This window comes from Poromitra crassiceps (genome assembly GCF_964638095.1).
Source record: "Poromitra crassiceps genome assembly, chromosome: 18".
Classification (NCBI taxonomy): domain Eukaryota; kingdom Metazoa; phylum Chordata; class Actinopteri; order Beryciformes; family Melamphaidae; genus Poromitra; species Poromitra crassiceps.
In genome coordinates this window covers 25,989,896-26,050,848 of record NC_139636.1, presented here as the reverse complement: position 1 = coordinate 26,050,848, position 60,953 = coordinate 25,989,896, and the positions used below count along the sequence as shown (strand labels likewise).

Here is a 60,953-nt window from a genome sequence, read left to right as displayed (position 1 = left end):
GGCTATCTTGGCTCATGTCTATAATATAGGATCAAATAACAATCATGATCCTAGGCAGGAATTGAGCGATGGGGGCGCCTTTTTTAAGCTTTGTCTGGGGGAGGCCCACAGTCTCAGACTTTACCCCTGGCCTAATAATGTGTCTTTTGTTTAATATTGAGCTGGAAAAGAAGAGATTTGTGATTTGTCAAAAATACACACAGATAACCTCATAGGTAGCCTAGTCTCTCTTGTCTGTTTCAGAGCCAAATGGGCCATTAGTATTAGGCTACAGACAGATAACTAGCCTATTTACTCCAAACCTCTGTCTTTTCTATTTCCCCATAAGATCTGTAATCACTCCATTAGGCTATGTGATTTAAATGCATGCCAGCTAAGATAGGGTTAAAATGAATTAATGGATACCCCGCCTCTAACCCTAACCACAACCAATCATCACTCCCTATGCCCTAAACCCAACCCCTAAACCCAACCAATCATCACGCCGTATGTCTCTCCGGCCGATCCAGAGCCGTAGAGACCATCCATTCTAGCATCGACCAGCATGACCCAGAGCCGTCTCGCGAGAACTCGACTGAAACGTCAGATCCTCAGATGACCTTTAGCACAGATTCTGCACTAGCCTCGCTCGTTGAAGTGCAAGCCAGCCAGCCAGCAGGGTCCAAGATGCACAGGGCTATCAACAAAACAAGTTTGAGACAGTTGGTAAGAGTATGACAGTTATGGGATGACAACGTTAGCGGCACATATTATCGTTCTTAATATTAACAAAGTAATATATGAAATACGTTCGTTAGCTTGCTACCTATTCCTCAACATGCATCTGCAGCTTGTTGGCTAACTAACGCTAGCAGCAGCTAGTTAGCAAGCCATGTTGCATGCTAGTCGTGCTGCATTTGGGAATATGTCTGAGTTCAGAGGTTTTGTTAGTTATTTCTGTCATTGGCTTTACAGAATCATGACTCAAAGACCTAAGGTCGGTTATGTATAACATAACGAAACTTTAGCTTTAGCCCTAGAGCTAACGCTAATGCTGAGCTGGTGATGTTAGCAAGTGTTGATGAAACCTCGTAAACAACAGTTAAAATGAAAATTGTCATTGGTGTCGTGAGAAAACAGTTGATTTCTGGCGAGAATTCTGCCAGTAGCTAGACAATAATGTAAGAATTTAATAGTTACCTTGCGTTAACTAACCGTACTTTTTCATTCATTGTTTAAGATCGTCTGAATGACCTTTAAAGACTGATATTGATTCAGGCTGAGACCTGTAACTTTACAGATAACGGCTGGTACTATCCTGTTTTAACTTGACCACGCTGATGCTCCTGTTTTAAGAGGTTGCATAAGCAGGGTATATATATATATATACATATAGTAGGGACTTGCACTTGGCAGTTTTTAAGCCTGTTTGTAGAATATTTGACTTCCAACTTCAGGATACACTTCCCAATACATGCATAAGGAATATAGACTGCATTCAAGTTTAAATACACAACACTGTAAGAGCAGAATCCTCTAGAACCAGTGTGTAATACTCGGCACAAGATCCGTAATCCTAATACAATTTATACATTTAAACAATTATTATGTGATGAAAGCAAAGTATTGTTTTCTTTAAATACAATATAACCTTTGTAGAGACATCTTATACAACAAACAATGTTGCCAAGCAGATCTTTGATTGATTTATTATTAAAGGGTTATATGCTGACAAAATCCCCCCCCCCCCCTCCCCCCCCAACAGACTGGTCTCATCCAAAGGTTTCAAAGTACCTTGGTGGTAGCAGAGCACAGTAATGACAAGCTGACACCTATTACACTCAGTGCCATCACAGCAGCCAGTAAGCTGGGCGGAGAGGTGTCTTGTCTGGTCGCTGGAACAGACTGCTCAAAGGTAGGTGATGCTTTTCGGGCTGACTTGCTTGAAACCCCATGAAACTTGTGATAATTTAGATCTAGGCTATTATAGATACCATGCATGTGAGTGTTTTTTCTTGCTTTTATTGCATCAAATACAGACGGATATTAAGACAAACACCATGTAACATTAAGTCATAGATAAGTGACAACATCAAAGAAGGACAACAACAAAATGTATTGGAGTGCATTTTAAATGTGTACATGGAGATACACAGACTCTGAAAGAGTGCCAGTGTAGTAAACTGGATTCATCCAGATTTCTTTTTTTCTCAGATTGCAGAGGAAATCGCTAAAGTACAAGGTGTGAATAAAGTTCTGGTGGCCCAACATGATTCTTACAAAGGTTCTCTCCCAGGTATGTAGCTTGAAACCTGTTGGATAACATATAATATGTTTTATGAAAATAGGGGGGGGGTATACTGAGCATGCACATTCTTTTTCAGCAAGACTATGCTTCATATCCACACTCAGTCACACACATTGACGCCTGGAAACAATACAACCGCAGTCTTCTACTGCTGGCCGGTGAGCAGCTTCAGAGCAATTGGGGGCTGAGTGCCTTGCTCAAGGACATCTAAACAGTATCTGCTTTTTTTAAATAGGTCTTCTGGGGTTTGAACTAGCAACCTCCAATCATGAGCTGGCCTCTCCCATTGTTTGAGTGGAAAATAAATATGCCCTCTTTTTTTCTGTAGAGGAGTTGACTCCACTTATCTTGGCAACCCAACAGCAATTCAACTTCACCCACATCCTTGCTGGTGCATCTGCCTTTGGGAAGGTAAGACATGGGCAAGAGCATTGCCTATATGATTTTTGTTTTTTTTTATGTATTAGTGATATTTTGGCTGAATCTATGATGTATCTTTCACTGACATGTATTTAATCTCTAATATCTCACTTTCCTCACATAAGCGCATCTGTGAAGTTACAGATGACGACAACAAAATTACACTATATACTGACTTTCCCTTGATGTAAACACTTTACTACTGATCTGTGCATATTTACATTTCCATACTTATTCACCATTTTGTTTGACAGAACCTGCTCCCCAGAGTGGCTGCCAAGTTGGACGTTGCCCTAATTTCAGATATTATTGAGATCAAGTCTCCAGACACGTTTGTCAGAACCATATATGCTGGTAACCACTGTCATTGTATTATAATAATGCATTTTTCATTTCATTTTCATTCTTGACTAGTATTGAAATGTGTCCGAAGAAACTTTAAAGAAGTATGGATCATTTTATCAGAATTTGCTCTGACTTTGATTACCAATGAGTTTTCTTGAAAGAGTTTTTAAATAGCTTTTCTTAATAATGTTTTGTTGTTGTTGTTGTTGTTGTTGTTTGTATTACATAGGGAATGCTCTCAGCACAGTGAAATGTAATGAGAGCATCAAGATGGTCACAGTTAGAGGGACATCGTTTGAGCCAGCAGCAGTAGAGGGAGGAAGTGCCGCAACAGAAGACGGTATAGTAGCCAACAGAATTAACCATACAGATATGCTATAGATAAGATAAGCCTGGACTGTTTGTGACATTCATTATTTTACATAATTTACTATATTGTTTTACAATTCTGTGTTAAAGTGCTATTATTAGATCAACACCTAGAAGTTTTCTTCATAAAAAAATAACCTAACCTGTACATCTACAAAGCTCATCTTTGGTATTTTTTTTAATCATAATTTCTAATAGATGTTTCCTTCTTTTTAGTACAATGATATGATTAATAGTCATCGGTTGATCCTCTAATTTGTTGATTGCAGTGGCTGCATCCTTACCCATTGGGGTATCTGAGTGGCTGGAACAGAGCCTGACCAAGAATGACCGTCCGGAGCTGACCAGCGCAAAGGTTGTGGTGTCAGGAGGTACGAAGTCATTCATTTCATTTTGCCTTTAGCATTACTAATATGGTCAGAGCAATGTTTTCCAAAGAGTCAGTCAGACCCCTCTGTTGGGTTGGCCTGGAAGATTTAAAATGGTTCCCCGTATTCTAGAGAAGGAATTTGTTTATAAACCTACTACTTTATTTGTCTTGTCGTCGATGCACTCCCTAACTCCCCACATTGTATGGTGGACTGAACAAAATATTCCAGACTTGTAGGCAGGTACCATAAAAACAATCTAAATTAGCTTGGCCAGCTTACTCTGTATGCTAGAAAATCAGTTTGGGTTTTCAAGAAAATTCAGCAGCATTTGGGATAAAATTAATTAGATTTTGACAATTTTATTAGATTTTCTGTGTTTTCTTTCACAGGAAGGGGCTTGAAGAGTGGAGACAACTTCAAGCTGCTTTACGACCTTGCTGACAAAATGAATGCCGCAGGTGAGATGGTGGTAACATGAGAATGTTATTTTGTATCACGCATTATCTGTCCGATTGCTTTTACTTAAGTGGGTTTTAAATGATATAGTGTTCTATTTTCAGTCGGTGCATCCAGAGCTGCAGTGGATGCTGGATATGTGCCTAACGATATGCAGGTTGGACAGACGGGCAAGATTGTAGCACCAGTAAGTTATTCCTCTTCTCAGGTGGCTACTGAACATACAGTATGGTGCCACATCAAATTATCCACATCAATTAAGAAAATTAATAACACACATTTTCCAGCTCTTATCACATGGGAAAGTGAATAGTTGCACACTAAATATGCTGAAGTGCAACAATTCTGGACTCCCAATTGCATTTTTGATATGGAGCAGAACCTTCATCAGAACATCAGTCTGTTTTAAAAGTGTGCAAATCGCAAATACCAGTTACTTTTGACAAATGCCTGTTACTTCTCCTTTATACAGCGTTCCCGAAATTCAGTATGATCAGGATGGCCCCTTTACCCTTTTAAAAAGGTTAATGTACCATTATCTGATTCAGCTGGGATAGCCCAGCTGTGATTATCCACACATTAGGCCCCATGAAATGTACTTGATGGCACATTTAGCGCCCTAAATGATTTAGCCGATCCATTAAAGCAGACTGCTCAGAGCCTCAGACCAGGCCAGCCTGTCTAAATTGGATTTTCCCAACATTTTGACAAGCTTGCTGAAATTGGCTTAGTGAATGAAATGTAATTTGTATCGTATACGTGTTTTTTTTTTCTCCCCTGCCATCTGAAAATATTGTATTATTCATTACAATGTAGTACACAATACTATTCACATACAAAGTACCCACAAACAGCCACGGTGCCAGGAATTCAGTTTTGGATGGGCCAAAGTAATTTTGGGTGGGGCATTTACAGAATTTACTGTTTGCCCTCCTTTGACGGTTTCCAACTGCGACAGTTTGTATTTATTACAAGCGCTATACTACATGCAGGTATATTGCTCAATTTGTGCAAAAATGAAAAACAGTATCCTGTCTATCATGTTGGTTGTTATCTGTCATGTGTTTCAGTGCGCCAAAAACATATAGTCGGCCTGTTGAGTCTTAACTGCAAAATAACGATCAGTAACAAGACTGCACAAGTTTTATAGACACTCTTTGAGCTTCAATTAACTCAGTTAACTTAAGGTTTCATACTAAAGAATCTAGTCTCTTTATGAAATGGCCATGCTGAGCAGAACGAGCTCAATGAAAGAAAGAGTAACCATGTGCATTACGCACGCATAGTACTGTGTACCGCTCCATTTACCAGGCTTTCACAACTAATTGCATCATGAAAGTCAATATTCCAAGACATCGCCCTTCCAGTCTATAGTGACATGCCAATTAGAATGCCTACTCATTCATTTCCTCTCAGTATTAAGCACCCCCAAGGTGCCTGAAGCGTGCGTTGTCCGCGATGCCTCCTCAGCCCCGTGGGCAACTCCGCTCTATTCTTGCGCATCATATTTCCTTCTGTGAGGAACCTGAATATAACACCGGTTACGGCGATAGTTACCCACTAACGGTTGAGCCGCTGTCCAAAGAAGAGCGAGGTGAAGCTTGTGTGATGAAAAGTGTCTGAGCTGCCGGTTCAGGGAAGTTTGGAGACAGGCAGAGGAGCGCAGGAGGAGTGACGCGCCTGAACGCAACTCTCGGGCTCTGAGATCAAAGTGTTGCTACTAGGTAGGGGAGTGGTGTAGACACGTCTTTTCCTTTTTTAGAAGGGAAACTTGGTAACACTTTATAATAAGCATGAGTAAATACTTTATTCATCATTTATAAAGCATTGTTCAAAGAAAGCATTAGTTCATACTAAGCATTATTAAGTAATTCATAAACACAGTTATAAATGTTTTATTCCTGATTAATAAACTAATCTATAATGTATTTAACAATTGTATTTAATTTATAAATGCTTTGTAAGGCATAGATAATCCTTATTTTGCTTAACTAACAACTACTAAGCTACCCCCTGAAATCTGATTGATGACCCCAAAATCCTGAGGGCGTCCGTGGCCGACATTACTGTCTTTCAGAGGCTGTAGCGGGCTCATTTTTAAAGTTAGAGTGAAGAGCCTGATATCATATGAAACTGGAAGACCGAAGGCATCCATAGGTATCAGCCATGTCATGCACGCTAGCTTGTGTGCAAGGGGGCTAATTAATGCTCCAAATTTAGGCTAAATTTAGGCGAGGGAAAAACTGGCATGGCCATTTTCAGAGTGTTCCCCAGACCTCTCACCTCGAGATATCTGAATGAGAATGGGTTATTGGGTTAGATGCGTACCCACGAGTCTCCCCGTTACAGATAAGGTAGCATTTTTCAAAGCCTTGGCAGGTATGCATTTACATAAATTTTGTAATTAAGCCAATGCTTTGAAAAATGTTACCTTATCTGTGAAGGGGAGAGTCGTACAGAACCCATTCTCATTCAGATTCGAGGTGAGAGGTCAAGGGACCCCTTTGAAAAGGGCCATGCCAGTTTTTCCCTTGCCAAAATGTAGCCTAACTTGATACCTTCTTCTAGTTTCATATGACACCATGCTCTTCACTCTAGCTTTAAAAATGAGCCCACTACAGCCTCTGAATTTGAAATACAGTAATGTCGGCCGCAGGATTTTTGGGTGGCTAATCAGATTTCAGGGGTGGCCACCCCTAGACACGCCCCTTGTAATTAAGGTAGGTAGTTAGTAGTAAGTATTTTGTGTCACCTCAGCTAAAATGAGAACTATGCCTTACAAAGCATTTATAAATAAGATTAAATACAATTGTTAAATACATTATAGAATAGCTTATTAATCAGCAATAAAACCTTTATAACTGTTTATGGATTACTTACTAATGCTTAGTAATGTATGAACAATGCTTTATAAATGATGAATAAGTATTTACTAATACTTAAGTAATGCTTAATAGTGTGCAGTTATTATAAAGTGTTACCGGTAACTTTTTTTTGTCTTTGGGTATTAAAATTTTAACTTGAAGGCCGTGGGTTCGAACCCCGGTCCCTCCCAGGTCTTTTCTGTGTGGAGTTTGCATGTTCTCGTCGTGTTTGTGTGTTTTCCTCTGGGTACTCCTGTTAACTGTCATTCATTTGCCTGATGAAGACCCAGTAGGGTCGAAAGCTTGCCAACCTTGAGCAAATAAAAACGGGAGCTGCTAATCAGTGTGCGGACAATTCCTTTATTTTTTGATTACTCCTGTTAACTCCCACCATCAAAGACATGTATGTTAGGGTTATTGGGGGATGTGGGGCTGTAAAAACCCACTTGCTACAGAAACCGCAATCGCAGTCTTCCTCTGTATGAGGAAGATCGCCCGGAGGCCGTTGGCATCGCGTGGTTGCGTCCCTATGCTCCACTTAGGAGCCTACAGGGAATAAGAAGAATAAAACGCTGCGGTAGCCCACAAAGATTAATTCTGTCTCCTCTATTACCGATTTAAGTGTACCGGTAATTTGTTGTTAGTGAATTTAGTGCTATCAAAGGAACAAGTGTTCAGTAACACTTAAGTCTCTGTGATGTTTACAGATGGTTAGTCTCTGAATTGTTCAGTGTAATCAAAGCTGTCAGAGGTTATACCTGAGCAGTTTTTCAGGGGAGTATCACTTTTAGGGAACAGCTTGGCAGCATAGGAGCGCGACTGTCAAATTCTGGCCTCTTGGTGTCACTGAACAATAGACTGCATGTAAAGAAGTGTGCATCCACACCTGAGCGACAGTGTGTGAACTGCAGAAATATATTGTGATAGGACCATCCTGTGCAGGGTTCCTACACAGGTCCTGAAAGTCTGGAAAAGTATTAAAAATGCATTTGATTTTTTCCAGGTCTTGGGAATTTTGGGGTGGGGAGGAGGAATGGTGTGGTTCAGTGTGGTTTGAGTCCACAGTTTGGTCTTATTACCCAGCCAGTGTCAGCATGCATTATTACAGTATATCAAATACCCAGTTACCCACCAAAATCAAATCCAGTCAAGAACATAGGACCTGCCTGGAAAAATAATGGAATTTTAAAATGGAAAGCGTGTCGGAACCCTGCCAATCATCTCACATACCGTATTCTGATATTTGTCGCTGTGAAGAACAATCTTCGTCTCTACAGTGATGACCTAGTTAGCAGGGGCAAGATTGATACAAATTTATTCATTAGAAAAAAAACATCTCATATCCGAGGGGGTCATAATAATAATAATACCTATCTGCATAAATCATATTTAACAACACCAGACAAAATCTTCAAAACAAATGGTCTGGAAAAGTATGATTTATTTTTCAATTGAAAATGTGTAGGAACTATGCGTATGAGTTTGGACAATCATTTACGAATATGTTGCTCTTTCTAGCAGGGTAGGAAATTAGTCGAGGGGGAAAAGCAAAGGATGCCCATAAAAACTATGATTGAGGGGCAAGATTTGCCCCAAAGATTTTGATCATTTTATTTACATTCAATTAATTAAATTTCCATTTTTCCATCTCTAGCACACACTCAGCACCTGCAAGCTGTTTTCCAGAAACAGACAATGAAGAACACCGACACAAACAGCGCTGATGTTCACACTACACATTAGCCACTTCAGGGTTGCCACTGTTTTGTAATGATTCATTTCAAGGACTTTTCAAGCAATAAAGCCGTGGAAAAAAGAGATTAAAAGAAAAATGTATATCCACCACAGGTTACCTAGGCGACCAGCCGCATATTTGAGCTAAGAACGCCTATGAGAGAGCACAACAGCCAGTGACGGCTAGCTCAGCGATCAGCAAATCGCTGTATACTTGTAGCCTATGCAGAGAGTGACACTGTAGATAGGAAATAACGTGTATCAAGCTTGGTCCAGTGCTATATGACATACAAATTGTATCATACGCGAGATTACGGAGTGCACAAGGGCAAGGCTCAAACTCGGAGATTCCGGTAGGCTTAATTCAAGCACTTTAAAGGACCTCTTTATAAAGCCAGGTACTTTGAAGTACTTTCCAGACCAGTGGCAAGCCTGAACCTTAATGCACCACTTTTTTAAGCGCCCGCCAAATTTAGTAAATGCCCCAATTTTCTAGACAGTGGGGCAAAATTTGCCCCCAAAATATTTTTTTAAATGTCCTACATTGCTTTCTAGTAGATGCAGATTCTATTGTCTTTGCCTAGCCAGTGGAATACAGTAGTGTTTGATGCACTTAGTTTTTAGACTGCATAGTTTTATGTTCACAAATTAATGTTCTGCTCTTTGAGACTCCAGCAGCAACATTGAATAATCCCTGAAATATTCATATGGCAGTGCATTAAGAGCCAATGACAGCACTGATCTCTGCCACACATCAGCCAGCACCCTCCTTCCCCTCAGCATAGAGCACACATTCTTAGCTATCATGCCATTGGCCAGCTGATAGATCACACATTCTTAGCTATCATGCCATTGGCCAGGTGATAGATCACACATTCTTAGCTATCATGCCATTGGCCAGCTGATAGATCACACATTCTTAGTTATCATGCCATTGGCCAGCTGTGTGCTTGCCGTAGATTTTGAGGTGTAATTCTCTAAAGGCTTGAAACTGCGCTTCATGTCTACAAGCAACTAACACTTACTGTACATGGTTGTCCTGCTCATGTTCTGTTCACAGGAGTTGTACATTGCTGTTGGTATCTCTGGAGCTATTCAACATCTGGCTGGAATGAAAGACAGCAAGGTACAGTCACTTGGGCAACATGCCCCCCCCCACCACTACACATTTTCTTTCTGTGAATTTGTCTGATATTTACTAGTTTTACCCTTTTACCAACAAGGGTATGACACTTTTAACCTCACATACATTTTTGACTAAATTGCACGTAGGCCTAGATTTCAGAGTCTGGTCTGTGGGCAAATTTTGCAAAACCTTTGTTTGTACAGAGAAATCAATACCACAGGACGTACGTTAATTTCAGTATTCAACAGATATGCGCCTCTTCTAACCTGAGCAATTTCTGGGCAAGAGAATGAATTTATATTTGAGCTTTTTCTCAAACGTACCCAGTAACAGTCAAGCCTACCTGCACACACACACTAGTGGAAAACATAGACAATTAAACAATTCATTTGATTAAGTGCAGCAAATGTATGTGTAAGGAGTTGATTGATTTCTGTTTTGTGCATGTTATTCTAAACATGTGCTTTTTTATTCAGACTATTGTTGCTATCAACAAGGATCCAGAGGCTCCCATTTTCCAGGTGGCTGACTATGGCTTGGTAGCTGATCTTTTCAAGGTGAGCGAGTCTTTGACTGATATTTCTGGAGTCATGTCAAGATGGCGTTACCGTAGGAAACAACCAAGCAGTGAGGCCAAAACGCTACACTACTCATCGCTGCAAATCACCAACTACCTGGACAGACACCGCATGTTTTGATAGGCAGGTGTCCAGACTGACAATCAGAATATAACATTTGCCATCTCGCTGATAAATTTTGCACGATGCATTATTCCACCTAATGGAAATGTGCAACTGATGAATTATTGATTTGTTGAATTAATGAGGTGAGTTGTGGCTTGCCATTAAGCGAGAGGCACAGAGGCCTCCCACAAGCTATAAAAGGTGTTTAATAGTTACCTAGGTAACTAGTTACCTAGGTAACTATTAAATAGGTTTATATTCGGCCTCTTCTCGCCACCCCCTTTACACGCTTAGTTGCTTTCTTGTGTCTCGCTGGTACTTGAGCATAGCGAGCCAGGAGGTTGGCACAACAAACACTGGAGTCCAGTGCTGCGGCTGAAAGGCTAGTAGCTCATATTTTCATGTGTGTGCGCTTGGTCATGTTTTATTTAGCCCCCTCAGTAGTGCATGAGCAGCCCAGGTGTCCCGCTAAACTCCGCAGAAGTGATGAGTAATAATAGCTAGTGGCAGTTGAGTTGTGACCTACTGGGTGAGATCACCTTACATGTGATCACTCCTCAGATAACCGATTAAAATGGATGGGCTTTCTCCTTTTTCTCCAATGGAAAATTGATACCCGGGACTACCTCCGTTGGTGGCTGACGATTTAGTTTGTCGTCGTTTGGCTCGGAAGGGAAGCCGTTCAAACAGTTTTGTACTCAAATTTACCACATAAAAGGTATTGGAACATGTCCCCTTAAGGGCCACGCAACCGTCATAATCAATGCATTTGTTCATGGGACAAATGCATCCCTAGTAAAACCTTGCTCTGCGTTTAGCAACCCTGCAGAGACCATGATGAATGTTTGTACGCCTGCTGTTGTCTAGATAAATCTCAGATGACAGTCGGTTTGTGCATGACTGTATGTATAATAAGCCCATAAATCTTAACGTGGAATATACTGGGGATGCTTAAAATGACAGCTGCTGCTGAACAACTCCCCATTTGTAAAACCTGCAAATATTTTAAGTGGATGCAGCAATGAGTGATGCAGAATTTCATTGCAATACGTTGTATTTTACATAGACGTTTCCACAGTGCCTGCATTTAGGTCTAGTAAACAAATGGTTAACTCACTACAGTGTAGCAATTACAAAAGCATGTGCATTTTCAGGTTTGGGAAACACACTCTTAACACTATCCAATAAAATACAACTTTTATTTGCTAAACTTGAGATTTTATGCCTTGAAAATGGATTTCCATGTGTTTCACATGGTCTTGAGTTGCTGACAAGTTTACACGCGTGCGCACACAAGATATATGCCACAGTGCCTGTGTGAAATGTTTGCTGGATGATTTCTGTAATATCTTACTAGGTAAACAAGGTCCAACACCTCAACAGCTGCACCTTACCGAGGTTTTCCATGTCAAGGAAAAATGCTGGCTATTTTGTTTTTCAGATTTTTCTTCCATTTTCTCTCTAATCGTACTTGGCCAATCCCCCCGCTGTCCTGGTCATTGCTCCACCCCCTCTGCTGATCTGGGGAGAGCCGTAGACCACCACATGCTTGCTTCCTCCCATACATGTGCTGTCGCCAGCCGCTTTTTTCACCTGACAGTGAGGAGTTTCACCGGCAGGACATAGCACGTGGGAGGATCATGCTATTTCCCCAGTCCCCCCCCCCAAAAAAAGGCACCCTGACCGACCAAAGGAGGCGCTAGTGCAGCGACTCATACACCACCGGCTTCCCACCCACAGACACGGCCAATAGACCCTTTTCACGACGGCCATTTTGTGTCGAAAAGGCAGGGTAAACACAGGTGCGAGCAAAACACTAATGAGGGTTTCCAAATTCCAATCATGGAAGTTGGAAACCCTCATTAGTGTTTTGCTTGCACCTGTGTTTACCCTGCCTTTTCGACACAAAATGGCCCCCGTGAGAAGGGTCTATTGTGTCTGTAGGAAGGTCTGACCAAGCCGGAAGTACTGCTGCCGGCAATTGAACCCGGGTCTCTGCGGTGGTAGGCAAGTGCTTTTACCTCAACACTACCCAGACGTCCTATGCTGGGTAATATTAAGTCTGTCTACCGTCTCCTCTTCAGGCCGTTCCTGAGATGACTGAAGCATTGAACAAGTGAGGAGGAACAAAGCTCTCACCATCCCAGCTTCCAGCCCACAACTCCAACCTCAGAATTCAGACCGCGGCCACGGGGACCTGACCTCCAACACCTCTGCCTTAACACATTTCCGAAGCTATGCATGTCTGGGTGCATACTTTATATCAGTCTTCTCTCTGGCTGGCAACAGAAGAACTTTCTCAGTCTACAAATCAATGTCAGTTTTTATATACTCAATGTCCTTGAATATGGTTTTACTGTACTCAGCTTTGCTAGGGGGATATTGTACTTCGTCTATAGTAGAACATATTTTGTAATTTTATTTAACTTTCTGGCACAGTAAAGGTCATTTTTGGGAATGCTTAACTTGTCTGTGACTCTCTAATGTAGTATTTAATGCAGACCTAGAGGCTGTCTGTTTCATCTCAGATACTCTGGGAAAACTTATGGCGTGTATTAAATCGACAAGTAATGACGAGTGTTCTTATTTTGCCATGTTTCCCCTTTATTGGATTCCTTCTGCAATTCTGTCTTCTCATTATCATTATACAAAATGCCTGTTGACATGAACATGAACAAGATTAGTTTGCAATATTGCGAGGCAACTCTTGAAGGTTCATGCGATAATACTTTTCTTTCTGAGTGACAATTTATAATAGCTCCACTGTAAATCCCTCACTACATTTTGGCTGTGATGTGATGATCAAACCCATCCTGAAATATTTACACAGCTTTCAAACAAAATCATGAAAATATTTTAGACCTGAATGATATGAAATCTTATCATGTGCAGGTAGATGCCAATTTTTAATATTATCTAGGTGTCTATGGGGCATGCTGTCCTGTAGTTTGCAAAGACTCTGTAAACACCGACTCAGCTGGGTTTGGTCAGACTCCATCCATGGCACCTGGTCAAAAACCTTCTGAATCACTTGACTCTTATCATCCATCAAGTGTTTGCTGAACTTCATCCACCCATAGTATTTAAATACAAATATTAACATTGCTAATATAGAAAGACAAAGATACCGTAAGAAAGAAGTTGAGCTCACAGCTCAACATCTGAACACAGATCAAATATACCCTGCAGCAGTCCCGTCAAAGAGGACTGTTCTTTGTGAGTTTGGAGACACTAGACTGACCAAAATCGTGAAGAGTTATCAAACCTGAACTTATGATTAATACATGCCTCGTAGTTTGGGAAGCCCTAACCCTGATTTACAGTTTGTGGATTTCCAATAAATGATCTCACCAGTCTAGCATCTCCAACTCCTACAAAGCGTATCGGAGGAACAAAGCCCCCAGCACCATCCCCTCCCCAGTTTCACTTCCTCCAAGTCATATCACAACTCGACACATCAAAGCCACATTTTCTGCACTGAACGCTTGTCTGAAAATGTTGGGCTCGAGCCTCATTGCTGGTTTCTTTTGGTAAAGTTTTCATAAACGTTTCTTTGTTTTTGTTGCAAGTGTCATTTCCTGATAGACACGTGGTGCGGTGCCTGATCACAAGTCTGCCTTTTTCTCTCCTCCATGCCCTCCGTTTGTGCTGTTCCAGCAAGGACATCCGCCTCAGTAACAATGTACTCACACTACCGGTATGAAAAGGAGGACAGGACTGCAGTGTGTGTACCAGTGGCCCCGGCCCCAACAACGGGATGGGGAGGGATGTAGTCAAGCGTTCATTTTTGCGGTTGATCTGAGGAGTGAGCCCTGCGGTGTCCCGACCTCAGGCACTCTTGACGGGGTCTTATGTCTCTGACAGACGGCCGACCACGGCATCCACCGGTTCCATCATTCTGTACTTCTCCTGTAGAAACGGCTCGCTGCTCTGCAGGTGGATGAGGGGCTTGGTGTGGAGCCCGACCCGGCTCTCCTGGTTCCTCTTGTTGTAGAGGTTGACCCTGTGCTCCAGCTCGGGGCTGGTCTTGGCGGAGCTTGTGGGGCTGGGCAGTTTGAGGTTGACGGGGTCCAGGCCCTTCTGGGTGAGACTAGAGTCCTCCGACAGAGAGGAGAGCAGCTCCTGCACCACAGCGCTGGGGGTTCCTCGCGGCGGCTGCGTGCCCAGGGCCAGGGGGCTGCTGTAGGGCTGCGTGCCCAGGGCCAGGGGGCTGCTGTAGGGTGGAGGGTAGCAGCGCTGGCCGCTGTAGTCCGAGGTGGAGGTGGAGGCCTCGCGCACCGTGGAGCTGCAGTCTGTGGTGGAGCCCAGCGTGTGGCTGCTGATGCTGTGCTGCCGGGCGCTGAAGCTGGAGCGGGACACCGTGGTGGTGGAGGCTTCGCTGACCGAGCTGCCGGTGCGCTGCAGACGGCTGGATGGGATCGCGTCGGCGCTCACCAACGACGAGGGAAGATGGCTGGGGTTGTTGGGCAGGTGCACGTCTATGGCTGCTGTGGTGATGATGCGTGCTGCAGGGTCTGGGATCCCCATATCTGCAAGGCAAACATCTCACAATGTCACATGGCCTTGGAATATGATTGTGTGTGTGTGTGTGTGTGAGTGAGTGTGAGAGAGAGAGAGAGTGAGAATGTACATATGATGGCGGAGAAAAGAATGAGGGTGAATTTTGAAGCTTACCACTGCTTGGCTCACTGTAATACTGGCTGATGTAGTTGTTCATGTCATCTTGAACAATGTGATCTGAAGGAAATAATAAAAAAAAAAGTCTACTTAATGTATTTGTCTTAGACACAATAAAAGTGAACGTCTCGTACATTTATAAGTTGATCATGGGTAATATAACTGACCACAGGCTTTACGGCCCTCTCTTTGCACAGTAGCCTGTCGAATGATTTAGAATCCATACTCTTTGGTTATGGTTGGATAATAGAAAGCTCAACACAGCACCTGAATGACTAAACCAGAAGAAAACCGGTGGCGTGTGTATCTCGCTGACCCTAAATCAGTCCAAGTGTATCTCTTAAGTGCTGTCCAAAGTGCCATAGGACCGTTAAATGGCTTCTTTTCATTTATGTTTCTGCTTCAAATATTCATTTTATGAATGTCCCAAGAGGGAGCCACACATTGCTCAGCCTAAAATGCGACACGGACAATCTTTGAATGATTAATAACGTGTGCATATGAGCAGCAGGCCCAGTTTAAAAGGCTGTCTGACTAGACATACCCTACTTCAGATGTATAGCAAAGTCGCATGGTGATTTATAGCTTTGATAAAGGAATAGCTTGAGTGTTTTGAGGCCTGACATCACCTGCACTGACGGCGCTTTGTTCCTTGAAGTCCTGTAAGTTATGAGCCGTCACTGTTTGAAAGCTTTATAGTCCATCTATTCATCTAAGTGTGGTGGCGGAGCTTTCCATTTGGATTTGAAGATGAATGTTTTGAGAAGAGCACCAGTGCCAGTGTGTGATGTCCACCATTAATAATCTGTCCTGCCTTCCAGCTTGGAGGAGCACATGAATGATGATGTGGTGTGTACTATTTACTACTGTATTTACTATCCTGCTATTTAGGTGGATGGTTTGCTGTAGCCTGGGTAAACCCAGCCTCCACGTGATCTCTATACGCTACAAACATAGTCGGTAACGTCACGTTGAAGGCTGGGTTCACCCAGGCGAGGTTTGCTGTGATGTTTTCCTGCTTTACCATATAGCAAGTGTATCCTTAATCCCCCCTGGTGCTTAGAGCAGTGGTTCTTAAAGTAAGGGTCCTAGAGGGTTCCCAGTAAAAAGGAGTCATTTATTTTCACTATAATTCCATCCATAAGTAAGCAATTTTGGTCATGGGTTTCATACACTTTCTGTAATAAAACCTCTAAATGCAAAAATCGTATTAGATGGGGGACCCTGGGACAAAATCTTATCAAATGGGGGCCCGTGGTCATGCAGATGTTTGACAGCCACTGGCTGAGAGAGGTTGCTTTACCCATTAGCCTGTGATACAAAGAAGCCGGGTGCTCCATTCGATTACCTGCGGGCCCCCCGGGCTCTCTAGCTTTAGTCGGCCCGTGATGCTCGGAGGCCCCGGGGGCCAGTCCATCCACCTCTTGGAAGCCGCTGCTCTGTTTACCCCACATATGGTGGATCTGCATGGCCGCCTCGCGCTCTGCCACCAGATCCAGGTCCTGCTGGGCCAGGTGGGCCCTCAGCTGCCTGATCTCAAACTGCAAGGAGGGAGGGGGGGAGAAGAAAAATGCACACACACAACCTTTTAGCACTGTTTTAGCACTAACAAGGACATACTAGGTCTTAGATGGTAAATCATCTCTTAGTCCTCTGTGACAGTATTCTCCTGTGTGTACCCTCTAACACAGGGGTGGGCAACTATTTTTCATGGGGGGCCACATGAGAAATCCAGATTGTTGCCGGGGGCCGAACAAATATTGTCATGCCGTAACCCAGGGATGGGCAACTTTGATGATAGAGAGGGCCACAAAAAAAGTCCTCGCTACCAGATTTTGCTGAGGGCTGAACGGCGCCAGCGCGAAAAAATTGGGGCATTTGAAGCCAGGTTTAGAGGAATAACTCATTTTAAATTAACAGTTGTGATGTCATTATTCAGTCTTAACCACCAATATTTGATCCTTTTCTCACTCACTCCTATGTCACCACACTCTCCCTGCAGGGCTTGAAATTAACTTTTTTCACCACCTGCCAATATGGCTGCTAGATTTTAAAGTTACCAGCCAATTTCCACTAGCCGATATGTTTTTCTTGAAATAAACCAGAATATGAGTGGGTTAATTTAAGCATAAGTATCAGTAAGTGGCCGGGATTCTCAAAGCCTGCGAGGGTCACACGAACATGCACTCTTGAAGCTAAATAAATCCAAAACCAACAAGTTAATTATTTAAATTTCTACCTCAATGTAGAACAATGTAGAACACCCACACACATGAGATTACTTTTGGCCTTTTAGTCATAAAGATTATTGAAAGATATTCCATATTCCAGACTGAAATGCTATAACAGAAGAATATTGGCCAGAATGACATGAACATTTGGACACTTATTCAGCGGGTATCTTGCATGTTGCGTTCAGGTGCACTGTAAAAAAAAAAAAAAAAAAAAACTTTTTTTGCAATTCCATCGCGGGCCACACAGGGGGCCGTATGTTGCCCATGTGTGCTTTATAGTAACGTTCAGTCATAACTCATTTATAATTAAGCCCATAGTTAATGAACTAATCATGTACAAAACACACACACAGTCACATATTTTATATACTGTATATGTTGTAAGCCTAATTTTTGCCATCACAGCTGCTTTTTACATGTATGGGATAATACAGGCTAATATACAAGGTGTCCCAAGCTCTGAGTCATTATAAACTCAATTAGCTACAGAAGCTAATGTTCACATTCAGTCCTTGTATATTTCTCTCATGTGTTCATCATTCCTTTCCTCCTCTGTGTGTGTGTGATTGAGAAATGAGATGCAGGTGGTGTTCATCCTAATTGGCCTGGTCAGGTGTCAGATTGCTGCTGGCTGATTGGCTGGTGGAGCGCATTTAAGCCAGCTGATGCCATCCTGTCGCCCCTTGCTCTCCTCATTCCCAACGATGATGGCTGCTGTGCTGACTGCTGTGTTCTGTCAGGTAGGAACTGTGTGTAGACCTACTTTAGTAGTTCTGCAGAACTTTATTAAGATGTGTCTTTATCTTGGTAGACCTGTGCAGTCTAAACTGTAAATAGTTACCTTCCAGATCTACACTTTTGTACACTGTAAATAACACTTACCCAAGTAGCAGAAAGTAGGGGGAGAAGCCCTAGTTTTTTGTAACATTTCCTCATGTTTATTTTGTAGGAGCTTATAGGTAAGAGCTGTGTCTCTTATTTAATCCATCATTTTCTTTTCTTAGGTAAATTTAAGGTTGGGGATTAGTTTTGATTGGTTAGTTGTGTTGGGGCCATGCTGTGCTCTGAAACTAAACCTGCTACTTGTGAACTTGTGATGGTGGTTTGGCTGATCATCCTTGGAGTGGGGGCACTTTTGTGTTGCAGGCCGGTTCCTAACATAATTGGGTGCTCGTCTGCTTTTCTCATTCGTCACTGACGAATGATATTTTTTACCGAGCCTTTGGCCAGAGTGGCGCTGTGACGGCTGAGAGCTCTAAACCCGGAAAAAATATCACCAGCACCGACTTCAGATGAAAAGAGGCATTTATGAACAGCGTCAAGCTTTCTAACCCCGACGTCGAGAAGCTATGAACTCTTCTCAATATGTGGCTTTGAAATGTTTCTGTGACACTTGTACATACGTCTGTATCACTGATTTAGACGGCTTGGGAGTCAGAGTCACAGGCAAGTCTATGTACGGAGACGGGACTCTTGTAGGGTAGCATAGTCTACACAGAAAGGAGAAACGGTGCTACTGATGGCCCTGCCTTGTCACGCCCCTCCTCAGTCTTACTGGTCCCCTCTGACCGGCTCCTCCTCCAACAAACATCTCCACCAGCTTTACCACCATGAGCTTCCTCAGCTCCATGCAAATGCACCTTGACTAACACCATTTACCACCTGCACAAAGACTACCCACCAGACAAATATATATATATATATATATATACTCAGATGACGTGCTGACTAACGAGAAAAGCGGGCGACCCCCCTAATTATGTTAGGAACCGGCCTCGGGGAAGGGGACGGGAACACAAAAGTGCCCCACTCTTCCCACTCCCAAAGATGATCAGCCAAACCACCATCACAAGTAGCAGGTTTAGTTTCAGAGCACAGCATGGCCCCAACATCAACAAATCAAACTAATCGCCAACCTTAAACTTACCTCAAGAAAAGGATGGATTAAAAAAAAATAGACACAGCTCTCACCTATAAGCTCCTACAAAATAAACATAAGAAAATGTTACAAAACTAATGGGCTTCTCCCTCCTACTTTCTGCTACTTGGTAAGAGTTATTTAGTGTAAAAAAGTATAGATCTGGAAGGTAGCTATTTACATTTTAGACTGCACAAGTCTACCTAGACAAGGACAGATCTTAAAGTTCCAAAGAACTACTAAAGTAGGCCTACACACAGTTCCTACCTGACAAAACAAAGAGTCAGCAGAGCAGCCATCATCAGCAATGACAGCACGGGGTGGCATCCCCAAACCCATTCAACAATGCAGAAACAGGAAGTTGGTGAAAAAAAATGTTTGGGGCTATCATTCAAAACTCAATTAGCTACTGAATTAAAATGTTTGAGTCTGTCATGTGTTCACATCATTCCTTTCCTCAGTGTGTGATTTAAATATGAGTCCACTCATTGTACTCATAAGTCCCAACTATGATGGCTCTCTATTGACTCTTTGATGTGTTCTGTCAGGTAGGAACTGTGTAGGCATACTTAATTCTTCAGAACTTGAAGATGTGTTATCTTGGTGGACCTGTGCAGTCTAAACTGTAAATAGCTACTTCCAGCTCTACACTTTTTTTTTTTTTTTTTACTTTTTTTTTTTACTGCACACAATAGAGCAACTTATTTTGACACATTTCTTTATTTATCTCGAACAATAAAACACAAAACAGTAAAAGATCAATCATAAACAAACACATTTTAATAATAAAAAAATATATGAAAGACAATAGTTATGTTCGAATTTATGTTGGAATTTGGGATTCGACTTGAGACACAACGACTTGAGGCTGCAGACTACAAATTGGATTCACGGTACGTCATGTCTGACGCGTAAAACTCTAAAATCCCAAAGACAAAATACACTCTAAGCTGGGAGTTTAGCATTGAGAACGCAAGTTGCAAGTTGGCACATTCGAAATGTGTCTAACCGCAGGACTTAACAGTGAAGTAAAAGAAACTGGAACATTTTTAAAGATTACACCTCCCAAGTCAACTGCGCAGGATAACTGTTGTTTTGCATTATATTATATCCAGACATTAGCCTTGCAAAACATGATGAATGTCAGTCAACTTAACTTAAAGAGTCCTTGCAAAAAAAAAAAAAAAAAAAAATCACAGTGAATCAAAGGGCAAATTTGTTCCGGATGATCTCGCCACCCTCCACTTCCACTTGTTCGTAAAGCCACTTCCTGTCGCAGCGGCACTCGACCCCGCACTTGCGCGAGCCGCACTCGGGACACGGGTAGAAGCAGCCCATGATGCAGTCGATGTCCAGACAGTCACACATGTCCTTGTTGTTGGACAGCAGTTTGCCTTTGTGGTCGTACACTTTACTCTTGGCTCCCAAGTTCTGTCTGTCAGATGAGGTTTTGCCTCCTCGCCCGCCTCCTCGTCCACCCCTCATCCCCCCTCGTCTCTCCCTGCGTGGAGTGAAGGCATCCCTGGCCCGTCCTATGTCTGCTGGTGTCCCCATTTGATTGTTGGGGGCCGGCTCCTTAGGTGTCACCCCTCTTTTCCGAAGTTCAATCTTCAATGGATCGTGCCGAGGAGCGAATATGGTGGGCACAGCATCCTCTTTCAGAAACTGCTTGCCCTTGTAGTCCCTGAAGCATTCCGGCTTGAAATGCTCGGAGCAGAGGCAGGTGTTAAGGGTCGGGGAGAAGTTTTTCATCCCCAGGCTCTGCACCCATTGGCTGGCAAGCTGAGGTTTGCTGAGGGGGAACCTATAAAACCTGATTTCCGACCCTTTGATAAACTTGTTGGTGCATCCTGTTGTTGCACAGATGACGGGCATGATGTCGCTGGTGCTGAAACTACACTTTCATTCAGATAAATGATGGGGAAACATGCGTGGAAAGTGGGGACGCTCTGTTTGTTTTCTTTTCCTTCAGCTTCTTCGACGATCAGAAAAGGTCCGCTTTATCCACTTTAACTTCCGGTTTAGAGTAGAAACGAGTGCCATCTAGCTGCAGCCCCAATAATCGTTCAACAAACAGTGCATCTTTCTTGTATTTTCCTTCCTCTTCTGAAGGCTAAAAACTATGCAACACTTCTAATAATAAAAGGCATTCATATAGCAGTTTTGAAATAAATACATATATATTTTGTGTTTTACAGTCAGAACAATTATAGTCAAACTAGAAATAACAATAATTAAATTCAACAATAATAATTCAGGCGGTGTCCACACACACACACACACACACACCCCAGCTCTACACTTTTGTACACTAACATCTTACCCAAGTAAAGTAGGAGGGAGAAGCCGTTTAGTTTTTTGTAACATTTTCTCATGTTTATTTTGTAGGAGCTTATAGGTGAGAGCTGTCTTTTATTTAATCCATCCTTTTCTTATGTAAGTTTAAGGTTGGGGATTAGTTTGTTGTTGGGGCCATGCTGTGCTCTGAAACTAAACCTGCGACTTGTGAACTTGTAATAGTGGTTTGGCTGATCAGCCTTTGGAGTGGGAAGAGTGGGGGCACTTTTGTGTTGCCGTCCCGTTCCCCGAGGCCGGTTCCTAACATAATTGGGGGCTCGTCCGCTTTACTCGTTTGTCAGCACGTCATCAGTATATATATATATATATATATATGTTTGTCTGGTGGGCAGTCTTTGTGCAGGTGGTAAATGGTGTGCATGGAGCTGAGGAAGCTCATGGTGGTAAAGCTGGTGGAGATGTTTGTTGGAGGAGGAGCCGGTCAGAGGGGACCAGTAAGACTGAGGAGGGGCGTGACAAGGCAGGGCCGTCAGTAGCACCGTTTCTCCTCTTTCTGTGTAGACTGCTACCTTACAAGAGTCTCCGTACATAGACTTGCCTGTCACTCTGACTCCCAAGGCGTCTAAATCAGCGATACAGACGTATTTACAAGTGTCACAGAAACATTTCAAAGCCACATATTGAGAAGAAGGGTTCATAGCTTCTCGACGTCGGGGTTAGAAAGCTTGTCGCTGCTCATAAATGTTTATAATGACTCAGAGCTTGGGACACCTTGTATATTAGCCTGTATTATCCCATACATGTAAAAAGCAGCTGTGATGGCAAAAATTAGGCTTACAACATATACAGTATATAAAATATGTGACTGTGTTTTGTACATGATTAGTTCATTAACTATGGGCTTAATTATAAATGAGTTATGACTGAACGTTACTATAAAGCACACATGGGCAACATACGGCCCCCTGTGTGGCCCGCGATGGAATTGCAAAAAAAGTTTTTTTTTTTTTTTTTTTACAGTGCACCTGAACGCAACATGCAAGATACCCGCTGAATAAGTGTCCAAATGTTCATGTCATTCTGGCCAATATTCTTCTGTTATAGCATTTCAGTCTGGAATATGGAATATCTTTCAATAATCTTTATGACTAAAAGGCCAAAAGTAATCTCATGTGTAAGAAATGGCTGTTCTACATTGAGGTAGAAATTTAAATAATTAACTTGTTGGTTTTGGATTTATTTAGCTTCAAGAGTGCATGTTCGTGTGACCCTCAACACAGGCTTTGAGAATCCCGGCCACTTACTGATACTTATGCTTAAATTAACCCACTCATATTCTGGTTTATTTCAAGAAAAACATTTCGGATAGTGGAAATTCTAATTGGCTGGTAACTTTAAAATCTAGCAGCCATATTGGCAGGTGGTGAAAAAAGTTAATTTCAAGCCCTGCAGGGAGAGTGTGGTGACATAGGAGTGAGTGAGAAAATGATCAAATATTGGTGGTTAAGACTGAATAATGACATCACAACTGTTAATTTAAAATTAGTTATTCCTCTAAACCTGGCTTCAAATGCCCCAATTTTTTCGCGCTGGCGCCGTTCAGCCCTCATCAAAATCTGGTAGCGAGGACTTTTTTTGTGGCCCTCTCTATCATCAAAGTTGCCCATCCATTACGGCATGACAATATTTGTTCGGCCCCCGGCAACAATCTGGATTTCTCATGTGGCCCCCCCATGAAAAATAGTTGCCCACCGCTGTACTAGGACATACTGATTTCTCCTAGCTAATACTCCATCCACTTTTTTCCAAGGGCTATCAACTGCTTCTGATTTGCATGCTATAGCCTTGCTCAGCTCTGTTGGCTGTATTAGTTCATCACAGCTGACCTTTGAACACATATACAGTACCATACTGTATATTTCAAATCTCTGAAGCGGTTGCAGCATAACTCTCAGACATGCTGGGAACGCTTTTTCCCCCCTTCTCCTGGGCCGACATCGGAGAAATAAAGAGCACTCAGTGAATGCACTTTCTCAGTTACACTTATAAGGTTACTCTTCAGCTGTGTAATAAAGCTTTAAGGAAGCAATAATACATCTATTAATATTAAATTATATAGGAATCAATCGATTCTTTTGAGGTAATGCACATCTGCAGCGATCTGATTTCCACATGACTACTGTTAAAAATATAATGAATCTATCATGATGGTATGCTATGTTCTTTTATGCTATATAGTGTGCACACAGATTTGATCTTCCTGCATAGTACTTTGCTGCCCTCTCCTGGTAACATGCTGCTATATTTATGGCACATATCTAGACACAGACAGTAAGTAGGAGGAGAGAGGACATACTGCCTGTTCCTGGCAGATCTGGGTGAGACGGTCAAGCTGCTCGTCCCTCACCGCTTTGGCCTTCTCATACTGCTGAAGCTCCAGCTCTGTATCCACCTTCACTTGCAGCACGTAGGCTGCAACAAGAGGGCACATATTGCACTGTTGGTTCCCCAACACCAGTGGTGTCCAACCATGTGCCAATGAGGACCCAAGAGTCTGCAGGGTTTCCTTCCAAACAAACATTTCACCAGCTGACTTCATTAAGTACTTCCCTAACCTCTGGTTGAAATTGTGCTAGTGAGGTCAACTGCTGTAGTGTTTGATTGAAAGGAGAACATAATGCATATTGTTTTCACTTGATGGCTCAGCTGTGAATAACTGACAAAACACCTTGAAGGTAATTGCTCTGCAAGGTGATAACAGCTTCAACTGCAGCTATTGCACAGGATGTAATTACATTCTAGTATGGGATTGTATAACAGTCAAGAGGGTGACAACTGATCAATTAGTTATTCAGTATTTGTCACAACCTATCCACATAATCAACATGATGTATTCCTGGTCCTTTAGTGAAGTAGTGTGATTTCTCTGTGTGCGTCATGTCATGCAATTAATCAATCCAGTTTGCTCAGTCTCACCCCTTTTTGGTTACGCCTTTGAGCATGTGCATCCAAACACCACCAGGGGGCGCAACATACTAAAAAGAAAATGCTTGCCAACACAAAACAATGGCCTGCACCTGTATGCAAAAATAATCTGCATACACCAGCTGCTGTGAGTATATTTAGCACATAGCGTCAGTAGGAGAGATGCTTCCCAAGGTCCTGGTGGAAAAATAAAAATAAATAATGAACCAAACAACCTCAAGATGGAATTGAGCTGATACCGCAGAGACTGTCCTGCAGTATCTATCAGGGTGACCTGACAGTAAAGGACAGGACGCAGGGGACATTAGCCCCCAGCCCTCCCAGCACACCCCCACCCCCTGCCTGCCCCTCCCAGCACACCCCCACCCCCGCCCCCTGCCTGCCCCTCCCAGCAACCCCCACCCCCGCCCCCTGCCTGCCCCTCCCAGCACACCCCCACCCCCTGCCTGCCCCTCCCAGCAACCCCCACCCCCGCCCCCTGCCTGCCCCTCCCAGCACACCCCCACCCCCTGCCTGCCCCTCCCAGCAACCCCCACCCCCGCCCCCTGCCCCTCCCAGCACACCCCCACCCCCGCCCCCTGCCCCTCCCAGCAAACCCCACCCCCACCCCCTGCCTGCCCCTCCCAGCAACCCCCACCCCCGCCCCCTGCCTCACCGTCGATGATCCTCTTGACCCTCCAGATGCGCAGGGTGATGATGAGGCCGATGGCGTCCCAGGGGCTACTGGGGCCGTTGGCCACTGTGGAGGCCACCATGGGGGCCAGAGAGAGGACGATGACCGCTCCATCAAACACCTGAGAAGCATGAACACACACTCTCTCTATATATATATATATATATATCATTCTAAATATCCAAGTCGCCACACTGAGGACTGGCATTGAGGGAATGACACTGCAGTGAAAGGGGCCCGAGTCACGACTAAATTGGAGATCTGGGAACTTACCTCTACTTTGTTCTCTATGTAATCCCATATCCCCAACACCACGATCCTGAACACCGTCTGAGACAGACAGAGATGAGGAGAGAGCAGGTTAGTTACAGACCCTGAACACCGTCTGAGACAAACAGAGATGAGGAGAGAGCAGGTTAGTTACAGACCCTGAACACCGTCTGAGACAGACAGAGATGAGGAGAGAGCAGGTTAGTTACAGACCCTGAACACCGTCTGAGACAGACAGAGATGAGGAGAGAGCAGGTTAGTTACAGATCCTGAACACCGTCTGAGACAGACAGAGATGAGGTTAGTTACAGGGTGAGAACGAAGCAAACAAGGACAGAAAAATAGAGTGAGTGGGAGCTTGGGAGAGGGGAGCAGTATACACTGGTCAGCCACAGATATTAGACTCCTACTTCCTTCAGCCTGTAATTGAAGGTCTCAGCAAAAAAGAATAGTGGCTGTTATTCATATTTCTTTCATTTCCCCACTGGTAATTCATCATATTCATACAAGCCGCGTGTTCGGATTTCATCCAAACAATTAGAGAGACCGCATTCAGCTACTGGTGCTGACGCTGCAGAGGGCCAATGCTCTCCCTCTCTCTCTCTGCTCCTCTCCTCTCTCACCCCCACTAACCCCCATCCCCATTTCACACAGTCAAGGTTGCAGCGGTGCAGAAACATGGCCACCTTGCTGTTTTCTGTTGTCTAAACGAATCACTAAGGGTTGCTTTGTATTGATAAGTTAAATTCCAACTACGGTACACAGAACTTAGCAGTAGATTGGTCAAGTGCAAGGAACTAAGACAAATGTGGCTGGCTGTAAAGAAAACGCTAATCAATACAGCACACCTGAGAGCCTGACATTATTTAAAAGCAGCGGCGCAGAAAAGCCCCATCTGCATTTTAAAGTGGTTGTGTTGTCAATAGAATACCTCAAAAGGGACCAACTGTTTTTAGCTCTAACAACAGCAAATACAGTATAGGCTATGAGGTTTCCAGCAGACCGGGGGTAGATATGAGGTTTTCAGCAGACTGGGGGTAGATATGAGGTTTCCAGCAGACTGGGGGTAGATATGAGGTTTTCAGCAGACTGGGGGTAGATGTTTAAATATATGAGGTTTTCAGCAGACTGGGGGTAGATATGAGGTTTTCAGCAGACTGGGTGTAGATGTGAGGTTTTCAGCAGACTGGGTGTAGATGTGAGGTTTTCAGCAGATTGGGTGTAGATGTGAGGTTTTCAGCAGACTGGGGGTAGATATGAGGTTTTCAGCAGACTGGGGGTAGATATGAGGTTTTCAGCAGACTGGGTGTAGATGTGAGGTTTTCAGCAGACTGGGTGTAGATGTGAGGTTTTCAGCAGACTGGGGGTAGATATGAGGTTTTCAGCAGACTGGGGGTAGATATGAGGTTTCCAGCAGACTGGGGGTAGATGTGAGGTTTTCAGCAGATTGGGTGTAGATGTGAGGTTTCCAGCAGACTGGGTGTAGATGTGAGGTTTCCAGCAGACTGGGTGTAGATATGAGGTTTTCAGCAGACTGGGTGTAGATGTGAGGTTTTCAGCAGACTGGGTGTAGATGTGAGGTTTTCAGCAGACTGGGGGTAGATATGAGGTTTTCAGCAGACTGGGGGTAGATATGAGGTTTCCAGCAGACTGGGGGTAGATGTGAGGTTTTCAGCAGATTGGGTGTAGATGTGAGGTTTCCAGCAGACTGGGTGTAGATGTGAGGTTTCCAGCAGACTGGGTGTAGATATGAGGTTTTCAGCAGACTGGGTGTAGATGTGAGGTTTTCAGCAGATTGGGTGTAGATGTGAGGTTTTCAGCAGACTGGGGGTAGATATGAGGTTTTCAGCAGACTGGGGGTAGATGTGAGGTTTTCAGCAGACTGGGGGTAGATGTGAGGTTTTCAGCAGACTGGGGGTAGATGTGAGGTTTTCAGCAGACTGGGGGTAGATGTGAGGTTTTCAGCAGACTGGGTGTAGATGTGAGGTTTCCAGCAGACTGGGTGTAGATGCTTTCTAGTATGTTTTGTGTTTCCATTTAGCACAGAGTCCACTGAATGCACGTGGACTAATCAGAATCATGGGGTGTGTTTCATGCTGTTGTTAGGAGCCTATTTTAATGGGAATCCATCGGTGTTCCTCACTGGCCCCACATAGCTACTGCACAACCTAGCATGAATCAATAGGCCGCTGCATCAGCTGTAAGTGAGCCTGGCTTCATGGTTAGGGGGAGAGAGAGCAGAGAGAGAGAGAGAGGGGGGGGGGAGATGGGAGAGAGAGAGAGGGGGGGGAGATAGGGGGGAGAGAGAGAGAGAGAGAGAGGGGGGGGGGGGGAGGAGATAGGAGAGAGAGAGAGAGAGACAGGAGAGGGACTCACCTCAGTGAAGAACACAGAGAGAATTGCCAGGCTGATCCAGTGGATGATGCTGGCAAACTGGAATGCATTGTTAACTGTAGGGAAAGAACAGAACCTATTTTATAAAAGGCTAGTCCACTTTGCTATGACGTGAAGATGAATGCACTCAAGCACAAGCTCTTTCTCTCTCTCTCACACACACACACACACATAAATGCACAAATACAGACAGTGAATATGAACACACCATGTACTGTACTGTACCAATGTGTATGTCTCTTCCTGTCTATTCATCAGGCTAATTGTGGACAGCAGCCTCACACAGCAGCGGGCTGTCAGCGGAGGCATTCTCTGCACGCGCCACCTCCCCTCCCATCTGTCTTTGTTTGCCGTGTTCACTGATTCTGTCCATCAGTCCATTCATCTTCCTCCAGTCCAGCCATCTCCCTATCGCCCAATTTCTGTGTCCGCTAATCTCCCCTCATGCATTTGTCTTACTTTGTCCTTTTGTCTGTCCCGTCTCGTTAGTCCGTCCCCCAGGGGAAAAGCAGAGACTTGAATGCATGCAGATGCTGCTGGAGTGAGTGGCATTCCCGCCAGGCGAGCGTTCTTCACTCAGCTCGCCGACGTCAAACAGGTCACGACCCCTGACCTTCTACTTATGATAGATGAGGACGTCTCCATAATGCCAGATGATGTCGATGAAGGCGTTGTTGGAGTGACACGGGTCACACTGGCATTTCGACCACCTGACATTCCATGTTCACTGTGGAATACTAATGGGAGGGTTATATTCCCAAGACTGTGATGGATCAGATCCTCAAGTCCCAAGATAGATCCTCACTGACTCATTATACAGCGAGTGTGTGAGCCCAGGCTAACAGCTAGCATTTCAACCCACCCTCACAACATATTGCACATCTATTATTCTTTTTTGAGATGCACTGTCATGAATTATGCAATAACGATTTAAAATGTCAGCGCCTTCCTAGTTGAATTGTGTAGCTGGTAGAATCTGTTGATCCTCATCCACAAACCAGTAACCACACATACTGTAGTATAGTCTAGTATAGTTTAGTAAGGATAGGCATCAATGCTGATTTTCTATGTCAGTATCGGTTGCACTGAAAAATAAAGTTGGTTGGGAATGTACAGTATGTTTTTTATGTAATTCAGAACTTTATTATTTAGAAAAATGAATAATCAAATGAATAATATTACAATAGTCTAGAAACAAATATTTTCGATACTCGCTTTTCCTTTTTCCATACTTTTCCAGACCTGGAAAATACTAAAATCAAATTCCATACTTTACATACTTGCGTAGGATAGGAACCCTGTATATTGATATTGACCATCTCAGCTGACATCACAGTGATTTGCTTCCCAGACACTCACACTGCAGCAGCTTGCTGTCGATCAGCAGCTCCAGCGTGAGCAGCAGCACCACCAGAATGACGCAGGCCACCAGGAAGCAGTTGAAGCCTGCCGACAGCAGGCACACCTGCCACAGAGCCGCCCGCCGCCCGCAGCACGGCTTCAGCCAGTTGGACCTGAGCAGGGGGCAGGGAGGGGAAGAGGAAGGGGTATGAAGAGAAAACGGTGCATCTCGCTGTCATTTTAAAATGCAAAAATGGTATATACAGTGTAAATATGACTGGTAGCACACAAGGTCAAAAACGATGCACAAATCAGGAGTATTCAACCACGAGTTTGCTCTGTTTTATATCAATCAATGTTATTCCAAATAGTTTTCAGCAGAGGGCACTATTCTCTATTCACTCACATTCAGTATGTCTGTTTAACTGGGACTGTTCGAGTCTCAGTCAGTTTTGAATGGACAGCCAGAGGAAAGAGAAGAAAGTGCCCACAGATTAGCTACTTAACTATTTCTAAATTGACTAAAAGCTCAAATATATCCTTTTGACCTATAGCCAGCCACTTCAAAAGTCATACAGAGAGAAATACAGCAGCAGTGGCAATGCCTTTGTGGTTCACTGTGTATGTCAGCTGCCTTCAGAGCGAGAGGTTGTGAGTTCTAACCTGGGATGTGCACAGACTAAACTTTCATCTGTCCTTTTTGAGGCAGCAAAGTTATATGTATTTGAATAAAAGTGGATATAGGTGTAACAATCTTTTAGTTTTTATTGCACTTCTAATTAGAGTAATAATAATAATAATAATAATAAATAAATAATATTTTTGACAGTGCAGATAATCCTAGTTTTTTTAAATAACACTAAATAATAAATTAAGTTAAATGATATTTACACTAAAGTCAGGTGCTTTCATCACATTCTTTATGTTATCTTCCTTTAACTTGTGCTTTTTTGTCTTCCATCCATAATTTATAAAAGATATTTTCAGCCATACTTTTTTGACAGATGTATGTTGCTTTACAGCTGAAATTGGGTAAGAGAGCTGAAATTGGGTGAGAGACATAGAGTGATAAAGAGAGAGAGAGGTTTTGCTGAATAGCCCATTGTAAAAAGTTAAACCAGACAGGTCGAACTTTTCATAGTGCACTGTGAAAAGTTCAACCAGCTACACCTGAACAATCACACCCAGGTGGTGCTAATTAAGTGTCTTAAAGTGGTAATCCACAACAGCTGCGCTGGATTAGGTAATGGAATTGATGAGGGAGAGAAGTCTCCCCTCAGGAAACCTGGGTTACATCTTAACCATCCGTTCATCTCTATGCAATCTAAATCCCATAGAGATAGGCACAGTGCTTATCTCTATACCGTCTATATTCCATAGAGATAAACACAGTGTTATTCTATAAGCTGTGGCCCACTGACTTAAAGATGGACGCAGTCTGTTATTTAAACAATCTTTGAGCAACAGTTGTACCACAACTTTGTGGCTTTTTGTTTGTGTTGTGTTTGTGTATTGTTGTGGAGGAATCTTACACATTGGACCTTGATGGTATGCAAACACGTGGAAAAATGGCCATGGATTCTGTTACCATTCACCTACATGAAACAATGTAAGATAAATCAAGGTCCAAATGATTGCAGTAGCTTTGAATTTAGAAACTCAGAAACATGCAGTCTTATTGAGATTGTTTTAGACTAGGGTTCCAGCCCCGAGTGCGGCCTCACCCGCAGCTCAGCTGCTGCCCGGCCCCGCCTGCTCTAGAGACACTGCATGAAATAGGCCACGCCCATCACGGGGAAACGCTCCGTTCATTTCCACACATCAGCGTCATTTTCCTTGAATTAAACATAGCTGAAAGCTGTTGTGTGGTGGGCTGCGTATCTACGTATCTTTTTATCAATTATCAAATAAATTCAATCAATCAACCAATCAATCAAAAGGCTTATTTCAATTGTGGACTTCTTCTTATCCTGATATTAACCTAACCAATCATCACTCCTCCTAACCATTAGTTAATGATTACTTTACTAGTAACTACTACATTATTTGTGTACATTATTATAAAGTGTTACCTATATATTTACTCGATTTGATTGCACTTGCAACTTTGTGATTGTCTTTAGTTATCTTTCCTACTTCTTATCTCTGCATATTGATGTGATTGCTACGCTGCATACAGACACTAAGACAAATTCCTCGTATGTACCTTGCATACTGTGGCTATAAAAGTGATCCTGATTCTGATTCTGATGTTGCCTAACACATGCTCTGCTGGCATTGAGGTGATATATTGGCAATAAGTAACTCTGTGATTTATATATAGAGTAGTATGATGTCACTGCCTCTGAGCCTCTGCCTCCCATCAAACACTGATCTCCTCTTAACCCTTTCAAGCTATTTTTCGTGTGTCCTACCTCGACTTTCTTGTCCCATTTTTAAGCTCTACATCCATGTCAGAGTAGTCTACTATCATCAGAGCCATTAGTTAGTGTGTGCCTGCCTATCTTTGGAACAGATCCCATGAGATCTGTCATGGCCTAGTCTACATTCAAGCGTAACTTGTTTATGTGTCATCACAACATGTGTGTACCGGTATATACATAGCATTACTATATTTAACTCCTGAAATACCCAAACATCCATCAAATGGATTCAAACAGGTTTATTTTGGACTTCAAAAACCATGTGAGATCTGACTCCGTATGTGTTCTATGGTGTCTATATTTGTGTGGAGACATATTATACGCCGGCACACACAAAGAGGACGACGATGTGAGGTTCTGGTGAGATCAGAGACTCCCTGCGGTTATCAGGCAATTGAATGCACAAGACAGGACAGGTGTTGCAGGTGTCTGGGTGAAGCAGGCTGGCTGGCCTGTCTGGGTGACTGGTGGGCTAACAACCTGGCTGGCAGGCTGGTTGGTACCTAGTCTCAGCGACTCTCCTCTTGTTTCAAGCCCTGGATGGCTGACTCGCTAGCTGGCTGGCTAAGCACATGATGCGGCTCTCCCAGCGTGACAGTGTGGCGCGCGTCGACACCATCTGGAGGGCCCAGACACTCCCGTCACACACAGCCAAAAAGATGATTGCTTAACAGAATGGCGATGCCTTCATCTGATTCTCCACGCCAACGTTTACTCTGCGCTTTGTCCCGGGCCGGCTGGTGAGAGTGCGGCGGCGTTGGGGGGATGAGTGAGAAAACAGGGCTTGGATCAGTAATATATATATATATATATATATATATATATATATATATATATATATATATATATATATATATATATATTACTGATACCAAGCCTTCTATACATCCTCCATCCTCCACATTGCCATGTATTTTGCATTAGTTTGGAGTGTGGCGGTGTCCCTGGTGTGCTGCTCCATGTCTAGGTACACCATGCCTGAAGACTTAAGTGTCAGACCTGCCTTAAATCCATCCCTCCTCTCCCCTCCAGGTCCCTCCAGTCACAGTCTGTGACTGGCTGAGCCTCCCGGGGACTTATGGTCAATAAATAATGACAAATCTCCAGGAGGCACATGGGGATTTCCCTTCCTGTCACAACTCTGCATTCCACACAGAAGCTACTCAGACGTGCTCTAAAGACAGAGAGAGACAGACAGGAAGGTGTGTGTGTGTGTGTGTGTGTGTGTGTGTGTGTGTGTGTGTGTGTGTGTGTGTGTGTGCGCGCGTGCGTGCGTGCATGCGTGCGCGCGCGCGTGTATTGGAGGTTGCTGTCCTTTCTCTGAGGCGAGAACTGAGAAAGGCAGCATGTTCCTTCAAAAATAGCAGCTATCCGTTGTCACCTGTCCCCCATTGGAGGAAAGCTACGGGCAATGTCTGTCAGAGGACAAGAGGAGCGGGTACAATTTATTCTACTCTCCTCTCGCTTCAGCTCGTGGAGGAGGCAAACATGAGAGAGGAAGTAGGGTGCAGCCAGTTCAAAGGCATTGGGACTCGGCCAAAAGAGAACTGGAGAGAGAGCCAGAGGGGGAGAGGGATGGAGAGGGAAGGGTGCGAAAAAGAGAGAGAGAGAGAGAGAGAGAGCAGCATAGAGAGAGAGGGAAAGATCCAGGTAGAGCGAAAGACATCCAGAGAGAGAGAGATAGAGAGAGGCGATACTGGACAGTGGAGTCAGTTTGCAGCGGGAGCTGAACCTCCGGTGGAACACAGCTACATATCCTGTACTGTGCATCCTTCACCAAGGTCAGCAGAGGGGCTGGAGCCAGCAGGCCTGACACTGTGTCAGGAGCCAACCTCTGGACCAGCCCATGCCCACAGATTAGGAGCTCAACACCTGAGGTGAGAAAGAGGCGCTGGAGGGTAATGGGACAGTATTATTAGCACACACCACGGAGAGACTTTCTCCAACACACATCTGCTCCCAAGGAACAATGTCAAAACACATTTTGCCGGCGGAAGACAGCCGAGAGAATTAACACTGACCTCATCATGGTAAATGGTAAACTGACTGGATTTATATTAGGGATGTAACGATAACCGGTTTTGATGACAACCGCGATCAAATCCCTTACGATAACCGTACCGTTCAAATTTTTCATTATCATTAAAACCGTGGTACCCTGATTACCGTGTCACCATGATTACAGTGCTTTGAAAAACATGGTAAATACTGTCCATCATCAACCAAAGTTGGCAACCGTCTCCCAGATGCAAACGCGCAGCCTTGGAGAAATGATTTCAGTGTGTATCAATCCTTTTTGGGTCTGAGTTTTCAATATAAAACTTGGTGAAATGATTTCTGTGAGTGTATTAGTACTTTTTGAAAATTTCCAGCACATTTTAACAAACCGTATGACAAAACGATAACCGTGATAATTTTGGTCACAATAATCGTGATGTGAAATTTTCATACCGTTACATCTCTAATTTATATACTGTATCACATTTGCAAGCCTACACTAGCCTACATTCACACTCACATTCACACACACACTGATGCTGTCTGCAGCCATACAAGGTGCCAACTGCTCGTCGGGGGAGCAGTTCAGTGTCTTGAAGGAGCCTCAAACCGAGGACCTTCCGATTCCCAGATGACAGAGCTCTACCTCCTGAGCTAATGACAGACTCACTGCACATTTGTGAGCCTTTAGTTACAAGATGGAACACACAGCAAACGGAGCACTCCGAGAGACACCTCATGTACCTTTTAGGATTGAAAAGCATGATTTAACTCGTACTGTGCGGAATCATAATTCATTCAGACGGGCTCCCAGAAATCAGGCAGAAAAGGTATTAATTCAATAAAGCTGTAAAGAAAAAGCCTGTCTGGAAGCAGAGTAAATGGCAGTGATGGATTACTCCGAGCTCAGAAACTTAATTTTGGGTGGAAATCACTTTAAACCTTGAGCGCTGAGGACCTGAAGTATTTATGAGGAAGTGAGACGGCATCAGTGGCGGCGGGGGGAAAAATAAAATCACCTCACTCTCCGCTCGGGTCACGGCCGGTCCGGATCGAAACAGGCAGTACTTCAAGGACCGGTCACACACTATTACAGACCCGGGCTGAGCAGGAAATGAGAGACACGGGGAGGCGTGTAGGTGTGGACAGGTTCATAAAGACATCAAGGCCAGCGGCTGCAGCGTTAACACATCGAGGCGAGATGGAAGCGCGGTGGTGGACAGCAGTGCAGAGGAAGGGGATTAGACCGGGAGACCGATCAATAAAGGGCCTGAGATGGAGGAGATTGTAGCACGCTGCACATCCGTGATCCTCAACCTTCTCCATACCCTGATTAGTCTACATTAGAGCCACAAACCCCCCATCTGAGAAATATCTTACTGTTACTTATGATTTTCTGTATTGTAGGTACTAGGTAGAGAGAAGCGTTTACAGATCTGGAAGTCTTATTGAGAAGGGGAGCCTATTTATAGCGGCATCTCTTTCATTATACCGTCTTCGTGTAAACGAGACGGGATGAAACGCAATGTCAAGTCATTAAATACAAGTTAAACGGGAATTAAATCGTGGAGGTGGTGCTCTGCGTGTGTTTGGGCGAGTTAGAGAGAGAGAGGGGGGGGGGGGGGCGGGGAGGGGGGAGAGGGGGCAAAGGAGGAAATTCATTCAGAAGTAATGACTCCGTCAACTTGTCTCAGGTATTGATCCCCCCCTCTAGCGCGCACGCACGCGCACGCACGCACACACACACACACACACACACACACACGCACACACACACACACACACAGCTAATGAAATAACAGCTACACAAACCTCTCCCTCAAAATGTGTAGAAGCGAAGGCCTAAACTGGTCAAGCTTTGAACGACTTGCACTCCTCCTGTGCCAATCTTCTACATAATTGATGGGACCTCTTGATTGATGACTTGATTGCACATTTACAACAGAGCAGGACTGCTGGATGAAAAGCTCCAACACATTAGGACACAAACGTATGGCAGGTGCCACACCATTATGCTCATTCACAAAACTATTAATCACGCCCATGGATCTTAAAAATGAAGTCAGGCCCGTTCAACTCACAGGTTTGCACCATGGCCAAAACTCATATAAGATCACTTTGCCTGGCGGGGGTGTTCATTTATTGTCAAGCACTCCTGCAATTGAGAGGTTTTCTTTTGAAATGGTAGACATTTTGTAGAACGTAAATCTTCGTGGGATTCATCACTTTATAAAACCATCAGTAGGCCTATTTGGTTGGCAAAGGTTTTGAAATAAGGTACGGTAATCAAATATTTTTTGAAAGAGTTCTACTTTCATCTCGGTGATCGTTTTGTAGGAGCAACTCTTTGACTGTCATGAGGGAACATCTCTAGCTTTTGAATTGAATGTACTTTTATCTTTGAAGGTGTAAGAAGTGGTCAGATTCCACTCCAGCAGCATTTACAAATGATATAAAGCCTGACCCAGCTTTTCTCTCTCTCTCTCTCTCTCTCTCTCTCTCTCTCTCTCTCTCTCTCTCTCTCTCTCTCTCTCTCTCTCTCTCTCTCTCTCTCTCTCTCTCTCTCTCTCTCTCTCTCTCTCTCTCTCTCTCTCTCTCTCTCTCTCTCTCTCTCTCTCTGTACTGATAACTATACAGCCCTGTGGTTCCTCAAGTATAAACTCCAACCATTCATACAATCTGCTGAACTCAGCAGGCACGGGCAGAGGAAAATGGACCACGACTGTGAGGCTGCAGGCTACTGAACAGCAGAGGTTTCAGCACTTCATGACATTCAGACTGCTCAAGCTCTCTGGGTTACACTTGTTCCTACTCAAGGTGGCGTTTCAAACCTAATCCCTGATATATATTATGTATTTTTGCCTTGAGAGCTTCTGCCTACTGAAAAAGCACAGGTGGGGCACTGCCCTAGATTGCTTTCAAATCAAAAGCCAACATAACAACTGGCTATAACCACTGCTGCTGAGTCATCTTTGTTCTCACAGCCAAAAGAAGCAAAAAGCCCTGAGAGAGGAAAACCAACTAAGCACCAAATAAAGCTCCAACTGATGTTACCATAGGTAATCAATTTGACATGTTACAGCTTCCATATCTCCTCACCATTAATCACTTGTGTGGTCTCATGCCTGGGGAACTAGCAAACACTTTGGCAGTGAATTAACAAATCAAATCAAATCAATGTGCTAATCGACTTCAGGTTCCAATAAAGAAAGTTGCGCTTGTACTTTTAAATATGCGTGCATTCCTCATGGTTTGCAAGTAAACATGATCTTGATCCTCTGATGCAAAAGCATGCAGCTTTCTAGTATCCCCAGGACTTTCTAGTATCCCCAGGACTTTCTAGTATCACCAGGACTTTCTAGTATCACCTCACCAGGACTTTCTAGTATCACCAGGACTTTCTAGTATCACCAGGACTTTCTAGTATCCCCAGGACTTTCTAGTATCCCCAGGACTTTCTAGTATCACCTCACCAGGACTTTCTAGTATCACCTCACCAGGACTTTCTAGTATCACCAGGACTTTCTAGTATCACCAGGACTTTCTAGTATCACCTCACCAGGACTTTCTAGTATCACCAGGACTTTCTAGTATCACCAGGACTTTCTAGTATCACCAGGACTTTCTAGTATCCCCAGGACTTTCTAGTATCCCCAGGACTTTCTAGTATCACCTCACCAGGACTTTCTAGTATCACCTCACCAGGACTTTCTAGTATCACCAGGACTTTCTAGTATCACCAGGACTTTCTAGTATCACCTCACCAGGACTTTCTAGTATCACCAGGACTTTCTAGTATCACCAGGACTTTCTAGTATCACCAGGACTTTCTAGTATCACCAGGACCTTCTAGTATCACCAGGACTTTCCTGTCCTTTTCATATGGGATCATCACCCTCTCCTCGCTCTCTCCTAGCATCCTTGCACTATGGTACAGTATGTCTACCTAGCAGATGACTTGAAGCTGGTATTTGCCAGAGAAATGGGCCACAGACACTAAGCAAATGGAGATGGATGGGGCTCCATGTGCCGAGCAGCAGACAAGCTGTCCCTGATAAATGGGTTTTCGCTGGGACACTTGATCTCTCTCGCTCTCAGCCCAAAAAGCAATCTCACACTTTGCATGTCTGTGAATATTAACAAACCCTGCATTCAAATGTCATCTATTGTGTCGCACATGGTGCACAGGCAAGCGTGCCAATTTGATGGAGAGGACAGTTCCTCTGTGTGTTTGAAATACAGTCAGAAATCCTGCTCTCTCTTCAGACATCCATCAACGCAGAGCAGGTATAGTATGGCTCTGGATTCAAAGGCCCATGAAATATTGCTGCTGTCACGACTCATACTAGATGTTGGCAAGCCCCTTCACTGCTAGACAGTATTCTCCGGTCTAGATTTTTCTAATTATTACATCTGACTCCAACCTTACTTCCTGGGTTTGACACTGTGCAAGTGGGCATAATAGCACGATGCATTGTAGTGAGTGGAGGTAACGCACGTCTCCGAGCACTCCGTCGCGTAATGCAATCACTTTACACTGACCACACTTAAGCTTATCTAATAGCCGATTTTTCACCATAACACTGTATTACCTATAGCCGCTCTGCCTGTGACTGCACCAGCGCCTCACATGGTTAATCCCATCCAACATGGATACACACAACATTCATCAAATGGAGCCATTTCTGTCTAATCTGCAGCCAGCAGCTTTGTGAATGAAGAGCTCCATTCCTCTGGCCATCCTTCTCTTGATCCCTTCTCCTCTCTCTCTCTCTCTCTCTCCTCCAGTCAAAGCAGCAGGTTGACCCATATGAACCATCTGTCATGGCTGTAGCGCCTCACACCTCTCACTCTGGCCCCTGGAGATCAGTGGCATATGCTGCTGTGGCCACTGCTGCAGGCGGGCCGGCTGATCTGGGGCTGATAAGCGAGGCCGAGCGCGGGCTGTGGAGCCGGGGGGGCTCCTGGGCTCCACTCAGTCTGGAGGTCATGCTATCCCGAGAGGTCAGAAGTAAGGGAGAAAACGAGATCAACACACCGCCTTGCTGCTACCGCATCTTTGTCGAGAGCACTATAATGTAATTGACTCTACACATATACGGAAGAAAAACCTGCGCCGCTTTAGGTAGCCTACATAAGCAAGGTTTTTGAAATGCCTTGTATCTAATAAGTCCTCTGAGAGGTGATCTATGGTAGATTCTGTGTTAAATCCTCTGTGAATAAAGCCTAACGCCAAAACACGACAGATTCGACAAATGCACTGGACAGCAGTGGAAATTCAGCCTCCAAAGCCCTCGTCTGGACTCTCCAGCAAGTTCTGGAGAAGATGGTGCAGCCAAATTCTATTAATAATTCCATCCAGCTCACCACTGTGCACAGAATGTGCTCATACTGCGTGTGCCCCTTGTAGTCCGCAAGAACATCCACCTCCTACATAATCGCCCACGTCTGCCGATGAAGAGCCATGTGAAGCTGCCAGGCAAGACTAAACGATAAAGAGCCATGTGAAGCTTCCAGGCAAGACTAAACGATAAAGAGCCGGGTGAAGCTTCCAGGCAAGACTAAATGATAAAGAGCCATGTGAAGCTGCCAGGCAAGACTAAACGATAAAGAGCCATGTGAAGCTGCCAGGCAAGACTAAACGATAAAGAGCCATGTGAAGCTGCCAGGCAAGACTAAACGATAAAGAGCCGGGTGAAGCTTCCAGGCAAGACTAAATGATAAAGAGCCATGTGAAGCTGCCAGGCAAGACTAAATGATAAAGAGCCATGTGAAGCTGCCAGGCAAGACTAAATGATAAAGAGCCATGTGAAGCTGCCAGGCAAGACTAAATGCATGTTTCTGGTGTGCATTCTTCTTCTCTTTTTATAGCCATATGGAGCAAAACCAAACCACGGCCTCATCATCACAGCCTGAGGATCTATTCACTGGTAATGAGCCTTATCTTATCTCATCTTTATCTCAGCATTATCTTATCTTACCTCTGACACTATCTAACCATTAATACACAGCTGGAGCTTAGACCTTTTTGCTCTTCCTATCACTGTGTCCAGACCCACAACCAAAGCCATATATATATATACATGTATATCTATATATCTATATATCTATATATAGATATATAGATATATAGAGTTAGATATATATATATATATAATCACAATAGGCTTGTACCTGCTCATTGACCAATTACCTATAGTTATTTTTGCATCTGGAAAAGGACACGACTCAGCAGAAGCAACAGAAACACAGAAACATTGCAACACAGAGAGAGAGATAATCAAATGGCATTATATCTTTGTATACAATCCAGGTGTTGATGGTGACATTAGCCTCAATGTTGAGATAAATCTCCTTTGCTCATACATTTTAATCTAGACCAGGTAAAACGTTTATGGAGTTGTAATAACCATGTAAATCAATCAGTCACTACATTGTCCCTGTCATCAGGGCCTCTGACGTTTTTAATTCATTTAAAACCTCGCAGTGTATTATAACACATCCTACCTTTGTGGCATTCCTTTGATGCTACACGCATGAGTCACAAAGGCAGCCGGAAACCTGTCACAAGTTCCTCTCTGTGAACACTTCCAAAGAACGGACGTGTGCATGAAACTGTAGTGAAACTCAGACGACAGGTATGTCTTGAAATGCCTGTGGTTTGAAAATCAGGAATTCCAATCTAAAAAAAAAAACACCTCTTGAACATGCTGTAATGCTTCTGTGACTGAGACCCCGCTGACTATCTGACAACTTTACAACTTTCTGGACTTTGAAGATGGTGTTATTCTGATCAGGATGAATGGCTGTTTACATTTCCATATAAAGAATATCAGAATATCAGAAACTCCCACTCACTCACCTCCTTCAAAACCCAACTCAAATCCCACCTCTTCAAAACAGCCTACAATATCTGACTTCTACCTCTAACCACCATTCCATCTCTGCAATCTATTGATTTGTATTTGTTTTGTATCTGTATTCGTTCTTGTTATTTAGTTTTGTTTACTGTATTACTTTTCTATGTATTGTAAAGCGTCTTTGAGTTCCCCAGAAAAGCGCTATATACAGTAAAACGTATGTATTATTATTATTATTATTATTATAAAGAGCTATTCACACTGCAGCATCTTAAATGCATAAATCTGTCGGGAGACACATCTTGCCACTGCGGGACTTTTACGACTCCACTGTGTCACCTCCAAGTGGGAGCAGGGTGTCATATGGCCTCATAGGGTGAATGATTGGGTGTTGGGGACAGAGGACCCATATGTCCCTGCCCTCTGCCCCACAGAGCCACAGAGCGGGACAGGGACAGACGGGGCGAGGTCCTGCCGGGCGTGCTCAGCTGACACACCGGGGCTTGGATGGCAAAACGGCGAATGCTCTAATGACACTTATGCTCTTTTGTGGACTTGTCTCTGTGTGGACGCCAGCATTGGCAGCATGCCAAAGGGCTGTGAGTCACGCTTCCCGAGTGGACAGCCAGGGACACGGAGGCTACAGGAAGGCGCGTCCTGTCCTGAGGGGGCGGGGCCTGCAGCATGGCGATATGGCGCTAAGCAAATAACGCACAGCCCAGGACAAGCAGGCCGCATAGACAGAGACAACACCGCTACAAGGCCAGAGCCTTGTAGCGGTGTGTTGTCCCATCTCCAGAAAAATAGGGTACGAACGACACTCTTTGTGTTTCCTGCCAAAAATCGACATCACGAACAGGAGCCTGTCTTTGGTGGAGAGAAATTGCCGTGTCATTGAGCTGAAATGAACACAACAGTCGATGCATTGTCCATTTAACAGGGCGACACTAATAAATTCATTGCCAAATATCCTTGGACTCTCACCTCTAATATGAAAGGAGAGGTGATTCAATATGCCAGGTGTAATTATCATGTGCTGGCAATAGAGAGTGAGGGCAGAGCTTCTCTCTGGCAGCGGAGATTATAGATTGTGGTAATTGCAATTCTGTCTTAATTATGGGCACAGCGCTTCCATACAACAAGCAGAGACATGTCTCAGACAGCGTATTTCTAATATCTCGTTAAATTTGACGGCAAGCGGGCGAGACCATCACTCATTGCGTAATTATATTTGGGGCTTTTCAGTATACAGATTTCATTGATAATCGTGCTATTCATTTTGTTTTCAGCTTCCTGAAGTGTTTAGTTTCACTTCATTACCTAGATACTGAATCATAAGCTTCGCATTCCTTGAATACAGGCCCACATTCTACGCCCTGTATTTTTTTTAAACACAACTTCCCTACACTCAACTTGCAGTCTTGGGATAGTCGAGTCATGCCAGTCACAAGTGTTTATTATCTTCAGTATGCTGTGAGGAAGATATAGGACCAGTGCAAGACGTTGTCATTGCTAGTTTCTAGTATTTTTTCTTCGTCTTTTAATGACCTCTGGGTCGCCTGATGTAGTGACCCAGAGGTCATTAAAATAAAAAGGGGAGATTTTGAGACCTAGAAACTAGCAATGACAGCGCCTTGCACCGGGTGTAAGATAGGGCCCATAATCTGTCTGACACACGAAACCATGAACTGCATGGGGCGTACCCGTCTCTGTTGTCCTCTTCGTCCGGGTTGGAGATGAGCTGGGATCCAGCTATGGAGATGTCCAGGGCGGCCAGAGGCAAGTCTCTGTAGGCAAAGCTGACCAGCTGGACAGGGGCACCCTGGTTGTCCTCCTCCACCTGCTGGGAGATCACCTCCAGCTCCGAGACTCGGGCCTGGGGAGCGGTCCTGTGGCACACACGACACAGGAGCATTAGAATCAGAAAAAACACAATATTTATATTCATATTTATATTAGAAGGCATGGCAAAACGTTGTTTCATTGGATTCATTTGAAGTTTTCTCTCTGAGTTTGGCTATATTTGACATTTTTAGCTGTGACCAGCAGCTCTATAGGTCGCTCTGTCGGTTGGTCCACAAAAAGTTCACCACCCTTTGGCGGGCACAGTTTCTTTGCCATATGAGGCTGAAATTTGGCATGGAGGTCAGTGTGTGTGTGTGTGTAAAGGTGTGTGTTTGTGTTCATGCCAATCGGCTAAAAGAGGGCGGGGTGGCATAGGCAGAACAGGGTGGGCTGCCCTTACCATCCTGTGTTTCAGAAATTCACACAATGTGGTCACAGCTTTTGCGAAATTCGCGCTTCTTTTTATTATCATGTCCTTTTATCTTCCAATGAGATTCTAAAATCTGGACGTGCAGGAAGACTGTGATCCTACGTGCTCGGCCAATTGGAAGTCTGTGATCCTACGTGCTCAGCCAATAGCGGGCAAGGAGAAGTCAGTCACCCTGGAACAGGAGTTTCACACTGGCACCCGTCCCAGTGCAGCCAATGTGGAGATCATCAATAACTCCAGACAGTGGTTAACAGCGCAGGAAGGCATTGATTACAAGACAGAGGGAACAAAATCCATTGTCTTCTTGGTGAATTCTAGTACATCCATGCTGGAGGTGAAACACAGTGGGAGGAAGCAGTAGAAGATCACTGAGCAGACTTATGTTCCTGTGAAATGTTAATGTAGTCAGGCCCCGGAGAGGAAAACAGGGCCCCCTTTTCTCTGACTTTGACTCATTGCTATTTACCACACTCCTGTTCCAATGTTGTTTTCTTATTCTCATAGGGAACCAGGAATCACTCCAAATACTGTCTAACATGGCGCTGTAGTGCTGTGCAAAACAAAGGTACCCTTATCATTCTCATGTGCCGTCACTGGGTAGAATGGAACGGCACATTCTCCCTTTGAATATCTGGTCCCTTCATTGCACAAGTTCTGCTCCATGTGTTGCTTACAGTCGCTTGAGGGTCAAATGCCCCTATATATTATCATGCTCACCACAAAGAGCGCCTGGGCTGTGCCTTCAATGTTATCTATACACTTGGCACCTCTGACCAACTGCAACAAGGACACTACTCAGTCTGACAGACACAAACTGCTCAGTGCATCAAAATCACATTTCCAGACAATCACAGCACAAGCCAGGGGCCATTACTGTATGTGCAGAGGCCAGTTGAGTGGCTGGTTTCCATCCTGGGGAGGGGTGGAGGCTTCACATCTGAACACTCTGCCCCCTTCAGAGGGGTGGAGGCTTCACATCTGAACACTCTGCTCCCTTCAGAGGGGTGGAGGCTTCACATCTGAACACTCTGCTCCCTTCAGAGGGGTGGAGGCTTCACATCTGAACACTCTGTTCCCTTCAGAGGGGTGGAGGCTAGTTCACATCTGAACACTCTGCTCCCTTCAGAGGGGTGGAGGCTTCACATCTGAACACTGTTCCCTTCAGAGGGGTGGAGGCTAGTTCACATCTGAACACTCTGCTCCCTTCAGAGGGATGGAGGCTTCACATCTGAACACTCTGTTCCCTTCAGAGGGGTGGAGGCTTCACATCTGAACACTCTGCCCCCTTCAGAGGGGTGGAGGCTTCACATCTGAACACTCTGCTCCCTTCAGAGGGGTGGAGGCTTCACATCTGAACACTCTGTTCCCTTCAGAGGGGTGGAGGCTTCACATCTGAACACTCTGTTCCCTTCAGAGGGGTGGAGGCTTCACATCTGAACACTCTGTTCCCTTCAGAGGGGTGGAGGCTTCACATCTGAACACTCTGTTCCCTTCAGAGGGGTGGAGGCTTTGAACACTGTTCCCTTCAGAGGGGTGGAGGCTTCACATAATGAACACTCTGTTCCCTTCAGAGGGGTGGAGGCTTCACATCTGAACACAGAGGGGTGGAGGCTTCACATCTGAACACTCTGTTCCCTTCAGAGGGGTGGAGGCCTCACATCTGAACACAGAGGGGTGGAGGCTTCACATCTGAACACAGAGGGGTGGAGGCTTCACATATGAACACTCTGTTCCCTTCAGAGGGGTGGAGCCTTCACATCTGAACACTCTGTTCCCTTCAGTGATGCAAGCAAGGACAGCCAGAAGGATCAGATCTTTTCAGAGGCATGCAATATTAACAAACGCCACGAGCAAGCAAAAAGGTTAACATAGAGCATGCATTGCCTGAGGGAAATCTAGCACCCATACAGAGGGTAGACTAAGAGCTGCAGTTTGGAGCCCAGAGAGAGAAACCCTGCTACTTCAGACCTTGTTTCTAGATGCTGGTCCAACACACTTTGTATGCTATTGATCTTACACCTGTGCCATAAGGCTGTGGTGCAGGGACTTGCTAACTTATATCATGGGAAGTCAGTTCAAAGAAAATGGTCATGCCTCAACTTTTCCTGAACTTTTGTGGTTAGATGAAAATGCAGCGTAGGTTATTACCGTACTGTAATGTAATTACACCGTTATTGCTCAGAAAAGGGCGGGTTCTACTGGTAATAGCTTATTGAACGTCTGTTCAATAGATAAAATGTACCTGGTCGTTTATCATCTTCATTGTATGTGTGTGTAAATATTAATTATTTGTGAACATTGCATTTTAGACAGTAGTTTTAAAAGCTGATGTGATTTTAAGGAGGTCTACTTCCTCTCGGTGTGTAATCATTGGCAGGGATTGGCTCCCCCAGAGTAACAGCGATCCAAGGCTCTTCCCCCAGTGTTTTACATCGCATCGCTATAAATCACCATGCAGCGATCAATATATATAACTCACCATGCACCGATCAATAGATATATAAATCACCATGCAGCGATCAATAGATATATAAAAATACAAGAGCCTGCTGAGACTTCTCCCTTCCTGCTCAAACTCATTGGTTGGATAATTTAAAGCTGTATGTCACAAAAAGATGGGGATCATTTTTTTCTCTCCCTAAATAAACTGTGTAGAGACCATGGTTCGATGATTTCATTATTAATATTCTTGATGCTGCATGTGATTCCTCTCATAGGTCTCTCCAGGTTTGAAAGCTACTCCACCCTTTTGAGAACATTAATTCCCTCCTTGATACGAGATACACCGCAGAAACACATTTCCTACACAAAAAGGCCTTTTTCTCTTGGGCATTTTTGACAGGAACATCTTCTTGGCAATAGTCAACGGGTTCATAGATGGAGTTTAAATGAATCTCATTTGTAATCTATTGTACCATGAGTTTTCTGCAGCTTGCTGTAGGAGATGTACTCAAATACTGTACCAATGGTGTTAAATACGGCTGAACTCACATAAATGAGTCACATCCTTCGATAAATTACCACTAGGGAATGCAATAGTCTGCAAGAACACAACCTTATCTCATAATCCAAGACAGACCAAGACTTAAACCGGTCTGAGACCGAGACCGAGACCGAGACCGAGACCGAGACCAAGACCAAGACCAGAGCAGAGTTTAATCTTGTCTTAATTTTTGTTTTTTTTATTAAATGGTACATGATTGTGTTCCAGTCATATTGTGATATAGCATGGAGAAACAATGGCTGAACTATTGTTATTTAAAATATATATTTTGAAATAGATAAATACATCAATACAGTATACATCCACGCCAACACAACTGAGTTGAACCAGGGACGGAAATAGAGATTTTTGCAAACCAACATTCCCAACGTGTCCCTGCACATTTCTTGCCTTGAGGTTTAGTGGCTGGAAAGTCTCTGGTTCAAACCAAAACACAAAACAAAATGTGGCTAAGCAAATTAGCAAAGTGTCAAAAGTCTATGAATCTCAGATAACGATGAGCTCTGTGATTGTCTCCTCATATTTTCACGTGCACCTATTTTGAGACAAAAAAAAGATCTACTGCTGTCACTTCATAGGATTTCAAAGTGCTGCCTCAGCATGATGCACTGGTGTTGTGTAGAGGGCACCGGTATCATTGTCATTCAGTGTGCTCACTGCTATGGCCAGCTGTCTACCACACTGTCACACTGTCTCACCCAATAAGCCTGCTGTATACGGACACTTGGCTACTCCCAGTGCACGGGAATTCACTGGCCTGATATCATCAGGGAAGGCTGCTGTATACGGACACTTGGCTACTCCCAGTGCACGGGAATTCACTGGCCTGATATCATCAGGGAAGCAGGACCAACGTGACAAATCACTTACTGTATATGGGCACCAGTGAGCCAGATTTCCCGACAGCATCCCTGACTCAGGCCCTTGACACAATGGTAATTTGTAAGATCAGATCATTTAGGTAACGCTCTCTCAAGGTCCAATGGGAAATTACCGCAGTTCACAATTCAAAGATTTGTTTCGAAGGAGCTCGGTTCGACTGCCAATCTCACAGTCGAATAGTTGCGAAATGTGTTTACAAAACGAGGATCATTCCATTCCGGCTATATGGGGGTGCTCAATGTCTGATTTGACATACAATTGCTTGGGTTCTCCCAATAGATCGTGATATATAGCCTATTTTGGTATAAGTGTCAGCCTATTAATACCATAAACCAAGTCCCAATTAAACAAATAAATCAAACAAGTTCATGCCAATTAATTTTTACGATTGCCAAATAGTCTTATTAAAAAAAGAAGAAAAGAATAGTGGAATAATCGTATTGAACAGCCAAATCCAATTGGACTGAGAGAATTCTGAGTCAGGTACTACAGCCCTAATGAAGAGTGAAGGCGTTTGTGTTGGTTTGGGGAGACTTCACTTGACTGTTAACAGAGGACATGCCTCAGTTTTCCAGATCACCTCAATTAGCAAGCAGAGAAGCTGATGCCTGCCTGGAACACAGCAGACACCCAGCAGCAGCTGCTGGAGCTCCAAAGCCAGCTGCCATGGGACAAAGTGTATTCAAGCCACCAGCCATTACGGTGCTGGGGATGGGCACACATTCCAAGGCAATGTATTATCTTAAAGAAGGATTTAATAACCCACAGTATAAAAAAAAAAAAAAAAAAAAAAAAAAAAAGTTAATGAGGAAGTATTGTAGGCTAATTAGACAAATCTCAACATCATGAACGAAAAAAATCACATAGGCCACAATTTATTTGGATAGTTATTGTTAGAAATAGGGTCAGGTTAGGGTTGGGATTAAGGGTTTGGGTTGGGGTTAGGCTAAAGTCTGAGATAGGGTTACCATAGTCTACAGTGATGCAGCAAACAGGTCCCCTGATTGTTATACTATGAACATTGAACTATTCAAATAAGGTGTTACAACTGAGGAGTTTAACAACTTCCTTCATCCACTGAATGTTAACATTATAATGCATACTGTAAATGTGTGTTGTATTCAGAGGCTGTCATCATAGAGGAAAATGTGGATTTGAGCAAAGTGGACAACAAAACTATTGTGGCAACCTTATTTTACCGAGTATACCAGAGGCAAAAAGGCATACCTATAACCAAACCTACCTATATAATACCTAAATGAATAAACATACAGTAAGTGCATACAATTAATAAAACACAGCTATTTAAACGTCACTGTAGAGGTTTGAAACATCAGATTAAGCCGGTGACCCTGCTAATCAGCAGATCTTATTCAGATGATTGGAGAGGGGCTTCATTATGCTGAGGAAATAACAGCAGTGCGACACCAGGTCACATGACAGCGAGGTTAGTTATGATAAACATGAGCTGACCTGTTTCAAAGCCACTGGCTTCCTCAGGGTGTGTGTGTGTGTGTGTGTGTGTGTGTGTGTGTGTGTGTGTGTGTGTGTGTGTGTGTGTGTGTGTGTGTGTGTGTGTGTGTGTGTGTGTGTGTGTGTGTGTGTGTGTGGTGTACTGTCTCATTGTGTGCTGGATGCAACCAAATGTACAAGCAGCTCCATACAAGGCATAAAGAAAGAGCACTTGCCACATACATGTACATGTATACACCAACCACAACTGTGTTAAGCATAATTTTCAGTACACTGGTACCGACCATCTGCATTAATACAAGCAGGCTAATTTTGAGGGGGAAATTATGTTTAAAGGACTATGTTATTTTTCTTTTTTTCTCCATTCTATCTCCACTGTGATTTGCATACACTCATTTCTGACTGAAAACCCCCTAGACTCAATGCAGGGCAGGCATAGAAAAATTTTTAAATCTCCACATTCACTGATTAAACAAAATATATCAGAGAAATCCCATTGATGTGTGTGTTGTGTTTATGACCATCTAATATTTTTTACTGTCCTGCCTCTCACTGTTTCCATGGCAGAGAACTGGTACAGCACTACACGGAGAGAGAGAGAGAGACAGACAGACAGACAGACAGAGAGCAAGTGTGAAAATAGCTCCAAAGACCTCACTCTACATCAGTTTCCCATCCGTCATTTCACCGGGGAGCCACCGGGGTTCAGCAGTATTAATTCATTTGTACCTCTTTAACCAGACAACACGTTATCCACTTACAGACTTTTGCTGCAACGTTTTCTCTTCCTTCAAATGGACTTGCGATCGACCATAAAACATATTAATTTGCCATCTGAGCCCTCTGGTCTGAGCCCCAGATGGAGATCTGTGTTGGAAGCAGCATGCTGTGTGCCTTTAGCCAGAAGATGCAGCTGATTGAACCCATGTTGCATTGTCCCCTCACTCCACTCCCCTGCTGCCTCCCCTTCCCTTCTCTTTAGTCCCGCCCCTGGCTGTCATCAGGATGCAGGGCCCGTCTGGGGGACCACACCGAGAGTAATTATTAATAAGAGAAGATGACAAGTGAACATGCGTCCTGAATGCTAAGAGATGCCAGCAGAGACTGGAGATGGGCGGCCGCTCTTTCTCTCCGTGAGGCTGGATGACTGAGGCCAGCCCAGCTCGCCTGCTGATCTCTGCTCAAAGTCATTCACAGGAGGAGCATGCATGAGGATGCAGGTGTCATTCTCATACTTGCATCCTACCACACCCACGTTGCCAAAGACTGAGGGTGCAAAAAAAACGAGATCTGAGATTTCACACTCTCAGACACGGTATCATGTCACGCTATACTTACTGGGGGTTGCTCATGTTGCCGTCTTGCTGCTGTGAAAGTGTGAATAGACGTCCACACTAAATGTCGCCAAATGTGAATTGTAATTTCACCACTGAAGAGAGCTGGCTCCTACCATGACCTATGGAGAGTAAAAAAAGAACAATGTAACTAACAAGAGGAAAAAGCAGCAAATCGTGAGGTAGTACATTTGAGTAGTGCTCTGTGAATGCTTTGACGTGTCCTAACTGTGCTATGTTGAACTATTTTTGCCAATAACCACTAAACTGCAATGGATTTTAAATCTCCTCCAATATATGATGTTCTGCTCTGTGAATCAGGGGCTGAGGGACATCACACCTCTTGCATAGCAAGTACAGCAGGATGCTAGCTTCTTTGTGGCACAGGACAGAGAGCCATTGATGTCCAAGTCCGTTCACTGAAAGCCCGCCCCAGCTGCTTTGCAGGGAACAGACATGACCATGTCATGACAGGAAAGCCACAAACACATAGACACTGCTTTTTACGGGAAATGTAGACCATTACACAAACAAGTCCCACTGTCGATAGTGCAAACTAAACATGTGGTGCAAGTAGCACTTAGAAATCGGACAAAGTTTGAGTTGAATTCTAACTGCAACCCTTACATGCATGCATTGGCATTACCAAGCATCATTTTTCATAAACAACCTTCAATCGTCATATAAGATGCCATGGCCAGGTTGATTCACACACTACTGCAGGGGTTCAGGGGATCCATACTAGCCTAAAACAAAGGCAGAAGAAAAACCTTGAGACATGGAGAGGTGAGGAGTCAGCATCCACAGCCATAGCAGACCACAGCAGTCATGTAGGCTCTATAGCACAGCAGATTAAATGCTACTCAAGATAAATCAATCCAGGTCGTTCAAGGGCTGGGAGTGATTTTTGCATCACTGCAGTACCCCTAAAAGTATTGTCTTTAGCATAATACCTGGATAAAGAGGATTGATTTGGCAGAATAGGTCAGTTGCTGTATATGCATTTAGTTGTGCTTGATAAATGTGACCAGAAAGGGCGTCCAAGTGGCGTCTGAAGGAAGTGTAATTATTTGAGAAGATACCGATAAGATAACAGTCTACAGTAGGCTAATTGCTTCATAGATGTGGTCATCCATATAGGCACCACTATTACTGCATCTTCATTTCAAGACAAGCATAATATTTAGGTATTTTGCATTTAACCTAATCAAGAAGCATAGCAACCAATTTTCTCCAAGTCGTACATAAACAGTTACGGTGCTGTCAACATTTCCAGTGATATTAAGGCCACACAGATTTGGTAGTCTCTCATTCTGGTTCATGTCTAAACCGATACCAATAGAACTACAACAGGGTACTTCAGGCTTTAGCATGAAAATATGAAAGATTTGACCATCAGGAGGATGACATGTATTGGCAACAACTAAAAGGCAGATAGCCTAGATCTCAGATGGGAATTCAAAGCTAAAAACAGACGGAATGTGTGATATAGAGCATCTTTAACCTCGGGGAAGAACACTTACCTTTTTTTCCTTTGCTCTACATTGTGTAAAGTATGGTCGTGACTCCTTTGCCCTCGCAGTGATGATGGTAATATCTCCCTCGCCGATGACGATCAGTGTGAGGAGGGGAGCTCGGATCTTGCTGCTGTGTGTAGGCTGCGATTCTCCTCAAATTTGTATTGGCCAAGCAGCCGTACTGCTTCTTGGAATACAGTGCAGCACAACGAAGACACCTAGCCCGGACTGGAAGCACCATCATCCTTCAACGAGGTGATCTGCCCGCCTGACTGTCACTGAATCACGAAGATAACGACATCTTTGAACGCTCACAGGGCTTCCCCCACAATCACACCGAGGACTGGATGTGCCCAATAATAATAAGAGGTTCACGACCAAGGAGCTGTCCAGGTGCTGAAAACGGCATTCCATTGACCTACCTACAAGACGTGTGGCGAGCAGCAGAGCCACCAACAAGAAGGACTAGCCTAGATTTGTTCTCTTCCGAAAAAAGAATATAGTCTGTAGGCTATTTCTAGTGTAAGCCATGAGAGCTGATGTCCCTCTGCTCTGCCACCCTGGAAGCGTCGACGTAGAAAAACACTCTCGCTTCACTTCACCTCTTTGGGCATCAGAGTTCCTCGCGATAACAACGCATGATGCGAACGAAACATCACTACAATAATATATTCCTACAGTGACAATAATAGCCTACAGGAGCTAGCGTGTCTGTGGTAGTTAATAGTAGTGAGTTTATAGTGACCATATTATTTAACTGTATTTATAGGCTATTAAACATAAAGAAAAACGGGGTAAATCGAGAAAACTATTAGCCTCAACGCGCACGCGCACACGCACGCACGCACACACACACACACACACACACACACACACACACACACACACACACAGGTATATATATGTATGACACACAGATGTACACACACACACACACACACACACACACACACACACACACACGTGTGTATATGTGTGTGTGTGTGTGTGTGTGTGTGTGTGCACACACACACACACACCTATACACACACCATAAAAAATGTCATGCGTCAACTAGGCTAACGGTTCTGAACAGAAGATAACAATTACAAAATTGAAGGAAGTGGTGTGGCATGTTATTAGACTGCAACAAAAAGTTCCCACGATTCCATTCATACCTGCTTTGATTCCAGAGGCTTCTCTGCATGCCACACATTCCGTGGTGGTTTCTTACCAAACCCAGACATGCAGACGTCATGACAACAGCTGATCTCCTCACCCATTCTGATTGTCTAATGCAGCCAGGGCTTTTCAAAGTCTGGGGCTGTGGGCTTCCCTCAGACCCCCCCCCCCTTCCTCCTCACACACACACCATACTTGCTTACCATAGTTCTGCTAAATTCTGGATGATTTGCCATTGGGATAGTGATAGTTGTTATTTCATCCCAACAATTATTTGATCTCAACAATTGAGACGAAATCGCTTCAGACTATTAAAAAAAGGTCTATCTGAAGGCATTTATTGGTTTGACTGTTGGAAAGTGGGAAAAAACAGTAAAATTCCCCAATACTGATCTACCTCTTTAACCTAATCACACAGATTTAGGCTATTCTATGTGATATCCTTTTGATAAGTAATGTAGTATTTTTTCCACTTCCATTCACTGAGCCTCCCTTAACCCATTGATACCTGATGCAGCATTTGTGTGGGTATCCCTTTAAGACCGCGAACCGCGTTAACGCGGTTCGCGGTCTTAAAGGGATACGCACACAAATGAGGGATATACACGCAAATGCTGCATCAGGTATCAATGGGTTAAAACTGTTTGGAGCCCCACTGGGGAGGCCCGCCTCCCACTTTCAAAACCTATGGTCTCTAATGCAACTGAATGAACTCTCATTCAAGAGCCAACTCAAACCTCTCATTTAGGTCAAACAAACGGCAGCCTCCTTCTCAGATTCTCACACTGTAAATCACTTGATAAGAGATGACGTGGGCGTCTTATATATATACTGTACAGTACCAGTCAGCTGGGTTAGCCTACATATTGTTCACTGAATGACGACATTTCTCATACGCTCTACCAAAATGACTGAGAAAAAAAGGTGGTATCCTGACATTTAGCATGCCATTCACAATGTGGACAAACTGCAATCACAACATTTTTTTAGCCCAAGGAACCCGCCCACATGGCAGTCCCTTCAGAGGCCTAACAAAAAGCAGTTCCGAGTTATTTCAAGCTCCTGACTCACCTTGGAAACCTGCACTAACTTACCGGGAGCTGTGGGATTTCATGAGCTGGTAAGGAATCGAGACTGAAAACATTTATTTTGTATTTTCTGTGTGAGAAGACCTTCCTCTCGACACAGATATGGTTCATATAATAGGCTACGCAGGTTGTTTTCACGTTGGCATCTGATATTTCAGGTTATGACATGTCCTCTTGAGGTGAAACCAGCGATCACTTTCCTCTCTGTAATGCTTTAATGTTCCATATTTTCCAGGTATTCTGACAGCAAGACAAAAGAGTATCCCAAATGATGGCAGGTAATACATGATTGGAAACTATTATCGTGGCTTGGAATGACAATACTCAGCCCTGTTACCAAGTCCTCACTGTCACTGACACAGCTTAGGCTATAAGAAACAAATTGCATACCTGACTTTTAGTGGGAAATCCTCACCACTAACCACTCTCTAGTAAGATTGGGGACACCTGGGGCATGCAAAACGTGTCCGGATCCTGTAAAGAAAATAGAATATCTTATCTACTGTAGTAGGTATTGACAGAGATCTTTCCTAAAATGTCATTATTTCTATGTATAGAGCATGGTGCCCCTTGTGGCCAGCTGGAGGCCACCTACTGCATGCATGGAGGGACATGCTACAAAATACCTTCTATGAGCACGCTCTCCTGTGTGTAAGTGACAGATTTGTTCTCTCCCCTATAAGAATGTGTGTCATCTTCTACTTGAATGTGGAGCATAATGTGGAGCTTTCATTACATCTTGGGCCAAATGCCCCTCCTCCTTTCTGACAGCTTGTCTGCATTGTTGTTCATGTCTGACTTTAGCTGCAGTGGATACTACAGTGGCAGCAGATGCGAGCAGCACCAGCTCTTTAGCACTGGCCCCGACGCAGGACAGGCAGGGTTGATTGCAGCCGTGGTCATCGTTGCCCTCCTGGTCTTAGTGATACTGGCAGTTGTCATCTACTACACATGCAAGTAAGTAGGCTAACTGATGGGGTCACTTCTATTCTCAAGGCATCTAAAAATAGCAGGACGTCGAAGATGACTTGCCCAGGATTATGTTGCATGATTACGCAGTCTTGGTATTTTATTGTATGCCAGCCAGAATACACTTTGGCCAAAGCTAATACACATTCCTTGTGTCATACAGGATGTGGAGATCCAAGTCACAGAGCCAACAGAGCAATCAGCAACAGTACTGGAGAGTCAAACCAAGTGTATGATGCTCCACCCTTTTTTACATGTATTGTCCGCTTTGGTTAGACACTGGATGGGATGATGACATAGTTCCCAGGTATGAGCATGTGTGAGTTTCTCTGTTAAGACTTGATGCTGCTTGGGATACGGCTATGAAGGACCAAGTAGAGGAAAACTGCACATTGTTCTACCACACTGCACTGACCTTCACTGGCAGAAGATCAGCAGCACCTACACATGTATAGCCGATATAATAGCCTCATATGAGTTCTGGATTTGCTTTGTTACAATAAGGTGTTTTATCATTAACACAAACACAGACGGACGCACACACACACACCCACATACACAGTATGAAAAAGAGGGTGAGTGGGAAATGAATGGTACCGAACACAACAGCCATTCTAATGTGGCTATGATGTTAGCATTGTTGTTACTCACATTAAGAAAGTCACATTTCAATCTATGTACTTTGTTTCCTGCAATCTATTTATAAAGCATAGTTTGGCTATGTAGAAAGGGTTCCTTTTTTTTAGATGCTATTTTTAATTAACATTAATCAATACTGAATTTGCTATTAGCTAATTGTGAACGAGATTGTAAAGTAACCCTCTTTATCACTCGAGGAATGTAAACTCACTAGACTAGGCTATAAATTGTACTGTACATATTTTGTAAATACATGCAATTATCCTTACTGAATGACATGACAGTGATTTCAGGTGGGGAAACCAGAAACCACACACCCCAAACCTACAATTAAGTTCTTCCAAGAAGCCATTCAACTGATCTCTTAAATCTAAATATAGGCACAGGAGATCCCAGGGGTTTTACATTCAGTGTGGTGGCATCAAATCAGCTTAAATCCAGACCGCTCAGAAGGAGAATTAACTCATTGGACTGCTTCTCCAATTATTCATTGTCTTGCTCTCTCCAGGAATTGCTCACTGTGGGGAAAACTAAATTTGGCTTGCTGACACTTCTTCAAATTCTTGTCACCATAAAGAAGGGCTTAGTACTAGACATTCACTAAGGCATCAAAATCTGTGATTTTTCTTGTTGGCTTAACTTCAAAACACTAAACTAAATCGGTATTTTATTTATGTCTGGAAGTTACTTTGAGTATTGGACTGTATATAAAAAATAATATATTTCACATGAGCTTGCCAAATTGAGTAAAAAGTGAAATGTCACCCTATTTAAAAAAGTATTTGAAACCTACAATTATACGAGATGAAAGACAAAAACAAACCATGTTCAATGGAGAATATGACGTGCAGAGATCAGGATTGGTTGAACTTACACACAATCACCATTTCATGCTGTGTAGTAGACCTGTGGGTGTCATGAGGCGCTGCTTTAGATACCACATGAGCTCTTTCAAATGTCAACAATCTTTTATTTTTATCAAATTCAGAAATACATTTATTTTTCTTTCAGAAATACATTCCTATTAAGGTACAAGGTTGTTACTTTTTGAGATGAACATCTGTATTCGGTAACTGATCCCATACGTCAACAATGGTCTTCTTTTAGTGTTAGAAATAAGTGCATCGCTTCCACCTAGTGGTAGTATGGCTTACCTGACCATTAAGGCAAGTTTGTGCTTATGTCATTGCAATATTAGAATGTATATTAAATCTATGTTAAAACATTACATTCCCCAAAACATTTTCTGACACGTTTAAATGCTGTAACAAAATAGATGAGATCAAGTGTTTGATTTGAAATAACTTTGTGCGGTACAACGTAACCCCACAACATTTCTGTAGACTACTTACTCTCATAGGCTCCTGGCTTTGTCAAACACGTGGGCAATCTTCAACGCCGTACTGTTGAGTCCCACAGATTGCATGTTAGTGATGATGGTGACCACTACCCCCTGTGGGAGGACTGGGGTCTGTCCTTGGCGCTGAACCATCTCCTCACTGGGTAACACCAGGAGGACACTGCTGGCTCCCACAGCGCCCCCTGTGTGCGAGACGTAGTGCCTTCGACTCCTGCACTGCCCATACTTCAGCAGCTTCTCCACTACCAGCCAGCCTTGGGCATACAGTCCATCCTTATCCCAGCTGGGCTCTGTGTTGTCCACTGGAGCCCACAGATCCAGGGCAGTTGTGGGTTTGAGGAAGCCAGGCAGCAAGTCTTTGGTGTTCTTCAGGTGGCCCACCTGGTAGCTGTAGAGCACGGCGTTACCAAACAGCAGCAGGTCTCCCACAGTGGAAAGGAAGCCACCTCCTGCCCACTTGTAGGAGTTGTCTACGTACGGGCAGTTCACAACACGGCCTCGCTTGTTGAGATGATAAAATCTGTGTAAGAGCACAATCTGTCAATATGGACTCACTTCTGGAAACATATTTATCATGTCATTTGCACTCATCAACACCATCTTGGTCATCATGAGCAATCAACATAAACTCAAAGCAATACAGTAGCAACAGGTTGTTAAACAACAGACGCTTTAACAAACATGGCTGACATGCAGTAGTTCCACTTTGTCTTAGTAGGGTATAAGTCCGTTATATCCATTGCCAACAATGTTAAGAAGCCAACTTTCTGTGGCCTCTGACTGTGATCAGGGATGTTGTCACCGACAGCTTTCCGTTTCTGTTGTCAGGTGACTGCTTGACTATAAAAAAGTGATTTGAATGAGGCACAAAGTGTTAACCGGCTAACCAAGGCTAACTATAATTTCTGGGCTGTTAGCATTTTGTGACCCTCCATCAAATCACGTTTTATGGTGATGCAGTTGTCAAAAACAGAAAAAAATTGTCAATGAGCACACACTGTCACAAGTTATATTTGAAACACAACTATGCCACAGATAGAGCCAGAGGAGACAGAAACTGATCTATACCCTGCTAAGACGAAGCAGTATGTCAGCCATGTTTGTGAAAAGGGTCAATTCCATACGCCCCCTCAATCTTAGCCCAAGACGCTGCTTTGGACCTGGCTGGACCTCGGTTACAGATTACCTTGTGCGGTGGTAAATAATAGGATCATTTTCATCTGGCACAGTGTGGAGCATTCCCAGCTCACGGAACATGTTCATCATGTGATCCAGGAAACTCTGACCGGCAACCCGCTCCACAACGGCACTGAGCAGGGCGAAGGCGTGGGTGGAGTACAGGAAGGTGGTGCCTGAATATGGTAAACGATAAACCTCATTTAATAAGACACTATAACAATTTGCAATTAATCACATTGATTTGGGCGTCCGGGTACTGCGGGTAGTGTAGTGATGATAGATAACCCTGCCTACCAACACAAGGGTCACAAGTTCGCGCACCTGTGTTACCTCCGGCTTGGTCGGAGTCCATACGGGCACGATTGGTTGTGTTTGTGGGTGGGAAGCCAGAATGAGGGTATGTGTCCTGGTCGCTGCACAAGCGCCTCCTCTGCTTGGTCGGGGCGCCTGATCGGGGCAGAATGGAACTGGTGGGAATAGCGTGATCCTCTCATGTGCTATGTCCTGCCGGTGAAGCTCCCCGCTGTCGGGTGAAAAGAAGCGGCTGGTGACTGCACATGTAACGGAGGAAGCATGTGTGTGTCTACGGCTCTCCCCAGATCAGCAGAGGGGGTGGCAGCGACTGGGGCAGCAGGGGGAATTGGCCAAGTACAATTGGGGAGAAAAATGGGGGTGGAAATCAGGAAAAAAAAAAAAAAAAATCGCTTTGATTTACCAAACAAATTGGTGCTTTACCAGGTTTGAAAATGAGTGGGTCATCCTTGAATAGGTCCAGAGCCTGAATGACAGTTTCAAAGTTGTCTTTCAGGTAGTACTCCTCATGCTCAAACTCTTTTTTCTTCTGAGCCTGATTGGCCTCTTTGCCTTTGGTCTTTTGTTCTGTCGTGACTTTCTCTTTCTTTGCAGTTAAGCTCTTCTCCTCTTTCACCGGCGCCTTCAAAAGTCTCTTGGCCTTCTCCTTGTCCTCCTTCACTTTCTTTGCGTCTTTCTCATAATGTCGTATACCGCTCAGGTGAGAGACAATCATTCGTGTGGTTATTGTGACCTGAAAGACAGGAACAGAGTCAACTATGTCAACTCAATTTATGAACTCCGCAAAAAAGGGGAGATTGCTGAAGATGATGGCGGTTTGTGTTTTACGCAAATTCCAAGTAACTTACATCTTCTCCATCAAACTGTTTGTGGGGAAACTCTGGGACATATTTCTGGACCGGGGCATCAAGGTCTAGTTTCCCCTCCTCACACAGGCGTGCAGCAGCTGCAGATGTGAGCGGCTTACTGATGCTGGCAATTCGCATCACGCTCTCCGGACTGCATGGTACGCGATTCTCCAAATCAGCGTACCCCAGCCCTGAATTAGTTCAAATATTTAAATGCATGATGCATTCAGAATCTGAATAGGATACTATTTGAATGCTACATGTCACATTTTAACAAACAAATAAACAAACTAGAACTGCAACGATTAATCGATTACCGAGCTTTCGACCAGAGTGGCGCTGTGGAGCGCTGTGACGGCTAGGCTCGAACCCGGAAAAAATTAATCACCAGCACAGACTTCGGATGAAAAGAGGCATTCATGAGCGTCGTCTAGCTTTCTAACCCTGACGTCGAGAAGCTATGAACCCTTCTTCTCAAGTAGGTGGCTTTGAAATGTTTTTGAGACACTTGTAAATACGTCCGTATCGCTGATTTAGACAGCTTGGGAGTGAAAGTCACATGCAAATCTATGTAGGGAGACGGGACTCTTGTAGGGTAGCATAGCTACATGGAAAGAGGAGAAACGGGGCTAGGTCATGGGAAGCCCTGACATTGAACCTGCTCCTATCTCATCTTTTACACTTAACACTATTCATATGTCACAAGCATTTTCCTACCAATATGGTGCTACAACAATACACACAGCTCATTGGCCGTTTGTGTCACTTGATAATTGTAACCACCTGTTAATTGATTACAATCACCTGTTATTTTCCTACCAAGATGGCCGTGTGGTGATCAGTACCACAAATTAACCTGCCAATGACATTTTGGTGTTAAAAAATTATACACGTACGCACTTTTAAAGCGGAGTTGAAAGACAAAGTTAAAGAAAAGAAAGTTACCTTCACACCAGACTTGACAGCCATCCACAGACACCCCGATCACCAGCCCTGGGGCTCCGACCTCATCCTGACAACAGAGACATACGATGTGACTGAACTGATGCAGCCATGTGGAGTTGGGCAGGATTGCTTTGCCAGGATATATATAAATGTATGCATATAAATTAAATCAAGTCAAACAGAAAAACAACAAAACATATAGTTAGCGTTATACCTCCGTGCCTACCTTTATCCGCTCCACAAGGTCTCTGCTAACTGTAATTGCAGCATCGTATCGCCCACTCCTCTTTGCATCTATTTGATCGTCACACGAACCGTTTGCTGTGTCAAGATGGTATTTCAGTCCTAAAGCTAAGGCTATTCCCGCACCAACGCCATAGACCCACAGCCTGGACTTTGAGCGACATTTGAAAGCTGTAGACCCTCCGACAAAGCGCCTTTGTTGCTGAACAAAAACACGCTGCTGCTTATCTGACTGCTTGACTCGCGCTCCGGCTCGCAGTGTCAACAAAGGAGACTGGCTACAATGTTTACATTTGGCACACAAACGGTTCGGTAGCAACAAGCGAGACATTGTGGGAAATGAGTAACGGGTAATAACTTGTTACATTGACGATTCCTGTCAAAGTTAGCTTGCACCAGCTATGTTCTGCTTGCTAGCAGCAAGTGGACTGAACAGTCACCTGATCTCCTACGCCGTTCGCGTGTCCTACTTCCTGTATTTGTGTCACGTGGGTTTTGCAAACGTATACTTCCTGGTGCTTTTATAAACAGTCAAACCAAAACAGCAGGTGCGATTATATCTTCAATAAAACACCTATAGACGGTTTTCACCAGCTGCAACCCCACAGCACTTCCTTTTTCTCAGCTTCTTCTTCTGTGTTTTATGGCGGTTGGCATCCTTAAATGTTGCATTACCGCCACCTGAATTGTATCAGCTTCACAGTGCTAACTATTGACAGTGTCCACTTTCTCAGCTATTCAGGGGAAAACACTGACATAGCCTACTTCTATTTCTATTTTTGCTATGTAAACGTTTAAATGTAAAGATAGGCCTATGCGTGCAATAACGTACTGATAGTCAGCTTACTCTGTAACATGTAGCTTTTATTAGCCTCTCAGGCTAGCTCCGGGACGCAATCTTTTTTTTCCCATGATGGCGAAGGCTAGGCGAAGGCATGACCCGCCCCTCTCTGCCTCTAATTGGCTGACTGCACTCGGCTGCTCTCGCCTGCTTCCCA

General features: G+C 44.0%; 5 protein-coding genes across 6 annotated transcripts; 2 read left to right on the top strand and 3 right to left on the bottom strand.

The window, feature by feature from the left end:
- Positions 1-614: 614 nt before the first annotated feature.
- Positions 615-13,237, top strand: etfa (electron transfer flavoprotein subunit alpha). Its single transcript, XM_083654879.1, has 12 exons — positions 615-705; positions 1,745-1,894; positions 2,194-2,275; positions 2,616-2,698; positions 2,962-3,061; positions 3,282-3,392; positions 3,691-3,792; positions 4,182-4,250; positions 4,353-4,435; positions 9,907-9,972; positions 10,449-10,529; positions 12,740-13,237. The coding sequence occupies exons 1-12, from the start codon at positions 667-669 to the stop codon at positions 12,773-12,775; spliced, it is 1,002 nt and encodes a 333-aa protein (XP_083511005.1). The 5' UTR covers positions 615-666; the 3' UTR covers positions 12,776-13,237.
- Positions 13,238-14,504: 1,267 nt separating this feature from the next.
- Positions 14,505-49,798, bottom strand: tmem266 (transmembrane protein 266; the record flags this gene model as incomplete). The annotated part of the gene is made up of 10 exons (XM_083654878.1): positions 49,699-49,798; positions 42,430-42,615; positions 29,464-29,618; positions 28,087-28,160; positions 25,714-25,770; positions 25,423-25,561; positions 24,139-24,254; positions 16,681-16,873; positions 15,330-15,392; positions 14,505-15,184 (listed from the first exon to the last, which is right to left on the bottom strand). Exons 1-10 carry the CDS (start codon positions 49,710-49,712, stop codon positions 14,505-14,507), a joined length of 1,677 nt encoding a protein of 558 aa, XP_083511004.1. The 5' UTR covers positions 49,713-49,798.
- LOC310793128 (uncharacterized protein) lies at positions 20,309-21,421 on the bottom strand. The gene has a single exon (XM_083654889.1). The coding sequence runs from the start codon at positions 21,357-21,359 to the stop codon at positions 20,688-20,690; it is 672 nt and encodes a 223-aa protein (XP_083511015.1). The 5' UTR covers positions 21,360-21,421; the 3' UTR covers positions 20,309-20,687.
- Positions 49,799-53,371: 3,573 nt separating the features above from the next.
- nrg4 (neuregulin 4) lies at positions 53,372-55,296 on the top strand. The gene is made up of 5 exons (XM_083654891.1): positions 53,372-53,492; positions 53,696-53,738; positions 54,018-54,111; positions 54,265-54,417; positions 54,593-55,296. Exons 2-5 carry the CDS (start codon positions 53,729-53,731, stop codon positions 54,663-54,665), a joined length of 330 nt encoding a protein of 109 aa, XP_083511017.1. The 5' UTR covers positions 53,372-53,492; positions 53,696-53,728; the 3' UTR covers positions 54,666-55,296.
- Positions 55,297-56,087: 791 nt separating this feature from the next.
- On the bottom strand, positions 56,088-60,325 carry lactb (lactamase, beta). 2 transcript variants are annotated; one of them, XM_083654876.1, is made up of 6 exons: positions 59,927-60,325; positions 59,713-59,779; positions 58,768-58,958; positions 58,343-58,652; positions 57,615-57,780; positions 56,088-56,948 (listed from the first exon to the last, which is right to left on the bottom strand). In XM_083654876.1, the coding sequence occupies exons 1-6, from the start codon at positions 60,284-60,286 to the stop codon at positions 56,423-56,425; spliced, it is 1,620 nt and encodes a 539-aa protein (XP_083511002.1). In that variant the 5' UTR covers positions 60,287-60,325; the 3' UTR covers positions 56,088-56,422. The 2 variants fall into 2 exon arrangements, with proteins under 2 accessions (XP_083511002.1, XP_083511003.1); XM_083654877.1 differs by having other exon boundaries at positions 56,091-56,948; positions 59,939-60,325.
- Between the last annotated feature and the right edge of the window lie 628 nt (positions 60,326-60,953).

What these genes read in the sequence shown, in the direction of transcription:
- LOC310793128 (XM_083654889.1), bottom strand. Translation starts at nt 21,359, where the DNA reads ATGCCCGTCATCTGTGCAACAACAGGATGCACCAACAAGTTTATCAAA.
- lactb (XM_083654876.1), bottom strand. Translation starts at nt 60,286, where the DNA reads ATGTCTCGCTTGTTGCTACCGAACCGTTTGTGTGCCAAATGTAAACAT. An exon ending in AACAGTTTGATGGAGAAGAT is followed by an intron (nt 58,653 to 58,767) that starts GTAAGTTACTTG and finishes CCTGTCTTTCAG; the next exon opens with GTCACAATAACCACACGAAT. An exon ending in CCCACTCATTTTCAAACCTG is followed by an intron (nt 57,781 to 58,342) that starts GTAAAGCACCAA and finishes TACCATATTCAG; the next exon opens with GCACCACCTTCCTGTACTCC.
- etfa (XM_083654879.1), top strand. Translation starts at nt 667, where the DNA reads ATGCACAGGGCTATCAACAAAACAAGTTTGAGACAGTTG. An exon ending in GTGCATCTGCCTTTGGGAAG is followed by an intron (nt 2,699 to 2,961) that starts GTAAGACATGGG and finishes TTTGTTTGACAG; the next exon opens with AACCTGCTCCCCAGAGTGGC. An exon ending in AAGTGCCGCAACAGAAGACG is followed by an intron (nt 3,393 to 3,690) that starts GTATAGTAGCCA and finishes TGTTGATTGCAG; the next exon opens with TGGCTGCATCCTTACCCATT.
- nrg4 (XM_083654891.1), top strand. An exon ending in ATGAGCACGCTCTCCTGTGT is followed by an intron (nt 54,112 to 54,264) that starts GTAAGTGACAGA and finishes GTCTGACTTTAG; the next exon opens with CTGCAGTGGATACTACAGTG. An exon ending in GTCATCTACTACACATGCAA is followed by an intron (nt 54,418 to 54,592) that starts GTAAGTAGGCTA and finishes TGTGTCATACAG; the next exon opens with GATGTGGAGATCCAAGTCAC.